This window comes from Trematomus bernacchii, unplaced genomic scaffold, assembly GCF_902827165.1.
Source record: "Trematomus bernacchii unplaced genomic scaffold, fTreBer1.1, whole genome shotgun sequence".
Lineage (NCBI taxonomy): Eukaryota > Metazoa > Chordata > Actinopteri > Perciformes > Nototheniidae > Trematomus > Trematomus bernacchii.
Genome location: NW_022987792.1, coordinates 2087711 through 2155596, shown reverse-complemented (window position 1 = coordinate 2155596; position 67886 = coordinate 2087711). Strand labels below are relative to the sequence as shown.

At 39.8% G+C, this 67886-nt stretch overlaps 3 protein-coding genes across 3 annotated transcripts in view; 1 reads left to right on the top strand and 2 right to left on the bottom strand.

The window, feature by feature from the left end:
• si:ch211-1a19.3 overlaps nt 1-24824 on the bottom strand; it is a 26211-nt gene extending 1387 nt beyond the window's left edge. Inside the window, exons 1-4 of the mRNA XM_034149751.1 lie at nt 24366-24824; nt 7379-7475; nt 2081-2234; nt 890-1023 (exon numbers count right to left, since the gene is read on the bottom strand). Of these exons, the coding sequence (XP_034005642.1) occupies nt 890-1023; nt 2081-2234; nt 7379-7475; nt 24366-24422 (442 nt within the window). The 5' untranslated portion in view covers nt 24423-24824. The remainder of the gene's footprint in view (nt 1-889; nt 1024-2080; nt 2235-7378; nt 7476-24365) is intronic.
• Nucleotides 24825-30199: 5375 nt separating this feature from the next.
• Nucleotides 30200-32861, top strand: sid1 (secreted immunoglobulin domain 1). Its single transcript, XM_034149747.1, has 3 exons — nt 30200-30248; nt 31557-31893; nt 32090-32861. The coding sequence occupies exons 2-3, from the start codon at nt 31646-31648 to the stop codon at nt 32415-32417; spliced, it is 576 nt and encodes a 191-aa protein (XP_034005638.1). The 5' UTR covers nt 30200-30248; nt 31557-31645; the 3' UTR covers nt 32418-32861.
• A 5635-nt stretch (nt 32862-38496) lies between these two features.
• si:ch73-60h1.1 (calcium/calmodulin-dependent protein kinase type IV) lies at nt 38497-66193 on the bottom strand. Its single transcript, XM_034149746.1, has 11 exons — nt 65980-66193; nt 62060-62138; nt 59994-60056; nt 59173-59255; nt 57382-57454; nt 52986-53076; nt 51013-51087; nt 48516-48591; nt 43109-43235; nt 42465-42617; nt 38497-41727 (listed from the first exon to the last, which is right to left on the bottom strand). Exons 1-11 carry the CDS (start codon nt 66084-66086, stop codon nt 41188-41190), a joined length of 1467 nt encoding a protein of 488 aa, XP_034005637.1. The 5' UTR covers nt 66087-66193; the 3' UTR covers nt 38497-41187.
• Nucleotides 66194-67886: the final 1693 nt, after the last annotated feature.

Here is a 67886-nt window from a genome sequence, read left to right as displayed (position 1 = left end):
AGATTATTACGCAATTTCTTAAGTTTTGACAATTTTAAGTCTTTTAAAAGTATGTGCTTTACAGTATTTATAAAGGGGAATTCATCCACAAAAAACACACTGGACGCTGCACTAGGTCAGAAACCAGAGGAGACTGTGAAGTCCACCGTAGACGGACCGCTTTTAGACAAAATGTCCTCTCCATTAAAAGGCAGCTCATTGGAACAGCCTCCCAACTGAGATACGGGATTGTCCCACTCAATAGTTTTAAAGGTCAACTCAAAGAATGGTTGAGAAACAAACAGACGTGCAATCACCGCTAAATGCACTTTAATACAGGGGTATCTCCTCTTGCACTTTATATGTCGTTGCTGCTATATTGTATTAACATGTCACAAATGCTTGTGTATGCTGCTCTTGCTCTTTTTACATATCATGTATGTAATTTTCTTAAATGTTTTATGTGAGGGACTGCGGATGGAAATTAACTCAAAGCTAAATCTGGCACTGTTACACTTGATACATTTTAATGTTTTAAGTGTTCATTACTGTGCATTGTCCCTGCCAAATAAACGATTAAATAAATAAATCATAATGCCTAAATAATATACAAGCAACGATCTAGATATGGGAATCGAGCAGGGATCAATATACTGACATATTATTATTTGATAACAAGTTTGGAGATTTGGTTGACTTTAAAACTGCAACATTTCTGTATAAAGTTTGAAAACTTGTAAATGAAAGTTGAAAACGACAGAATAAACTAAACATATTAAACTAAACTAAGTTACAGTCACACTTGATCAAAAGTAGATTTTGCAGTGTTGACGATGCGTTTGGGTGCAGCAGTTTGTAGTTTCTTCAGATGTGATTTACAGTGGTGTGTGTGAGTGCTTAGGAGACTCACAGGTTATCAGATGCAGAGAGCTGCAGAGCAGAAGCATCAGAGCAGGAATCCCAGAGAGAGTCGGGGGGGCAGAGGATGTTTCGCCCACCTGCTCCTGCTGAGGAGCATCTGACTCCACCTCTTTACACTTCTGACTAAAACACAGAAACATCAGGAAATGTTCAAAACAAACTGCAAAACAAAGACAGAAATCAATGGTGGAATTACTTAAAGGTAGGGTAGGTAAGAATGGAGAAACCATCTCGAGTGCGCTAGAATTTGAAAGTACACAACCGGAAAAAATCTGCCCCTTCCTTCAGACTTCCTTACAGAGCCCCTCCTCCAACACACACGAACGCTCACATGACCAATCAGGGCACGAGATAAGTTTGTGCACGAGATGGAAGGCTGACAGGCAGGTAGGCCATCCAGTTATTTTAGCCGGGCCGGCTCAGATGATTGGTTGTGCTTTTTACAGCGCCACAGCTTCCACAGATGAAATATTTGTATGTATTTCTTGTCAAAGCATTTAATGTATTCATTGCTATCGGGATGTTAAGAGCATTCCATGGAATATAATAACAAGTGTTTCTGAAGTTAATTACCTACCGCACCTTTAAGTGCTGTTCTTAAGTAACATTTTGAAATACTTTCTATTATATTAATATTTATCAGAACAGACAACAAATAATCAGCAATTAAAACTAAGCAAACGTTCTATTACTTTCATTGACTGCACTCAAGTGTGGCATATAAACACTCCGGTAGAGGGAGACAGAATACATGTTTTTTATGTTTTTCAGACAAAAATAAATACAAATTTGAAAATGGTTTGTTTTGGTTTAACTGTAGTGATGTCTGTTAGATTTATTTTTTCGAATCATCTTTGCTTACTACGTCTTACCCCAGTCGTGCATTGAATAACAACAATAATAATAATAATAATAATAATAATAATAATATATTTGATTAATATAACATTTTTTCTAGGTACTTAAAGACACTTTACAATACAAAAAGATTGAATAAAAGAATGCAAGAATTCCGAAAACATTTGAACAAAACACAAGATACAATGAAATGGATTAGAGAGACTTGTGAAGTAGGGGGAAGGAGTAAAGAAACATGTTTTTAAAATACAAAAATGTAAAATAATCAGTTAACTCAACAGTATAGAATAGATCCTCAGAAGCAGGTAAGTATTGTACTCACAGCTGTTTGAGTTGGTACTGCTCTCTGGACTCACAGGCCCGGGTCTGACTCTGAGCCGCCAGCATCTGACTCTCTGCTGCCGCCCGCAGGCTGGAGCACGACTCCCTTTGATGACCCGCCTCCGTCACGTTCTGCTGCAGCGCCTCGATGTGATCTGCACACACACACACACACACAAACATTTAGCTGAACTGTAACCCACCAATATTCTACATACAGTAGCTCCAGCATGTGCCACACACACACACACACACACACACACACACACACACACACACACACACACACACACACACACACACACCAACACCACACACCACCACACACACAACACACACACACCACACCACACACACACACACACACACACACACACACACACACACACACACACACACACACACACACACACACACACATCACTTCAGGGGACATTACATTGACTTACATGCATTTCCTGGAGACTTATTCTAACCTTAACCATAACCAACACATGCCTAACCTTACCCTAACCCATTCTTCACCCTAAAATTAATGATTCCCCTTATGGGGACCTCCATTATGTCCCCATAAGGCGAGTCCCCACACGGACTGTGTAAACAGATGTAGGTCCCCACAACTATAGTAATGCAAGGCCACACACACACACACACACACACACACACACACACACACACACACACCACACACACACACACACACACACACACACACACACACACACACACACCCCCCCCCCCCCCCCCCCCCCCCCCCCCCCCCCCACCGAATGAAACCATGATACAACGAACATTACAGAATAAATACGTGTTTTCTGTTATATTAGACTTTACAGCTAAAGTTCTGGCTTCAGCATTTAAAATAATAAAATGGGCTTAACGTTGGCGCCCCCGTGTGGTCAGTTGGGGAAACATACATCCATGAAAAATGTAAATTAAAAAAGTCCTTTTCAGGTTGTTTCCTTACAAGATAATGTAGATGTATATATTGTAGTATTACATATAGATGTTTATTAAAAGGATTTTGTAATCTGTATTTTGAAAACCCCCCAAAAAAGCATAATAGGGCCTCTTTAATATGTGCCATGAATATAATTAAGCATGGCACACATGAGCAAGGCAGGACAATAATAATACACACACTTTAAAAACAACAAAGACATTAGAAAAGCTACTAAAGCCTCGATCATTATGAAATCACCACCGAGCAGAAATACATGTGATACTGAAAATCAAATGTTTACGCTCTGGGCAACTTTTGTTTTAATTATCGTTTCTATTTTTAGCGTCTGATGCAGTGATACTGTTGTTCAACATAGCAACAGTAACCAAGGGGGGGATAAGGCCACCTTATAATGGAAGAAGTACTCAGATCCTTTAATTAAGAAGAAGAAGTGGTAAAACTGGAGTCTAAAAAAATCCTGAATTCAAGCAAAGTCGTTTTATGAGCTAAATGGACTTGAGGTATCAAAAGTAAATGTGTATTTTATTGTGCAGAATGGCTTTATTTAATACATTATATTGTGTTATCCTGTATTTATCAGTAACTAGGGTTGTAGTTTGTCAACGTGGGCCCACTTTTAGATCAAATAAAGTACTTTAAAAGTGGAATACTTAAGTACGTAGTTACATGACATCACTTGAGTGTGATGACGTAGAATGGAGTGTTTTCTGAGCAGTTTGGTGCAGATGAGCTTCTTAACTTATAAGGAGACGGTGTGTGTGTTATTATTGCAGAATGACGACAGTGTGTGTTATCTGAGGAATGATTCAAGCTGCCAGCTCTCATGTTTTCTGTTCTCTAGCTCGTTTGTGGGAAGATTTTGCATCAGTGAGCTCACCTCCAGAGACTCAAATCAGTTTCATTTCTGCTTGAAATACTCGTCGTCTGCTATTAACAAACGGATACTTATCTTAACAAACTAAATAAAGGTTTAACAAGAACTTTTTAAGTAAGTTCGGAGCCTAAATAACAATTAGAGGTCTTTGTACCGCTATCAGGTATTTCAATGACTTGCGATTTTTTACTTAAAGGTGGGGTAGGTCATTTTGGAGAAACCAGCTCGAGTGCGCTAGAATTTGAAAATACACAGCCGGAACAAATCTTCCACTTCCTTACAGAGCCTCTCCTCCAACACACACGAACGCGCACATGACCAATGAGGGCACGAGATAAGTTTGTGCACAGATGGAAGGCTGACAGGCAGGTAGGCCATCCAGTTATTTTAGCCGGGCCGGCTCAGATGATTGGTCGTGCTTTTTACAGTACTACGGCTTCCACAGATGACATTTTTTTATGGATTTTTTGTTCAAAGCACTTCAGATATTCATTGCTATCGGGATGTTAAGAGCATTCCATGGAATATAACAAAAAGTGTATCTCGAGCCGGTTTCTCAAACTTACCTACCCTACCTTTAAGTAAGATTTCAATATACATAATAAGAGAGGAGGAAGAGGAGGGAGGTAGGGAGATAAGGAGATGAGAAGAAGGAGAGGAGATGAGGAAGGAATGAGAGGAGATGAGGAAGGAGAGGGAGAGGAGGAGATAGAGGGAGGTAGGGAGACGAGCATGATGTACTGCAGTACTTATACTTCCCATTCCTACACTGTAGTATTTCCCCTTTATTTAAAAAGATCAGAGTTTCTTCTTCCGTCACTTTAATGAACTGACTGTGATTGATTTGGTTCCACACGCTGATAAGTTCCTGATGTAACTCTCCTGGTCCTGACTCACTTGTTTCCAGGCGGGTCGTTCTGAACAGAGATGTGTATCAGAAACACAATGCTCTCTCCTATCTGAGCCACACAGGAATCCATAATTTCCCTCCGACTGTTCACAGCAGGAAGTCACCTTTAATAAAGCCTCTCTGCACTTCCCATTGAACGGCTGGGGAGGATTACTCAAGGAAAGTATTGTTTTAAACTCTGTATTCATCATGGCACGGTGCAGAGAGAAACTTCCCAACAGCTTTGATTGAAATTACGGCTTAATTTCCTTTATAAAAATCTTAAAAAGGCAGAAAATTACACTTGATACTGAATTTCTGTTTCAAAAATGTTAAAAAGTCTCACTCTCATTTTCTAAACTTCTTGTAAGAAAACAGACTTGTACCGTATAATATATGAACTCTCTCAAATTCTAGATGTATTAATACTACTGTATATATCAGGGATTTGTCTACCTCTCTCACTCCCTGCGTGCGCCCTCAAACCAAAGTGCATATTTTCCACGTAAAATGTTAAAGGTCCCATGTCATGCTTTTCTGGTTATTACCCGTCCCCTTGTGTGTTATGAAGGTTTTTCTGCATGTAAACGGTCTGCAGAGTCACAAACCCTCAAAGTACACCCTGTAGCGAGTAAAACTCTAACACAGAAAAATACCTGTCTATGCTGCCCCAGAACGCCTCGTTGGAGATTTCTCTTTTTCCATTTGTTTCTTCCGGGAACCACATGACGTCATGCGGTTCCCAGAAGAAACAAATGGACCAATCCGCGGAGATCCTCACACACCAGGACCTTTAGCGCACATTTTCAACTAACAGGGAGTCCCATTGACTTGCATAGAGCTCCCTGGCTGGTAATAGACGAGTTGGGATGGCGGAGAAATGCTCCTCCGCAGACCCATTCTCACAGCGTTATAAACCTTTTTCTTACTCAATATCAAGCCACACTTATTGTTTTTACTTCGGCTGTGAGTGTTTGTGTGCGCTCAGGATGAGTTTCGCGCTGTATCACCGACCCGGAAACCCCACCAGTAAGCCAGCTCACTGAGCAGCGAGCCTCGCAATGTCCCCGACCAATCAGAGCACACTGGGCTCACAGGGAGATGGGGGGGGGGGCAGGAGCTCCAACAAGCCGTTTAGGACAGAGGAGTGAATACACATACTATACAGAAATGCTGTATGAGAAACCAATGTGAGTTTGGAACAATGAACAATATAAATCTATTCTAGTAGACCTCAACAATGGAATTATGATCAGTAGAAATGGCCATGACATGGGACCTTTAAAGTGATGCCAGAAGACAATATATCTGTTCATCAAAAACGGTATAATTACTCCAGAAATATGTGTCAAACAGAGCGTCAGGCGGCAGAGACAGTTGAGTTTTTAAGAAGCTCTGATGTCGTGTTGTTGTTTACGGTCCGCGGCGCCATTTTGTATACATGTTCTCGGGATAATTTATATATATATCTTAAAAAACAAGATCAGCGCCACAGTATTGCCCTAATACTATATTTAAAACCCCTGTATATATGTATAAATATAATGTAAATAATGTATGTTAAGTGTCTGGGCCCTTGATCTATAACTGTACAAGTATAAGTCTTAATTAAATGTTATGATTCTACCTGTATTTCTTATAACTTGTGAATAAATAAGTCTCAACATGGCCAGACTTTTAGTGATTTTAACCTCTTTTAATATGTATTTTCCTCGTTGTGGAAGAGTGGATGGAAATGAGTTGATTCAACAGCCATGTTGGTGCTGGGGACATTAAAGTTCAGACAGTGTTTACTCCTCTTACGACCCAAAATGTCTAATAATGTCTTTCAATATAATCTAATATAGTCAGATTATATTATTAAGCATTTTCAGAGTACTATGGACGCTCAGAAACTCACAAAATGGTGCACACGCGTCCTGTCTGGTGAAAAACACCGTATAAAATTGGTTTTTTTATTGATATTCATGAAAACTGCATCAGCCATTTCCGGTTTTTTTAACAATGCTAGGGATGGAAGTCCCCATTGATTCCCATTGATGACTGTTTTTATAATTCCTTACAATGACACGCCTCCCCTGACAACTGATGCTCTCTGTGATGAATTCGTAAAAACAACGTTACTTTTGTACTTTAGTCTGGCATGTTGAATATAAAATGCCCTAAATCAACATTTTAGATTGCTTTTTCCTTTCCTTATTTCCCTTCCTACTTTTCATTCATTCCTTTTTTTATTCTCCCTGCTGATTTCTGTAAAAGAAAATAACAATTCCCATCCTTGTGGATTCATGTTTTCTTGCAAATACTTAAATCTGTGGTTTCTGACTGATAATTAAAAGGAAACTCTTTCCAGAGTTCGTTTCACATTCCAGTTGTTTTTGTAGTTCTTTGTGGGTTTTTTTTCAACCCCGACCAATCGCGTGTGTTTATTTTACTTCTGACTCACCGGTCGTCATGGTAACAGGGGAGGAAATGCAGCTAAGAATACCCCGAACGCTCGGACACTCGATGAGAAAAGTCTCCTTTCATGGCAGTGATGGAGATTTTCCTACAGAGTGAGGTGTTCCTTTACCTTCTTGCAGAACGATCTGAGCCGTGAGGTTGGTCTCCGTCTGACGCAGCAGCTCCACCTTCTCCTGCAGAGCGCTGATGTTCCAGTTCAGGACCACCTGCAGCACACACACACACACACACACACACACACACAAGCATTTAAGTTCCTGTGGAAAACTTTCCTCACTAAAGAGCAGCACACAGTGATAATAAGTAATGGAGAACAGACAATCACTTATCAAAGAGTATCACACACCACACACACACACACACACACACCACACACACACACACACACACACCACACACACACAACACACACACACCACACACACACCACACACCACACACACACACACCACACACACACACACACACACACACACACACACACACACACACACACACACGCCAACAGTCACACTTACACTGTGTATCATGCTGCATTTCAGGACATGTTTCTTAAAAGCAAATATACGTAATGTTTTTTGAAATATTACAGTGCCTTCATTGATGGATTATACGGAGCAAAAGTGTCAAGGCCTGCCTTTGGCCTTCATCTGTATAATGTTGCTTTAATAGACACACACCAACCAGGATAAAGACTCAAAATGACCACAAAGACACATAAAACGACTAAAGGTCAGGTCCCACAAAACGACTACACAGAGAGGTTAAACAACTATACAGTCTGTTTGTCTTGCTCCTATAGGTAGGAGAGATGTTTGGGGCCGATGTGGGAAACTAGATTAATTGTATGTTGAAGCTGCTGTACCAGGCAATTCATTTACTTGACATTGACATTTTTTACTTCCTTTCTTTATTGTATTCTTTCTTGCCTCCTGTTTTAGCTTCCTTCCTTCGTTTCCTTATTTTTTTCCGAAGTAGTACTGCAGTTTAAGATTAAGGACACTTTGGTGCAAACTGAGTCAGGTCCTTAAAGAGGATATATTATGCTCATGTTCAGGTTGTATATCAGTATGTAGTGTCCTCTACTTTAAAGAGTCCTCTCCTGCTGATGTCAGGTGTATATCAGTATGGTAGTGTCTCTACTTTAAAGAGTCCTCTCCTGCTGATGTTCATGTGTATATCAGTATGTAGTGTCTCTACTTTAAAGAGTCCTCTCCTGCTGATGTTCAGGTGTATATCAGTATGTAGTGTCTCTACTTTAAAGAGTCCTCTCCTGCTGATGATCAGGTGTATATCAGTATGTAGTGTCTCTCTACTTTAAAGAGTCCTCTCCTGCTGATGTTCAGGTGTATATCAGTATGTAGTGTCTCTACTTTAAAGAGTCCTCTCCTGCTGATGTTCAGGGTATATCAGTATGTAGTGTCTCTACTTTAAAGAGTCCCTCTCCTGCTGATGCTTTCAGGTGTATATCAGTATGTAGTGTCTCTACTTTAAAGAGTCCTCTCCTGCTGATGTCAGGTGTATATCAGTATGTAGTGTCTCTACTTTAAAGAGTCCTTTCCTGCTGATGTTCAGGTGTATATCAGTATGTAGTAACTCTACTTTAAAGAGTCCTCTCCTGCTGATGTTCAGGTGTATATCAGTATGTAGTGTCTCTACTTTAAAGAGTCCTCTCCTGCTGATGTTCATGGTGTATATCAGTATGTAGTGTCTCTACTTTAAAGAGTCCTCTCCTGCTGATGTTCAGGTGTATATCAGTATGTAGTGTCTCTACTTTAAAGAGTCCTCTCCTGCTGATGTTCAGGTGTATATCAGTATGTAGTGTCTCTACTTTAAAGAGTCCTTCTCCTGCTGATGTTCAGGTGTATATCAGTATGTAGTGTCTCTACTTTAAAGAGTCCTCTCCTAGCTGATGTTCAGGTGTATATCAGTATGTAGTGTTCTCTACTTTAAAGAGTCCTCTCCTGCTGATGTTCAGGTGTATATCAGTATGTAGTGTCTCTACTTTAAAGAGTCCTCTCCTGCTGATGTTCAGGTGTATATCAGTATGTAGTGTCTCTACTTTAAAGAGTCCTCTCTTGCTGATGTTCATGTGTATATCAGTATGTAGAGTCTCTACTTTAAAGAGTCCTCTCCTGCTGATGTTCAGGTGTATATCAGTATGTAGTTTCTCTACTTTAAAGAGTCCTCTGCTGCTGATGTTCAGGTGTATATCAGATGTAGTGTCTCTACTTTAAAGAGTCCTCTCCTGCTGATGTTCAGGTGTATATCAGTATGTGGTGTCTCTACTTTAAAGATCCTCTCCTGCTGATTGTTCAGGTGTATATCAGTATTGTAGTGTCTCTACTTTAAAGAGTCCTCTCCTGCTGATGTTCAGGTGTATATCAGTATATAGAGTCTCTACTTTAAAGAGTCCTCTCTGCTGATGTTCAGGTGTATATCAGTATGTAGTGTCTCTACTTTAAAGAGTCCTCTCCTGCTGATGTTCAGGTGTATATCAGTATGTAGTGTCTCTACTTTAAAGAGTCCTCTCCTGCTGATGTTCAGGTGTATATCAGTATATAGAGTCTCTACTTTAAAGAGTCCTCTCCTGCTGATGTTCAGGTGTATATCAGTATGTGGTGTCTCTACTTTAAAGAGTCCTCTCCTGCTGATGTTCAGGTGTATATCAGTATGTAGTGTCTCTACTTTAAAGAGTCCTCTCCTGCTGATGTTCAGGTGTATATCAGTATGTAGTGTCTCTACTTTAAAGAGTCCTCTCCTGCTGATGTTCAGGTGTATATCAGTATGTAGTGTCTCTACTTTAAAGAGTCCTCTCCTGCTGATGTTCAGGTGTATATCAGTATGTAGTGTCTCTACTTTAAAGAGTCCTCTCCCAGATTCATCCTCTTCTTTGACTTCAGGCCACAGCTGCTGTCTGCCTCAGAGCTCAGGTGGAGATTGAAAACAGGACCGCTTGCAGAAACATTCCTTTCTCTGAACGCAGACGTTATTGTTAGATCGGCTCTTTAAACACTGTCCTGCACTTAAAGCAACAGCCCAAACAAATGTGCTCACACTGAGAGACTTCTAATGCCATAATAGCATAAACTGTGTAAGCACACTAACTAATGTTGTAATAATACTAATGTACCGAGCTACAGGGAGTGTTTAGAGGAGAAGGGAAAAGCTAGTCATATTGATGTTATATCAAACATTCATTAGAATCACACACCTCCTGCTCAGAGGCTCAGGTGTGAAATGTCATCGTCTTCAAACATTTGCTGCGTTTGGTACGTCAGCAGAGCCGAGAAAAAATAAGGACTCGTTAAACCCATGGATGGAATACTATAAGTGCTACTAAAAGACACGTGAACAAATCAGTAAGAGACTAAAATGACAACAAAGAGACATACAAGAACATTCAAAACAACTATAGAGAAGCTAATCAACTACAATGACTATAAAAAGGTGCACAAGTGATATTAAGATATGCTGAATAGCTGCAGAGAGTCACAAAACAGCTACAAAAATACTACAAAGATTTGCAAGATGACCACAAAGCAAAACATCAATGACTACAGAGAGACAGAATCACCTAAACAAATGCACTTCTTTATCATTTTCTAATCAAATCAAAGACTCATTTACGTCTAAAACTCAGAAACAGAGACACAAATATTCTCCAGAAGCCCCTGAAACATTTATCATGAGGACTATAACCTCATGAAGGAGCCTTTTAACCTCCTCAAGCACTCCTAAACCATAATAATCAGGGCTACTACGTTTAAAGTCATATTGAAAACCATGAAGAACCATTTTTAAGTTACTCAAAGACAAAGAGGCGAGATTATATTTATTTGTTTTGATCAGGTGTCATTTTCGTTTTTTTAATGTATTTAGTTTCATTTTTGTTACTTGCATTTACTTAGCTTTGCACCGTCATCTCTGTACGGTCTGAACACAGCTTTGTTTCAGTCTCGAGTGTTTGGGGATTTCCTCCCAACAACACCTGGAGCTGCTCAACAGGAAGTGATTCACAGGAAGCAGCGCTCAGTCTTGTTTTCATAACGCTCAATAGGAGAGAAGAACCAGTTGCAATTGTTATGGCCTGACCTTGCAGATTCCTCTCTTGAAGCTACTGTTGATAACTTTATTTAAGGTCACCTATCATGCTATTTTTAGGCTATAGCATAGGTCTCAGATATATAAAAAACATGTCTATGAAGTGTTTTGCTCAAAATACCAAACAGATCACCCATTCTAGCCATGCCTCATATCCCTCTATTTCACTTCCTGTTTCAAAAGTGCTGATTTGGGGAATAAAGCTTTAAAAAAATATATACTAAATACTGCGGTGATGATGAAACGCCATATCATGGATTATCAAGGATTGTTTCTGAAACGTATGGAGCTCAAAGGCTTTCTCTCTTGCCGGTTACACCACAAGGTGAGTTCCTTTTTATTTCCTGCTTCTTCACACACATGCTCTCCAGTACAGGTTAGCTCTGAGTGTTAGCGATGCTAATGTAAACACCGACCATATTACGTCCAAAACAGTCGGGCATTGTTTCTGATAGCAACGTTTCTGATAGGGCCGTGGGTCCACATTTCAGATATTACGTCATATCGGACGCAAATCTGGATCAGCTTCGTTGTAGCCCCATTTTTAGAGATTTGGGTACGGAGGAAGGAAAAGAGAGAGGGTTTTTATTTTCTGACGCTGCGTGAGTTCCCTGACACACCGGGGACACATCTTTATGTATAAAAGACATCAGAAAGTGCAATTTGCATGTTAGGTCCCCTTTTAAAAATATTATTTGGGCCATTATTTGTCAAAACTGTCCCAATATCCTGGCCTTTAGAGCATTATATATAATCCTCTTGAGCTCCTAATGGCTTTTGCAAATGGCATTTAAGGCCTTTCCCCATGTTAAATGTTTTCAAAACATGTTTAGTGAACTGTTTAACTGTAAAATAGGGAAAGTCACCAACTTACAGGAGCAAACTTTCTCATCAACTAATAATAAGGAATAAATTGCACATACAAAGTCATTGTTTAAAAGGAGTTATTTGTATATACTGAGTATCTCAAAATGATGACTTACAATTGCAAAATAAGTCACTCGGTCAATCATTTTAAATACTAAGTTATTATTACGAGAAGGTTTCTTATTATGGCTTTTTTTAAATCATCATTCTGTTGTCAATGGGCTTCAGACTTCAAGATTTATTCAACTATTTTTCAAAACAAAATAGATGTAGGTAGGTAGGTAGGTAGGTAGGGTAGGTAGGTAGGTAGGTAGGTAGGTAGGTAGGTAGGTAGGTAGGTAGGTAGGTAGGTAGGTAGGTAGGTAGGTAGGTAGGTAGGTAGGTAGGTAGGTAGGTCCGTAGATAGGTAGGTAGGTAGGTCCGTAGATAGGTAGGTAGGTAGGTCCGTAGATAGGTAGGTAGGTAGGTAGGTAGGTAGGTAGGTAGGTAGGTAGGTAGGTAGGTAGGTAGGTAGGTAGGTAGGTAGGTAGGTAGGTCCGTAGATAGGTAGGTAGGTAGGTCCGTAGATAGGTAGGTAGGTAGGTAGGTCATACAAGAAAATAAAGTGTCGATTGATAGAGGCACTTAAAAATCAAGAGATTAAACTGGCTGTACAACCGTTACTCTACTACACACAAATGTAATCAATATCCTAGTCAACAAGTCTGATTTTGGATCAATACCAGCAGAAAATATGTGAATCCACGCCCTCTAAATATCACAGTTCACCTGCAAATATCACATGTGGTTCACAGGTTTCACAGCACAGAGCAGCTGAAGTGCAGCTCAGTTATCCTCCGTCCAACACCGACAGAAAACAAAGGTGAAAAGTGAAGTATTTACCCAGCATGCAGCAGGGTAAAGAGAGTAATGTTTGAGGTCATGTGATCAGCAGCTGGTGGAAACAGTTACAGGGCTTTTATTTTGAAAGGAATGCAGCAGTGACTGTATGCAGAGATTAAGTGATGACCTGAGGGGGTTAAATAATAGTGTTTTTCGCAGAAATGAGAGACAGGAAGTTGTCAGTAAGCACAAAGAATTTGCAAATTTCTCTAGTGCAATTGTGAGTGAACTTCCTGCTGACAACACACACTGAATCTGCATTGATTTAACTTTTCCATATGTGTAGAATCAAAATATTGGTGGCCAAGTCAAGACACTAATAACGTGTTCAGAGTACCTGATAGTAAGGGTATGTATATCTACTGATTTCACAATTCGAGTCACTTCAAAATGACTTGATTATGGATATTTTTTAGCACATTAGAAGATTAACTTGGATATAAAAGACATTATCTGAGAACTAATGCTGTATATTGTACAAAAAAATGAATGAATTTATCCAAAAGCAGTTACATTAATGTACTTAAAGTTCTTCTTACTTCTTACTTATTAATAAAAAAAGCCTTGTCTGTGTTTTTGGACGCATGTAGAAATGGATGGAAACTTAATTACAGATCTTTTCTCCAGCAGGTTTTCTTTCAGATCTGACAATTTGCAGGTTTCTTATCGTGGTCATGTTTAATTAAATGGTTTCAGGGATTTATGGTTCTGTAGATCCACGATATTTCACCTAAATTATGCACACTCTACATTTTCGCTTTGCTTATGTCCAGCTCGTCTCTGTCTTACCCGTTTTTTAAAACTGAAATGCAACCATTAGTGTTGGGTGTTTTTTTCCTTTTTTTGGAGTACAAACAAATGTTCAATTGTTCGTTGATGTTGACCAGATCGCCCTATGATTACAGCTTTTCTTGACATGAGACATTAAGCATGCTCATGTTTGTTTATATTCTTCTTCTTGGAAGTCGTCGCAGGTTGTAAAAAAATGACAAGCTACGAGTTGTCGAGGACTAACGTGAAGTCATGTCTCTCAATCGAGGCACAGGAAGCATTTATGACTTTACAATGTCCTAATTTGATAAAGTGACCACGTGCGAAATCCAGTAATCTCACAGATAATAAGACTAATGTCAACTACAAGTGTAGAGGGGTAACCAAGACTTTCACACTAAGATAAATCATTATAAAAAGGTTAAGACGACAGAGGCATGACTGAGATGAACCCTAATGTATAAAAGGTAACCGGAACACTCAGATTCAAGAAAGTGTGCAATAAATCTAATTAGACACATGTCTCTAAAACAAACACAAGTTTGAAAAGAAACAAATGCATGCAAACTTGTTTAACTGCATTGACATCTATACTGTAGTACTGTATCTAGTAGCATGCAGGTCAGGAGCAGAGAGGGCAAAAGTACACACATCCTTTACTCGAGCAGAAGTACAAGATACTCGTGTTTAAAATACTCTGGTAAAAGTAGAAGTACTGACTAAACCTAAAGAAGTATGGGCTTTGAAATGTACTTAAGTAAAAAGTACCCATAACTAGCAGCTGTTTTAAAGAGTACCTGACCTCCCTTTATATTAATAGAACAATAATGTCATTGTTAGCTAATGAATGTTTCCATGCTGAACAACGGCAACATGACAACGTTTTCATTGGTCCCTCTTCTTTAGAGAAGACCAGGAAATGATGGATACACGGATCGTGTTCAAATCAATAGGCACGCAATGACTCTAAATAATAATGATCACGCCACCAAACACACATTCAAACTAAAGGAACCAGCCTGTTGGGAAAATGTAAGAAGTAGAAAGTACAGGTATTTGTGTTCAACATGTAAGAAGTAGAAAGTACAGGTATTTGGGTTCAACATGTAAGAAGTAGAAAGTACAGGTATTTGAGTTCAACATGTAAGAAGTAGAAAGTACAGGTATTTGTGTTCAAAATGTAAGAAGTAGAAAGTACAGGTATTTGTGTTCAACATGTAAGAAGTAGAAAGTACAGGTATTTGTGTTCAAAATGTAAGAAGTAGAAAGTACAGGTATTAGTGTTCAACATGTAAGAAGTAGAAAGTACAGGTATTTGTGTTCAAAATGTAAGAAGTCAAAGTAAAAAGTCGTCAGAAAAAATAAGTAGTGGAGTAAAGTACTGATACCAGAAGAATGTACTTAAGTACAGTAACGAAGTATTTGTACTCCACTACTTCCCACCTCTGTCAAAAAGGCAGTGTTTGGAAGGGAATTCTGGGTAATGTAGTTCTACCTGGACACATCTCCGTTACCAAGTAAACACGTCATGTTTGCACACTTGCTGTTACTATTAATACAAAGTGGGAATATTCCCGAAAGTCCACAATCCACAGTGATGACGTGAGAGTTTCCCTTCAGCAAACACTGAGGCTTTCCCACAAGGGGAGTAGAAATTTAAAAAAAAAGGTAGGGGAGAAGTCAAAGTTAGGAATCATGAGGGAGCAGAGAGGGAGGAGCGGAGCAGAGGGTGAAGCGAGGAAGGAGGAATGAGTGAGAAGGAGGGAGGCAAACATTCACTTTTTTCCAACCAACAACTCTCAGTAAATGAAGCTGGAAATGTTGGAAGCAGCTTAAACTCTGCACGGTTTAAACTCTGGAGGAAAAGCTATTCAAAGCTTTTTATACGGGAAGGAAAATGTATCCCAAAATTGAAACACTGGAGTAAGGAGTAGGAGGGAGGAGGAGAGACAGTAAAAGAGAAGAAGGGCTCTTTGTTAATAACATTAAAACTCATTATTACAAATCAACTCAGAGAGAAACTCATGTGACTCTTCATAATGGAGATGATAAGTTTCATAAGACACATGTTTCCACTTTGCCTCAGGATTTAGAAGATACAGATTAAACCGTCTGACTGAATACTTCTGTTTGGTCGTTTTTTTTCATATATTAGTATTGATCTCGTGTTTTTTCAGGACAGATGGAAGCTGTTAGTGTTTTTGGTGAAGCGGGCGTGGTCGCTCGAGGCACGCGGGTTTTAATTTTGGCATTTGGACTGAAACACGAAGCTATTTTCAGCATCAGTTTGGTAACGCTCTGGCTACAAAATGTGTCAGAAGGAAATTCATGTCTTGAGAACAGAAAGCGCAACTACTCAAGATATAAGACAGCTTTTCGAATTATAAGAATACTTTTTGCATTTTCTTTTCTACCTAAGACAGTTAAGAGGTTTGAGACATATCGATTAAAATGTATCAACAATTCATTAAACCCGAAAATGCTAAAATATCTCTGGTTCTCCAACAGATTTTCAGTTTAACAGATCCATAAACCGAATACCAAAACAAGATATCTTGGACATTTTAACATTGAAATAAGTACTGCATCATAACCGGGTTTTTCTCTATCTCCTGACATTTTATTGACAATACAATATTACATGTCACTTGTTATAGACGCTTTTATCCAAAGCGACTTACATACTCAATACTGTGGACAATCCCCACAGGAGCAATTTGGGGTGAAGTGTCTCAGGGACACAACGACATGCTTGACTGCAGTGGGGTTTGAACCTGTGACCCCCTGATCCAACACCAACGCACTGTACCACACGCCTCCAATACTTCAATGGAGGCGTGTGGTGCAGTGGGTTGTGCGTTGGTGTTCTAACGTCTAACAAGTGACATGTAATACAATTAATTATTAAAAGGGTTTAATTTTCAGTATTAGATTGGTCCCAAGTTGGTAATGTAATGGCAACCTTACAAGGTAAAAATTCAAATTGTATGAATTAAATATTGTAAGTACTCTCAACTACTTGAACAAAAGCTGTAATAATAATGGATCCGTTTTAGTTTTGATCAGAGATAGCAGCTTTTCTTCAACTTAAAAAACCCCAAAGCCATTATGACGAGTTAGAATTGATTATAATGAATTACAAAAGCCAACATAATCTCAAGATTCTGCTAAATATCCTTGTCAGAGAGAGATGTCTGAGTACAAGGTAAAAGCTTTTGGAATATTCTAAATATATTGGCACTATATTGGACCTCATACAACCTCACTTTAAAACCTCCAACATATTTACTTTAAACTCTTTCTGGTAACTCTCACATGATTCTACAAAACATTCAAACCATCTCTTTAATCTCATCTGACCTCAGAGGAAACACAAACTAAATCTAACAGGAAGCGGCGGAAACAGATTCAGGCAGGATGTTCATCTTCAGCTTTATAACTTTAAACCTTCAACTTGAACCTAGCTTCCAACAGTCAAAGTATTTAACAGGAGATGAGGGTTAAATGTTGTCTTGTTTTAAGAGGAATGTAATAAATGTTGAAGGCTGGGGAGTATGGAAGCCCATTAAGGCCAGTTACATGAAAAACATTCTGTACATTTCAAAATAAAAAAGACACATTTTCGCACTGCACTGGTGCCAAACGGCAGTATTATCTTAAAGTGGAACTATCATGCTATATTGGAAATATATATTGTAGGGCCATACCTTTACAAAAACATGTCTGTGAAGTTGTTTGCTTAAAATACCAAACAGATCAGCCATTGCAGCCATGCCTCATACTGCTCATACCCCTCTTTTGCAGCCCTGTTAGAGAGTAGGTAGGTAGGTAGGTAGGTAGGTAGGTAGGTAGGTAGGTAGGTAGGTAGGTAGGTAGGTCGGAGCTAATGCCTGATCAGAATTCTACCGGAGATAAAGTTAAATTCAGCTGTGATAAAACGCCATCCTGTTCTAAACCACATCAAGGATTATTTCTGAAACAGTATGGAGCTCAAATGCTTTTTCTCTTGCGGGTTTATCACAAGGTGAGTTCCTTTTTATATGTCCCTGCTTTTAAAACACATGTGCTCTCCATACAGGTTAGCTCTGAGTGTTTAGCGAGGCTTGCTAATGTAAACAAAGACGAGATTACGTCCAGAACAACGTCAGGCATTGTTTCTGATAGCAACTTTCTGTGGGTCCGCCGCCGATTTGACGTCATATCGGCAGCAAATCTGGTATCCGCTCGTTGTACCCCCGTTTTAAAAGATTTGGGTACGGAGGAAAAGAGAGAGGGTTTTATTTTCTGATGCTGCGTGAGTTCCCCGACACACCGGGGACACGTATTTATTAGGGCTGGTCAGTCGATTAAATATTTAATCGCGATTAATCCGCATGAATTGTCCATAGTTAATCGCGATTTTCGTGGACAATATTAACCCTCCGACAAACAATGGAGATTCACCATGGCTACCTGTTGCTGTTCTACCTGAGAGACGCAAGAAGAAGACAAAGCGGGGATGCCGGGCCGGGTTGCTGGTCAGACTGAGAAAACGTGAGAATCGGCCCCTTCTTCCGAGTATTCTTCTGGCTAATGTTCAATCCATTGAAAATAAGCTAGATGAACTCAGAAGCCGGATTGCTTTTCAAACGGGAACATTAGAACTGTAACGTGTTAATTCTCACTGAGACTTGGCTCAACCCCGCTATCCCGGACTCCGCTATTGTCCCTGACGGATTCTCTATTTTTCGTCAGGACCGGACTGCAAACTCGGGGAAAAGTAAGGGAGGCGGTGTGTTGTGTAATGACTAACAACACACTGGTGCTCAGATGTGAAGATTATTTCATCGGACTGTTCCGCACCAGCTAGAGCACCTCATGATCTCATGTCGGGCCTTCCATCTGCCGAGGGAATTCCACATCTGTTGTGATAACAGCAGTGTATATCCCGCCGCAGCCACTCGCCGACAACAACACGGCACCTCGATCAGCTGTTTGGGGTTTATTGATAAAACCGAGACTTCAAGCGCCAGATGCGGCGTTCGTTGTGGCCGGAGATTTCAACACCGCCAACATGAAAGAAGGTTTTGCCAAAATATTACCAACACATCAACTTCCCCGACGCGCGGGGGAAACATACTGGACCATGTTTATTCCCCTTTCCGGAATGGATATAAGGCTCTCCCTCGCCCTCCCTTCGGCAAATCAGACCATATCTCACTACTGTTGTTGCCGGCTTACAAGCAGAAACTTAAAAGGGACAGACCGATAACAAGGACAGGACAACGATGGAGCGAGGAGTCAGATTCAGCACTGCAGGATTGCTTTGCATCTACGGATTGGAGTGTGTTTGAGGACAATAACATCAACACACACACGGACACTGTCATCTGCTACATTGGGAAATGCATCGATGACGTGGTACCGAAGGTTTCTGTACGGACATTCCCAAATCAAAAGCCCTGGGTAAACGGTGAGGTGCGCGGCAAACTGAAAGCGCGCACTCTCGCGCACACAGCGGGAGATTTGGAGGAGTACAGGAAGTCTAGGTATGATCTCCGGAGAGCAATAAAAAATGCAAAGAGACAGTACAAAGACAAGGTGGAATCTGACTTCAAAGGCTGTAACACTAGGAATATGTGGGCGGGACTAAGGACAATGACATGACTACAAAGGAGCAGCGGGGGGTGCTGCGGGAGTGTCTGCGTGCGCATCTCTCCCAGATGAGCTAAACAGTTTTTTTGCACGCTTTGAGAGCAGCCAGGCTGTGGAGGTACAGAGGGACCAGGAGCTACACTGCCCTTTTGTTTTAAATAGGGCAAGATGTGTGTAAATCCTTTAAAAGGGTTAACCCACACAAGGCTCCTGGACCTGATGGCATCCCTGGCCGTGTTCTCAGGGTGTGTGCAGTTCAGCTGGCAGAGGTGTTCACAGACATCTTCAACAGGTCCCTGCTGCAGTCTGTAGTCCCCACATGTCTTAAACACTCCACCATCATTCCTGTCCCCAAAAAGACAATCATCACCTGCCCCCAACGACTACCGCCCAGTAGCACTCACCTCCATCATAATGAAGTGCTTTGAGCGGTTAGCCAAATTATTCATCACCTCCCTCCCTCCCTGAATCTCTGGACCCCCCTGCAGTTTGCCTACAGAGCAAACAGGTCCACAGACGACGCCATAGCCCTCACCCTCCACACTGCCCTCTCACACCTGGACCCGAAGACAGGAACACATATGTGAGAATGCTGTTCATTGACTACAGTTCAGCATTCACACCATTGTGCCCTCCAAGCTGGCCATCAAGCTCAGAGACCTCGGGCTCAACAGCGCCCTCTGTGACTGGATCCTGAACTTCCTGACGGGGCAGACCCCAGGCAGTGCGGGTGGGAAATATCACATCCATCCCACCCTGATTCTCAACCAACCGGTGCCCCTCAAGGCTGCGTGCTCAGCCCTCTCCTCTACTCCCTGTTCACCCACGACTGCGTGGCCACACACAGCTCCAACACCATCGTGAAGTTTGCTGATGACACGACCGTCATCGGCCAGATCACAGACGATGACGAGACGGCGTACAGAGAGGAGGTCGAAAAACCTGACATCTTGGTGCCAGGAGAACAACCTCCATCTCAACATCAGCAAAACAAAGGAGCTGATTGTGGATTACAGGAAGCAGCAGGGAGAGGGACACGCCCCCATCGCCATCAATGGGACTACGGTGGAGAGAGTCAAAAGCTTCAGGTTCCTTGGGGTCCACATCACTGAGGACCTGACATGGTCTCTTCACACCACCACCATCACCAAGAAAGCTCGACAGCGGCTCTTCTTCCTCCGCAGGTTGAGGAGGTTCAAAATGGATTCCAGGATACTCTGCAACTTCTACAGGTGCACGATAGAGAGTATCCTCACTGGCAGCATGACGGCCTGGTACGGCAGCTGCACCGACCCTCGATCGTAAGGCTTTAAAGAGGTGGTGAAAACTGCACAGCACATCACCAGGACGGAGCTGCCATCCATGGAGGACCTTTAACTCCCAGCGGCTCAGGAAGAAATCACTACGGATTATCAAAGACCCCCCATCACCCCAGCCACAAACTGTTCTTTCTGTTGCCGTCTGTAGACGTCACCGCAGCATCCCTGGCAAGGACAAAGAAGATTCGGAGACAGTTTCTTCTTCCCGCGGGCAAGTGAGACTGTTAAAAAAATTGAACTGTTGAAACAACTTCAAACATTCAACCTGCTACTCAGTAGTATGTATCTAATACCTAATATATATATATCATTCCAATAACTTGTATATAGACTCATACTGCCACTATTCCCACATCATAACTTTATTTCATTTTTATAACTATTATTATTTTTGTATTGCTCTTGCTCTTATTGTTATTATGTATGTTATTATGTTGCATTGTTGGAGAAGCCTGTGACATAGAGATTTTCAACTGCATAATTACTCTGTAGCTATGTCAGATTGACAATAAAGAACCTTGAAACCTTGAACCTTGAAACCTTGATTAATCGCAAATTAATCGCACATTTTTATCTGTTCTAAATGTACCTTAGAGGGATATTTTTCAAGTTTTTAATACTCTTATCAACATATGAGTGGACAACTATGCTTTATATGTGTTTATTATCATTTGAACAATGACAAATATTCTCATGAATATTAAACACAACAACCTCTGAACATTACAAATATTCGCCTCAATTCAACCTGGAACCTCTCTCATACAATAATACTGTGTGTTGGTGTGTGTGTTGGTGTGTGTGTGTGTGTGTGTGTGTGTGTGTGTGTGTGTGGTGTGTGTGTGGTTGTGTGTGTAAGTGTGTGTGTGTGTGTGTGTGGGTGTTTTGGAGCTATGTGCAGCTCAAGGCATATATGCTGTGTGTATGAGCTGTGTTGCGCGCACTATCCGTGCTGAGTGTGCTGTCTGGCTACCTGCATAAAGTCAAGTGCTCGGCGCAGTTGTCGGCGAAATGTCGCTCCTCTGTTTTCATTGAAACAGCTCCTTATATTCGTTAGCTCAGCTAGCTAGCACCAGATGCTAACAACAACACGTAAGGTGTGCTTCGCTCGCGCCACACATACACACACCCTCCCGGTCCTCCCGATGGCCAGTCCGGGCCTGCCGGTGAACGTGGAAGTGTGGTCTGCCACAAGCGGGCAGCAGCGGGGCTGTCAGCATCAGCTTGTAGATGGTATTTTAAACTCGATGCGCTCTGAAACTACGGCGGCCGAGGACAAAAAATACACATGCGTTAATCGCGTTAAAATAATTAGTGGCGTTAATTTTTTTTGCGTTAACGCGTTATTAACGCGTTAACTTGACAGCCCTAGTATTTATGTATAAAGACATCAAAAAGTGCATTTTGCATGATAGGTCCCCTTTAAAGAGTCCATATTATGACTTTGGGGGCTAAAAATGATGAGAATGTTCTCTAAATAATGACTTAGTACCTTGAACAATCGGTACTGCATTAGTGGCTATGTCAAAATAACTATGGCATCTCAAATACTAACGTAGTATTGCATTTTGGGATTATAACTCATACATTTCATAAAGTCTCTCCTCATGATGACGTCAGTCCTCACACTGGCAGAGTCCTGCTTCCATAGCAACACTTCCCACATGTGTGTGTGAACCACATTTTCCTGCCGGCACTCCTCCAGCGTGGCGTTGGTGGCTTAGTATCTTGAGTTAGTTCCTCAAAATAATAACAATAACTCCCAAAATAATGACGAAGTATTGCCAAAAGAGAAACTTCCTTAAAATCATGACTTAATCTCCAATTAACAAGAAAAGTTTTCCAAATAATGACTTAAATATGACTTAAAACATCAAAAATAATCACAAACTTTCTCAAAATAATACCTACTTTCTCAAATGATGACCAAGTATCTAAAAACAATAAGTATTGCTAAATAATATGAAACTTTATTCAAGATAAATTAGTGTATTCAAATAGTGTATCTCCTATAATTTACTAAGTTTCTTCAATGATGTGATACTAACTCATCTATCTCATCATAATGACTTCAGTCCTCACACTGGCAGAGTTTAGCTTCCATAGCAACACTTCCCACATGTGTGTGAGAACCTCAACAATAATAACAATAACTCCCAATAATGACTAAGTATTGAAAAATGAGGAACTTAACATAACTTCAAAAAATCTGGACTTCATCTCCAATGTATAAGAAAAGTTTTCAATGAATGACTTAAATATTGACTTAATACATCAAAAGTAATGACAGATTATTGAAGTATTACAATTCAATATGACATTTTCCTCGAGATACTTTAGTGTATAATATAACAACTAGTATTCTCCATGATAACTATGTTTTTTCATTTTTATGTGATACTAACTTTTATAAAGTAAGCTTCAGTCCCTCCTCACGTTGGCAGAAGTTTAGCTTCAATAGGACACATTCCCCACGATGTGTGTGAGAACCACATCATGTCATGGCGGAGGTGTGAAACAAAACTCCAGTTGTTGAAAGTCTCTAAACACCCATAAGTAAGTAACTTTCTTCGATGATACCTTAGTGTACTAAAATAACTACTAAGTATCTCCTATAAATAACTAAGTTTTGCAATATGTGATACTAACTTGTATAAAGTTTCTCCTCATTGTGACTTCAGTCCTCACGTGGCAGAGTTTTAGCTTCCATAGCAACACTTCCCACATGGTGTGTGTGAACCACATCATGTCAGGGGGGGGAAACAAAACTCATAAATAATGACTAAATTATTGCAAAAATGAGAAACTTCCTTAAAATCATGACTTCATCTCCAATTTATAAGAAAAGTTTCCAATTAATGACTTAAATTATTGACTTAATTCATTAAGAATAATGACAAAACTTCCTCCAAAAGAATTCTCAAGTTGTTGAAAGTATCCAAAAACAGTAAGTATTGCAAAATAATATGAAACCTTCTTCGGAACACCTTAGTGTATTAAAATAACTACTAAGAATCTCCAATAATTAACTCAATTTTGCAATTATGTGATACTAACTTTTATAAAGTAACTTCAGTCCTCACGTTGGCAGAGTTTAGCTTCCATAGAACACTTCCCACATGTGTGTGAGAACCACATCATGTCAGGAGGAGGTAAAACAAACTCAAGTTGTTGAAAGTATCTAAAAACAATAAGTAATTTTCTTCGAGATACCTTAGTGTATTAAAATAACTACTAAGTATCTCCAATAAATAACTAAGTTTTGCAATTATGTGACACTAACTTGTATAAAGTGTCTCCTCATTATAGAAATTGGAGGATGAAACCCTCTTAATGGTCACACATGTTCATGCACACAGCACACACAGTGAAATGTAGTCTCTGCATTTAACCCATCTTAGTACTAGGAGCAGTGGGCAGCACTTCAGTCCTCACACTGGCAGAGTTTAGCTTCCATAGAACACTTCCCACATGTGTGTGAGAACCACATTATGTCAGGAGGAGGTAAAACAAACTCACGTTCTCCAGCCGGCACTCCTCCAGCGTGGCGTTAGTGGCGTTGAGTCCTCCCCCCATCACCAGAGGTCTGCTCTCAGGATGTCCCTCTGCTCCCTGGTCTCCACCAGCTGCTCCTCCAGGGCCACTTTGTTCTTGCCGTAAACCACCTTGGCTCCTTCCAGTTTCTCCGTGACCTCCTGCAGCTCAGCCCGACACAGAGCAGAGCTCTTCAGGTCGGGAGACGTCGCCCCACACCACGATGATTATCAACGACACAACGGACCACAGAGCCAGCAGCGCGAGGACCACGTTTCTTCGCCGTCTGCGAGGATTGGAGGCGGCCCGCCATTAGAGAAGGAGGTGGAGGAGGATGATGGAGATGGAAGATGAAGAAGTAGAGCTGCTCTCACTTTGCCTCGCTCAGGGTGAAGTGAGCTGGACTTTCCCTTCTAGCTGGGCAGGGAAAAATGTCAAAATTCAGCCACACCTCCTCTGCCTCACCCACTTTTCGGCCACCTCCTGGAGCCTCCCCACCCTAAACTACTCCCCCTCCTCCTCCTCCCCCTCCAAGTTATTATTATGTATTTATTTCAACAAGGACCATGCATACAAATACATTAATCTCAGTAAAAGAGAAGAGATGAATTATGCCAGATTTTAGCTAATGGCTCATTTCCATCTGCAGTCCTTGTCAGTGTTATCATGCCAAGAGGACGCCGTGATCAACAGGAAAGTCACACACACACTTTACACATAAACGAAACTTTCCATGTGCAGCCTGTGTGCTGTGTGCACATAGTGAGTGGTGTGTGTGTGTGTGTGTGTGTTGTGTGTGTGTGTGTGTGTGTGTGTGTGTGTGTGTGTGTGTGTGTGTGTGTGTGTGTGTGTGTGTGTGTGTGTGTGTGGTGTGTGTGTGTGTGTGTGTGTGTGTGTGTGTGAAGAATGTCTGACAGTTCCTCTGACGTTACAGGACGCCCTGTGTTTGTGTGTGCGTGCAGTGCGGTGTGCATGCAGTGTGTGTGTGTGTGTGTGTGTGTGTGTGTGTGTGTGTGTGTGTGTGTGTGTGTGTGTGTGTGTGAAGAATGTCTGACAGTTCCTCTGACGTTATAAGACGCCCTGTGTTTGTGTGTGCGTGCAGTGCGGTGGTGCGGTGCAGTGTCTGTGGTGTGTGTGTGTGTGTGTGTGTGTGTGTTGGGGGGGGGGGGGGGGGGGAACACTGAGGCTTTCTGTTTCTATTTCCCAGCCTCACAGGGATATGAACCTGGATGAACTCTGAAGTACAAACTATGTGGATCCTTGGCAGCAGCGTGACTTTAAAAAAAAAAAAAAGTTGAGGCTCAGACTAACTTCAATGTTTGTGTTTCATTTATTTTGTTTGACATTTTTGGGCTTTATTTCCTTTGTGCTACTGTAAACTAACCTTAAGAAGCAGAACTTAAGAGAAGCAGAAACACAGAAAGACAGAAAAGTGTGTTTCTGTTTTCTGGTTTCTGATTCTCTCAGCTTCATTCCTCTTCAGCGCTCACTTTTTCCTGACCTGCTGCCAGCTCACAACTGGCACCGTGGAAACAGCCAAACAACATGTCTGTATAAACATCTGTACCGCGGTAAAGCTACAGGGATCTCTCAGAGTTGAACCCCCCCCTCTTCCTCGGGACACACCTCTTCACCACACCCCAACACACTGCACTTTCACACTTAACTGTTAATGTGATTATCATATTGAGAATGTTTTCTGTCACGGGGGAATTTGGGTGATGCAACAGTTGCTCCATTTTAAAATGAAAAAAAAGATAGATACAATAACAGAAGATAGAAAGTGCTTTACATGATTGAAAAAGGAAATTACAAAAAATTAGGCAATTACAGCAATACCAAAATAAACTACCAAAAAGGTTATATAAAAAATAAAGAAATAAGCAATAAAAAAAGTAATTGGAAAAATAAAATTAATAATAATATACTAATAATACTAATATATAAAACTAAAATAATAATATATACACAATTAAAATAATAATAATAATAGTATATACAATTAAAATATTGAGAATTATAATAATAATAATGTATATAGCATTACAATAATAATAATTATTATTATTATCATTAATAATTATTATTATAATTATTATTATTATTATTATAATTATTGGGCTAAAATACCCCCCAAAAAATGTATAAAAATTCAAAGCTACAATTTAACAGATTCACATTGATAAAACATTAGTAACAACTGACAGGAACAATTTCCCTCTTACCCACTCGTGTTGATTTAGTGATAGTGGGGTTTTTCTTTGACTAAATCATTATTAACCTGAAAGAATTTGGGTATTTGGACTTAGGTCAAACAAAACATATATTTAAAGTCTAAAATGTGGATCTGTGAAGACTATATTTGACAAATATAGGATCATTTAATAGACTGAACTGTAACTAAATGATTTATTTTTCAACAATTATGAAAAGATATGGTATTAGTTTCAACCCCTATTTATAATCCCAACTGGTTTTATCACTTTGTTATCCCTCATTACATTACATGTCACTTGTTAGATGCTTTTATCCAAAGCGACTTACATACTCAATACTGTGGGCAATCCCCACAGGAGCAATTTGGGGTGAAGTGTCTCAGGGACACAACGACATGCCTGACTGCAGTGGGGTTTGAACCTGTGACCCCCTGATCCTGATCCCCACACCACCGCACTAGCCCACTGCGCCACACACCTCCCTCACTAGGAACGCCAGATATCAGCATTTAAATCTGCGTGCAGCATAAAGTCACAACTGTTTTAACTTTAAGATGCTCACAGCTGCAGGAGCTGAGACACACTGATGAGATTCAGATGAAAAATGTGTCGTGCAGGACAACATTCCTTCAAACCTGCTGCAAAAAGAAACACTCATCACTTCTACGAAACGAGCAGGAAACCGCTTATCAGCATCTTCAATTTATATTTCAAAGTCTCTTCACACGCAAACCTCTGCAGCTCTACTGACCCCTGCTTCCTCTCCACAAATACAGGAAGTTCAGGTGAGGACAGGAAATAAGACATTAGCATTAGTGTAGCTGCAGGAGCTAACGTGCTGCAAACTGGATTCATAAAGCAAATGTCCAAATAGTTGCAGATTACTTTATATCAAAGTTGTTGGATCCCCTTCATTGGAAAAAGTATTATGTGAGTGATTCACAGTGGTGAAATGTAGCTAAGACATTTACTCAAGTATTATACTTAAGTAAAAGATTAAGGTACTTGTACTTTGAATATTTTCACATTAATACTTTTCCCCATTACATTTATTTTACATATTTACCTACAAGTTACTTTGCAGATTGAGGTTATTAATACAAAACAGAAATCAACCTATATAGTATATAAAATACTTCAAATTAACTCCACTTTTACCAAATGCGACATTGAATTGATGAACACATTAATGCAACAATAACTTTAATACAATAATTTAAAATATATGGTGCTTAATGGGCTATTCTGCATAATGAGTACATTTACTTTTGGTACTTAAAGTATATTTCGTTGCTCATACTTGTCTACTTCTACTTAAGTAACATTTTGAATGCAGGACTTGTTCTTTAACTGAGTATTTTTACCCTGAAGCTTTAAGTAAATGTACTTTTTCCACCTCTGCTGATTGGTACGGCAGTGTTTTACAGTTGATATTGAAGCATCACTTGCTCAATAACAGAACAAACCTGTTTCTGTTTCACAAAAATCCTGCTGACAACATCTCAGAGTTGCAACAGAGTGAGGAGTGTCTGGTGATTTATATCTGCTGCCTCAGTTGTCTCCTCAGTTCGATTTAGAAGTTATTTCTGTCTGAGGTGTCTGTAGCGCCCCCATGAGGCTTTAACATCTAATTACATCACATCATCATCATCTGACTGATATCCAGTGATGAGTCCACACCGCCCCCTGCTGAAATATCTTATACACTTTGCATGTGATCTGTCAAGTTAGTCGAAGGAATTCTATAGTTATTAATAATTATTTGCTTTTTTTACTTTTTATTAATTGATTCAGTTTCTTCCATACATGTCCTATATTGAGAATCCCCCACAAAAAATGTAACATACAGTAAAAGTAAATTATGCCTTGGCGTGTGCTTTATATTTTAAGGTAGTTTTCTTTTTAAGTGAAGAAGACAAAGAATATAAATAAATAAAATATGGATAAAAAAACACAGCCAAAAAATGAATAAACTAATACATTGAAAATACATTAAAAGTATATAAATAATAATCATATTTTGGGATACAATTAAAACATTAAAACATTAAAGGTAGGGTAGGTAAGAATGGAGAAACCAGCTCGAGTGCGCTAGAATTTGAAAATACACGACCGAAAAAAATCTGCCCCTTCCTTCAGACTTCCTCACAGAGCCCCTCCTCCAACACACACGAACGCACACATGACCAATGAGGGCACGAGATAAGTTTGTGCACAGATGGAAGGCTGACAGGCAGGTAGGCCATCCAGTTATTTTAGCCGGGCCGGCTCAGATGATTGGTCGTGCTTTTTTACAGCGCCACGGCTTCCACAGATGAAATATTTGTATATATTTATTGTCAAAGCATTTCATGTATTCATTGCTATCGGGATGTTAAAGGGCCCATGTCATGGCCATTTCCACTGATCATAATTCCATTGTTGAGGTCTACTAGAATAGATTTATATTGTGCAATTTTCCAAACTCACATTGGTTTCTCATACAGCATCTCTGTATACTACGTGTATTCACTGAATTTCACTCTCTGCCTTTAACGGCTCGTTGTAGCTCCAATAGCTTCAGCCCCCCACCCTCCCTGTGAGCACAGTGTGCTCTGATTGGTCGGGACGTTGTGAATCGCGCTGAGCTCCGTGGAGGTGTTGTTTCCTTGTTAGCGATACACAGCCAAACACAGCCAAACTCATCCTGAGCACACACAAAGTCACAGCCGAAGTAAAAACAATAAGTGTGGCTTGATATTGAGTAAGAAAAAGGTTGATAAACGCTGAGAGAATGGGTCTGCAGAGAGAATTTCGGCGATCCCAACTGTCTGTTATCAGCCTGCAGCCAGGGAGGAGAAATCAGCTGAGCTGCCTGCTCCCTGCACATAGAGTGTGTGTGAGGAAGTCCGTGGATTGGTCAATTTGGAACAATCCGCGAACGTAACGTAACGGCTCCACGGATTGGTCCATTTCGTTCCGGGTACGGCTTGACATCATGCCGTACCCGGAACGAAATGGAAGAATCAAATGGACAATGACGTATCTCCAACGAGGCGTTTTGGGGAGGTATTTTCTGTGTTAGAGTTTTACTCGCTACAGGGTGTACTTTGAGGGTTTGTGACTCTGCAGACCGTTTACATGCAGAAAAACCTTCATAACACACAAGGGGACGGGTAATAACCGGAAAAGCATGACATGGGCCCTTTAAGAGCATTCCATGGAATATAACAAAACGTGTTTCTGAAGTGAATACCTACCCCACCTTTAATGTATTAAAGCTGATTGCAAGACAGTGATAAATCCTTCTGGAAAAAAACTTAAAAAGCAAAACAAAAGTGAGGCTTATTTGCTTTTTTTCATCAAACATGAAACATATAATGCTATATATTTATATTCATATATATTTATGGATGGAGTTTGCTGTGACTGGCTGTCTACGTCAGGGGGATTTTGACGGTATTGTTAGTATTTAGTGATAAACAGATATCAATGGTTGATATATAAACTGATCATTAAAATAATCGTTGGTGGGCTAAAAGCAGCTTTGACTGCCAGGTGTTGTTTTGAAACGCTCTGTTGGTTTTAAGAACAATAACAGCAGCGTTTCCTCCGTCAGTCGATGAACGATTGAAGTCTGTGCTGGTCCTTCTGATCCTCCTCTCTGTCAGAGGTGAGTCTGTTTTATTCATATTAATATAATTCATGTCTAAACTCTTCAAATGCACTAATGTTTTGGACTCTTTCATTTAATTATAATTTACAACACATGTTTTAATCCTTGTCACTATTTGTTCTGTTCAAGTCAAACTAGGCTCTTACATTATTTTAGTATTATGATAAATATAGTTTATACATAATATATATTTTATTGTTTTGAGTAGCTAATTTAACCGGGCTTTTCTCAGTGTTAGAGCCATTTTCCTTTTGTTATTATTGTCTGAATGTTAGGCTTAATAATAATATAAATTAAACTCTTGATTATCAGGTATTTTTGTGAGTCACACTATGGTTTTAAAATGTATTCATTTAAGGCTCACTTATTTGTTATGATATGTGCGTCAGTATCACATGCATGGCTATATGCCTATATATGATAGGTTGATAGGACACAGCTGATGGTGATGAGACGGGGAAGCGGAAAAGTATTTTGACCGTGTTCTTTTTGAGACTGATAACTTTATTTTACTATGAAGCGAAGAAATGTGTCCTCCTGTTTGTATGTCGTCTGGACCATTGAATAAAGCTCATCTGATTCAACAACGATCTCCGCTGAATTGTTTGGAAACAAAGAGAGGCGCGTCAAAACCCACAACCCCGACAGAGGTGGCTATTAAATGTAGACTAGGATTAAAACGCCACCACACTCAGTGTTAGTGTATAAAATATAAACATTTTAATTATGGGATGTAAGATTTGTTAAAATTACAAAATAAAACGTCATGAGATGATCAGACAAAATTGGAAAAAGGTAACATTTTTAAATAAAAATGTCGGAATAAAAAAAATGTCAAATAGGTGAAATGTAAATAGGGACATGAAAAGTCAAAATCGTTATAAAAAAAAGTCAAAATTACATCTAAATCTAAATCTAATCTAAATTCTGTTATAAAATATTTGTGTTTGTATGTATTTTAATTAAAATGCATTCTGTAAAGTGTATTCAGACTTTTGTGACCATGGTACAAAAGTCTGAATACACCTTCCAAAATTGAATTAACTTTATAAAATAATCACGCTGCTTTTAATTGAACTACTCTTATCCTAAACTGCACTGTAACTTTTATTCATGTATATTATACCTGTGTTATTCTTGTTTTATGTTTCTCTTTACTTTTCTTGACTGCTGTGCTGTCATGATGTGTTTCCGCTGCACTATCTCTGAATGCTCTTAATGTTTTTCATTTGGTAAAGCACTCTTGAATAGCCCATTGTGTTGAAAGGTATAAATACGCTTTCCTAACCTTGGCTTGTCTTTAAGGTTTCCTCTGGCAGCAGCATGTTTCCGCACTTCAGACCTCCACGGTACAGGTGAGGTATGGGGAGGATGCCATCCTGCAGTGCCCCCTGATGGACGCCTTCTCCAATGTCTCCTCCAATACCTCCTCCAATGCTTCCTCCAATGCCTCCTCTAGTGCCTCGTCCAATACCTCCTCCAATGCCTCCTCCAATGCTTCCTCCAATGCCTCCTCTAATGCCTCGTCCAATACCTCCTCCGATGCCTCCTCCGATGCCTCCTCCAATGCCTCCTCCAATGCCTCCTCCATCGGCCTCGGACAGTCCTTTGAGCCTGAAGCCAACAGGCTGCACAACAAGAGGTGAACAATGTGACACAATTACTCGACATAAAATATACACTGTTTTCACACACACATGTAAATACAGTATATCTAATATGTGTATATATGTTCATTTGAATTCATTTCTTATTTCATAGCAATTTTATCATTTTTAGTTTGTATCTTTGATTTGTATCTTTGTCTCCTCCAATGCCTCCTCCAATGCCTCCTCCAGTGTCTCCTCCAGTGCTTCCTCCAGTGTCTCCTCCAGTGCTTCCTCCAGTGCCTCCTCCAGTGCTTCCTTCAGTGCCTCCTCCACCCTCAGCTGGTACAGGAAGGCTGCAGGTCGGAGTCCAGAGCTGCTGCTCAGCTTCAGGTCTTCAGACGTCTCTAACGTGACATACGGCCCTGGTGTTAGTCCAGATAAAGTCTCAGCTTCAGTCGACGGTTCGCTGCTGCTGCACGACTCCAGACTGAACGACTCAGCAGTGTATTACTGTGGCTTGACTCAGGGAGAAGAGCAGAAGAAGAAGAAGAAGAAGAAGAAGAGAGCAACGCCATAGGAACTCAGCGGGAAATTATGCTAACTCTAAAGCTAGTTAATTTTGACATTATTCAATCATGATTTTGACTCGTTACCTCATGATTTTCTTAAATCTAGTAATTTATTTTATTTCATGATTCTTTACACTTTATCTCAGTGTTTACCATTTCCTTAAAATGTTGACTATTATTTTATGAATATTAAACATGTTTAGTTAATAACTTTCAGTTGTGACTTTTGAACTCCTAATTTAGATTATTGTTTTCATTAGTTTGACTTTTTGTCTATTGTAATTAATTGCATAATTAATTAATAATGACATTAATTGTAATTGTAATTGTTTTAGAACTGATTCATACTGAGTTTAAGTCATCAGATAAATAAATACACTGGTAGGATGTCATGTAACCCTATACATTTCAATTATTTTATTAAAATATTTTTGTTTTTTGGGGGACATTTTGCTTGTAGTCAATTTGTGTGCAGGTGCAGTTAAACACAACACGACACAACAGGTTTTCAAATCTAACCACAGCTAGGATAAATTACTAACAGAATTTAACCACATCACATACACAGGAAGTTAACAATTGAGACAGACAGGTAAACAGAACTCAGGTGAGCAACAACAACACAAAAAGAGACAGGTAGAGAGGGGTATCTGACTCACGTTGTGTAAAGTCCCATCTCTTTTAATTCATGGCGAAATAACCGCTTTTCTCCGTCCTCTCAGATAATCAAAAATGTGACGCCATGTTGTTTGTTGACAGAGAAATGCTTGTCTTCCCGCCATCCATTCATCCCCGAAAATCTAACTACCTGTCTCAGTAAAATCGACTGACTTCATTTAAATCTATTCTTCATTGTTATATTTCTTCATAGTTTACATTTGATTCATTAAATAATACTTTTAAAAATCAGATTCACCCGGTTTCTCTCAGGAAGACTCAATCCGATTGTCTCTTCAGTTTAAACTGCAGTACCGCCTCTCACCGCTGAAACTGCCTGATATCTAACCATCACAGTCAGGGGCGCTGTTTCACTAATTTAAAGAAACTTCCAGAACTTTATAAACACACAATTTATAAAACAATAGAGATTTATTTTAAGAATGTTATATACTTGAATGATGAAAATAAAGACAAACAATAATTTCACAGTAAGCTATGTACCTAAATAAAAACTGGAAAACACCACAACATCAAAGTGATATTATAGGTTAAAAAGGCAACTATTAGATCTAAAACTTTTATTTGTATGTAAAGTTTTCTGAAAGTTTATGTTAAAACAGTAAATGAGGCATTATGGGATATACATAAATAATTAAAATCAAGTTAGTACAATCAACATAATGAGTATTTTAAATGTTTTCTTTTCACACGTGTACAATTAAACATTTAATGAAAGCTAAATAGTAAAATAATAAAATGATTTGATGATCAGGAAGAACTACAGAGTGTTTCTAATACATTATGACAGTTATATTTAGGTATCTTTTCTAAGACACCAACAACAATTTCGGATCAACAGCAATAGTGAGAAAAATGTCCTGTTTTTCTGTCCTTCACCAACTGAACCAACGGTCCGATCCCAGAGCAGCTTCTCCCTGGAGACGTTTGCCGTTCTGCAACAACAGTTTTCATGTTTTCCCGTTAAAAAAGTCTCACTAACACACAGCAGATCTGCAAGACTTCAGACTGACTGCAGCAGCGAATTCAAGGACCATTAACTAAGGTAGATCTTTTTCTTTAAAACTTCTATTGAGGACATTAAACATCATTTGGGGAACCTTAAATAAAGTTCAAAACACATTATGTGGACTTGTATTTAAGGAAAGCCTTCATGTGGACTTCTTTATGAAACCTGGGTCAAAAAACGTAATTTCTTTCAAGATAAAGTGACTTAAGATCTTAAGAATTACGAACTCTGACATTATTATAAGGACTTTAGAAAAATTTAAAAACATATATCAATGCCAATAACTTTTATTTTTACAGTCATTCTCCTTCACCAGGACTTTATAAACGCTGAGACTTCAGGATGGACACAACATTGACCTTCATCGTCCTCCTGCGGTGAGACAAAAACATAAATAATAATTTTCTGTTTGTGTTTCAGTGTTTCCTGAGTTTGTAATAACAATCTGTTTCCTCCTGCAGATGTTGGGTTGTTTGCTCTCGACCCAGCAAACAGTCGGTCTCGTTCTCGATGGTTTTCAGTGATGGGACTCTTCTGCTAGTGGACGCTGATGAAGACGAGCTTCATATTCACCATCAGAACAAGACAGCAGGTACAATGCAAAACTTTAAAGATGAAATGAGAGGATGAAAATAATTTGAAAAAAGATTACAATCAGTCAAAAGAAAGTTATGGGATTACATTGTGTCACTATTTGTAGTCTGTAGTAGTTGTATTAGTAGTAATTTTACTTATTCTTCTTCTTGTTTTTAGTCATTTTGTGTCATTTTGTGTCTCTTTAAGGTGTTTTATGTCTCTTAAGTCTCGTGTGGCTTCTCTATGCGGTCGTTTTGCGTCTATTTGTACTAAGTTTACGTCTCTTTGTGGTCGTTTTTAGTTCATAGAGCTTCTGTCACTAACAGGCCAACTTCCTCTTGACTGGTGGGGAAATCATATGCTCAATATCAGCAAAGCTATAGAGACAATGAAAGACATCAATACTAGACTTATCTGGACATACAGTTGCATATCATCTGCATAACATTCAATCATGATATTACAAATGTTTTTCCTGATCTAAGTTTTGACAAGCAAACAATGTTTGTTCAACCTAGAAATCTGTTTTATTTTGACGTCGCACCATTGTCATTATTTTCTACTAGTTGATTCAAATGTACCCCCTTTTATCTTGAAATTCTTCTACAAATGTGTAAATTCAACATGTATATTTTTTACTTTCTTGTTTATTTCTAGTCTCCTTAATTTGTATTGTACATTGCCATGTCTTTTTTATGCTGCTGCAACACAAACATTTCCCAAATTGGGATCAATAAAGTACTTCTTATCGTATCTTATCGTATCTTATCGTATCTTATCTTATCTTACTCCACGTCTATCTGCAGGTTCTGCTCCATCTGTTCAGATGTTATCATCCATCCCTTTCTCTCTGGACCCCGGATCTCCTCACCTGCTGGTCTGCGTCCTCACCGGGTTAAACTCACCTCTGCAGGACGTCCTGTGGTGGGTCGACGACGCAGAAGTGACATCGTCGGGCGCCATTGTGTCACGGATGATGTCACAGGAGGGCGGGGCTTACAGTGTCACCGCAGTGTGGGAGGTACCGGCAGCAGAGTGGAGGTCCGGGTCCACGTACTGTTGTGGGATGGTACAAGAGGGGTCGGCCTACAGAGAGAAATGCTGCTCACAGGACTGATGGAGACTCAGAGGTCACCGGTTCAAGTCCCAGACCGGACACACACACAAAGCTGTAAACCAGGGGTGTCCAAACTCGGCCCTCAGCCAATTAAAAAAGTATAATGGAATATGGCCCACAAATGAAACTTGTGCTTTTCATATATTGTACTTCTTAAATATATATGTACAAATATATTACACAATATTCATGTGTTAATAAGTCCACTTTTTAAATAAATTCAGTCAATTAAAGTTGGAAACGTTTTCTAACAAATCTTAGTTGATAAGAAAAAAGCCCAATAACTTATTTACATAACAACCTTGAAATATACCCTTCATATTTTCTCTTATTATATCTGAGCCTCCTGTTTTAAGGAATGAGATGCCAACACAATAAATGAAACCCTACGGAGAGCTGTGTGTTTTTTCATCAATATCAACCATAATTTACCAAAATGTGATACTTCTAACTCAGAACTTATGACGCAATATACCTAGCGGCCCAGCCCTTCGTATATTTTTCTGTATGTGGCCCTCGGTGAAAAAAGGTTGGACACCCCTGCTGTAAACAGAAGGACCAGCTGATGACTGGAAAGCTTAAATGACTGCAATATGTCGTGATTTATGAACTTAATATGTTTAACAATAAAAATATTAATCTTTAAACAGTTGGTGGGTTCATCAAAGGACACAGAGATGACTTCTGCTTTTGCTGTGAGCGTGTAAATATATATTTACGTGTATATTTTGATCATACCCCTGTAAAAGTAAAAAAACATCTCACTCACCTGGGCTCAGCCTCTGCACGTGTTGAAGCTTTAGACTGTAAAATCTTTTTATCTTTTTGTTGAGGTCGTTTTGAATGTTTTTTTTAGTTGATTTGCGTTTCAATGTTGTTGTTTTGCGCTTTTTTGTTTATTTGAGTTATTTCTAAATCTATTTTTGTGGCTCTTATTAGATACTGCAGAAGATACACCGGGATGGAGATTGGTTGACAAGTATTTTGTGTCTTTTTACGTTTTTGATGCATGTCTTTTGTGGTGTTTTGTGTCTTTTGGCAGCTCTCAGGAATGCTGTTCTGCATTTCTTTGTAGTTTTTAAGCATTAGTTAGATTTTTATGTCTCTTCGTGTTGCTTTTTTTGGTCATTTTGAGTCTGTTAGTGTTCTTATCTGTGTCTTAGAGTCTTCTCAACCCGGGATGTAAACAGAAATCTGTCCATGTCTCTGTGTTTCCTCCAGAAGATGATTCATCTTTTACTGTACATGTGATGTAAAAACCCTGAGAGTCAGAGACCTGCAGGAGGCAAACTGAGTCTTTAATCTGATATGATCAACAGAAAGTAAATAATACATGCAGAGATACACATGTTAACAGCTGTCACACTGTCAGCTTATATCCTTTAAAATCAAATAAAAGGTACGATTTCACTCAGCAAACACAAAACAATAAACACAGTTTAACCCTCCCGCCCCCGGACTGTCCCTCCGAATAAAGAGAAGCAAAAATATTCATGTTTTTACATAAGAGTATATATGTAAATCAAATATACAGAGTACATGCTTTCTACCATGACAGATAGTTATCCAGTGAGTTCATTTGGCAAGAAGTTATTACAGCAGAAGACTCGTTTTGACCAGATCTTTTATAGAGGAACCAAACTGCACATCAGTCAGATCTTCAAAGCTTTGATCAAGAAACGCCCACTTTGACTCACAACCAATCACAGAGCTTTTCTGCCCAATAACGTCTTAAAAAAGTATTTAAAATGTGCACAAAACCTGGAGGAAAATTTAATAAAATTGACCTAAAATCTACTAATTGATTATTACAGATCATGTTAAGTGGTTTTTTTTTTTTTTTAAATGGATGATGTAAACATTTTTAAGGATGAAGTTTTCTTCTCCATTGAAATCTCAAGTGTGTTAGTAAATAAAAAGCGTATATACCTTTAGCATCATGTTAACATTTGACACAGATTTCATGTTACAAAGGCTTTACTTGATGTTGAATTTACAAGATGGAAAGTGGTATATTTCTTTTACAGGGCGAATTTGCATTAAACTAAAATCCCTACCCATGGAAAAAAGCCACACGATGGGATCTTATAATAAACATCATCATAATACATTTTTAACTGTAATAAGGAATTACAATAATTGCGTCCTTTTCCACCCAAAATAAAAATGTGTTTCCAGGACTTTTTGGGCTCCATTTTTGGGAGGGCTGGTTCCTCTGTAACCCTCCTGTTGTCTTCGTTTTCCCCCCTTACTTTGGTGTTCGACCGGTCCTGTTTTAACTGCTATTACAGTAACACAAAAACCATTAATCATCACCAAATGTCATTTAACACCCTTTCAAACTGTAAATATTGTATCAGACTACTGGTATACATGAAAAACTGCAGTAAATATACAAAGAATAGACACTGAACATGTCTTGCGTGTGCCACGTGTGATCCATGTGGGGGGATGGGCACATTAGGGTGGGAAATGTATCAAATTGTTCTGTGTGTGTTTGTGTGTCTGTGCCAGGTGTGATTCACATGGGGGGATTGGGCACATAAGGGGGGGAAAACACATCTAGTGTGTGTGCACGTGTGTGTGTGTGTGTTTTATCTGATCCGGATGGTTACTAATTCCTTTTCTTTATGGCGGTCATTTTTGACCGGGAACACCATGGGTGTTACAAAGTTGACTAAATCATCCAAAATGCAATGAAAGTGGTGATCAGCTATTGTATATGTTCAAATGTCTACTGTGAAGGATATCATAAAGCCTTAATGCAGTCGAATGTAAAACAAAAAATGTATGATTGATGAAAGTAGTAAATCGGTCAGATTTGACCCGAAGACAACAGGAGGGTTAAAAAGAAAAGCTTCTTTAAAATTGAGCATTTTATTTGGTGGCAGAGAACCTTTACTTCAGTTTGGTCCATCCTGGCCACCGTAGTTTTGTGTGTTTTTGTTTCCGGTGGGTTCAAGATTGATTGATTTCCAGTCTGATTTTCTTTATTATTATTTTGGAAGCCCCTGTACAAAGAGAGGTAGAACGTGTAGTCCAAAGGATTTCATTGAAAGGTTTACTTCGGTTCTTCAACTTGGACCCTATCTCTCCACGTTGTTATGTCTTGGGGATGACATTTTTTTGTTAATTTGCAGACTGAAGCTACGAAATGGGTTGCAATGTTATTGATCACTGTCACTGTCAATGTCCACTAAGAGTGCTTGTTTTTGCCCCTACCAGAGCAAGATGTCTAAGAATATTTGACAACATTAGGGAGAAAGGACCCATACAGAGAAATTAGACCCTTTCCCCCCGCTCTATTTGTAATTGTGTCCATCCCAATTTTGCTTTAAACATTTATTTACATGCACAAAAACCTACAGGAAAGAGCAAACCCCAAAATATTATTAAATGTAATAATTTAATCTTTATTTCTTTCTTTCCAAAATGTTGTCAGATGTTGTATACAACAAACTTGAAATGGATTTAATTTGACGGTGATTAATTTCCTGATAGGATTTCATTGCCTGGCTGCAGCACTCTCGATCAATACTGGACTAATATCTAGAATTGCTGCCCCCATTATACATTTAAACATGGGAAAATAGTTTCCAGGTTAAAAGATACCCTTTAATGACGAAAGTCAAATTTGGTATATTTGGGGGGTCTGAACACTGATTGTGTCTCTGGTCGGGCGGTAAAGTTGTCAGATATAATCTTAAAACCAAACTATGTACAGTGCAAACAGGAGATCATCATCACCACTGCTGATAAAAGTGTAAACAACACTGCGTTTTACTCACTAACACGACACTGAAATAAACACCGGATCTATCTACTCATTCGGCTGCAGAATAAATCCAGCGGGAGTCGCCAGTAAAGAGTAGAAAGGATTTAAAAAAAACAAAGCAGATCGTCTCTTCAAACTTTTCTCAGTCTCTTTGTCTGAAGCTGCCCCGACACTCAAAGAGATGCAGAAGCTGCTCTGTTTCTCCTCGTCCTTCACACCCGTGTCCATGCAGACATGTGTTTAATAATAAAATACAATCAGCTCCGTCCTGAGCATTCGAGGAAAAAGTCACCTTCTGTTTCCAAAAGAGGAAGAAACCAGAGTCTCTGTTTGTCCCATTTCAAGTACGAGGCAGAACTATTTCTTCATTGTATCCATCCGCCCAGTGCCTCAGTGCAGCGTCTCTGGTTTTACATTTCTGTTTTTGTGCGGATCAAACCTAAGACAGTGTAAACAAAGAGCCTTAAAGTCTCAAAAGTAAAGCCTTAATGGAAGTACCTCAAATTGCACTCTCTCTAATAACCAGCAGGGGGCAACCTTTCTGGTTCTGAAAAATGTCTATGAGAGTCTATGAGAAAATGACCTTGCCTCTTACTTGATAAATGATCCCAGTAAACATTTTCTTAATGAGTTTATGGTTCAAACCGCTAGTTTCTAGTGTTTATTAATACAGCATGATGTTTATTTTTTAAATGATGGTCCCATTTAGAGTAAAATAGACGATAAAGGAGCGGCCTTATGATTGAAAGGTCGCTACCACTTATTATAGAGACAAACAAGATATGTGGTTGAGCTACTGAGGTGTTGGTAGGTGTTTGAGCTGTTTTCCACTGCTTCCAGTATTTATGCTAAGCTAGGCTAACCACATCTGGACTAGGTCTGAACTTCTTACTATCAAAGTGTTTTAATTGGCATTTAAGTACAGGCCAAACTGATTTATTGTCGGTTTCCCAAGACCATGCTAGGTTAACATATTAAATTAATAAAGAGAGCACACATTTCCAAGAAAAATTGTCTCTGAGATCAAACTCTACATTTGCATGACATTTTTTTTCCAAATTCTCTGAGATTTAAGTCACAAATGTAAGGAACTATGGTTTATGTTTTTGTCGAAGATCCACATGGCTTCACTTTGCAAGGTCGGATCTTCACTTTACTCAGAAATGTATAATCCAGAATAGTTTTAAAATGTAGTTTTCTCATAAATGTGAGTGTTTATTCTCATAAATTGACCACTTTAATCTCAGAGAATATCCCTAAAAGGATTTTCTTGTCATATTCTCCCACACTCCCACCCCAAGGTTCCATATAACGACCTAAAAGGGCAATGTTCTTGCCTAGCTTGAGTAACTCGTAAGTCCCTTGAATCATGTCCAGCCTCCTTACTAAAAACCAGCAGCTCAACAATGAAGACTGAACAACTGTCCTGGCTGCGAAAACACCCAACAAACCCTCAAGTGTATCTGTTAGCACGTTAGCGTAGCTGCAGATATGGAAGTTTAATGTTAAACGTTAGCTCCGTTTGAAACAGAAGCTTTAGGTTCATTTGGTCCCTTTAAGTGATTTGAGATGTTTTTAGAGAAGAGGAAGATGAAGTTAAGTTTTTCTAAAAGCGATATGTGATCACTGGCAGGGGGCGGTCTTACTGGCAGGCTCCGCCCCCGGCATGAAGCCGTTGCTGAGGCTGCTGGTACTTGGAGGCGTGGCCATTGTGGCGTTGACCTTGGAACTGGGCTCGACCAATGAGAAGCTTTTCTGCTGCAGGCGGGGCTGAACTAGCATCGTTTTGGGGATGACGGACGCCTGTCGAATCCCATCGACACGGAGAGGTGGCCTGATAAGGGTGGGGCCTGTGGGTGTGGGGGGTGGGGCTGTTGGCGTGGGGGCGGGGCCCGTGGGCGTGGCTTCAGAGCTAGGGGGGGGCTCTGGGGTGCGTGGAGGAGACGGGGTGAGGGCACTTTGGTCGGAGGGCTTTGATTCGTCGTCCTGGTCTGGAGGCGGGGCTTCTTCGTCAGCGGGGGAGGGGCTTGTGGACTCTGGAGGCGGGTCTTGCTGCATGCTGCTCTGCCTCGACGTCCCTGAGCCCGGGATCTCACAGCTGTCGGTGCGACGCCGCGAGCTCTCGTGCATCCGACTGGTGGCCACTACGGCCTTCATGGCAGCCTGTTGACAGAAATACACGCTTCTATTAAACACTGTTTGGAAAATACTGAATGTCCTCTTCCAATATCAGAGTACACATGATAACAAAGGTATCCCAACTGTAGCTGTGTACATGACAGGATGTATGATTACCTAGAAGAGCATCAGAACTGTTTTAGGCATATGATAGCTATGTGATTAACATGATGATTCAGCCTCTATGGAGATAGACATATCATTTCTGACGTGGAGCTAATCTGAACTAAACATTGAATACTGCTTTGTATTCCTCCATCTTGTGACTGTGTAACTCCCTCTCTTGGATATCAGCATGTGAAGGACACTGTTCAGGAACTAGTTGTACCAAATGCTCTGTATGTGATGACTACTTCCATTCTTGAGAGGATAATAAATACATGTATCCTGAGATTGAAGCTCAAGCCGGTGACGAGTGATAATATTCTAACAAACACAAATGTAAACATTTTCTTCCTTCAAAAGACAACTTCCTCTAAGGTTGATTCAACAGATTTGCCTGTGTATTTTCTATTCGAGGCAACATTAACTGCCACAATGATTCTGTAGTATTCCTGGTTGACAGATTCTTAAAGTCTAAACACAGTGTTGAAGCTTAATGAACAAGAGGAATTATTTAACACACACACTTCATCTTCACACAGACTAACAGTATGTACGTTAAGAGTTGGATTTGAACTCTTTGCTGTTTCTCGCTTCTGCTGTCCGCACCAAGACCTCACCTTAAGTTTGCGGCGAGCGTTAAACTCCTGTAGTTTCCTCTGGGCGGTGTCCATGTGAGAGAAGCGGGCGGCTTTTCCGAGCACCCAGGGGTGCTGCAGGGCCTCCCGCACACTGAGACGCTTGTGAGGGTCGAGGACGATCAGCTTACTGACCTGCAGGGAAATAAACAGGGTCATTTAAACCAGGTCCAAGTGAAGCACCTCCAACAAAAAACCAATGGGTAACAATTGTGGAATAAATCTTTTAGATGGAAAAACTGACTCATAAATTGAGATAGAACAGACAGAAAGTGGGAAAAATGTACTCTATACAAGACTCAAAACAAAGACATTTGACTGGAACAATAGTTACATGTATCTTCAAGAATATATTAACATGAAGACATATCCCTAGCCTTTTATTTTATTTTTATTTTTGTATTGCCTTGCTGGCCTTTTGTTACATGATTGTAATGTTGTTGCCATGTATAATGTGACAATAACGATTTAAATTACAAAAAAAAAGACAGGTCCAAGTGAGCAAGAGCCCTCCAAGCATTCACCTACAAAATGTCACTAAAAGAGACTCAAAATGACCAAAAAGACACCGAAAAGGACCTGAAAAAGATGCAAAATGGCTGCAAATGTCCAGAGGAGGAACTCACCAGATCCTTGGCGTTGAGGGACACGTCGTCCCACCACGGAGACACAAACTCGTAGTCGCAGTTGAGGATTCGGCTGTACATGTACTGATCTCCCCTCGGGTCGAAGAAGGGCTCGAACCCACAGAGTCTGGAGAACAGGAAGTACAGTTCATGATATAACTGCTTTCAATATGTTACTTGTGGCTCACACAATGGCTGAATGACTTTACAAATGTCACAGTTATACAACATTATACGGATTATATGGCAAATCAGAAATAATTGTGTTGATCCATTTTCTAAGTCTTTCTCTGTCCATCAATGCTAATCTTCTGTTTTTTTATAATTTAATAATTGTTCTTTTTGCAAAACATTATGATTTGTGTTATTTTAACCTCTTTTCTATGGGCTCAGAACAGTCTCATAATACACACATGCACACAGAAGGATTCACACTTGTATTTCCGGATCCACACTTGTGTTTTTCAATGCACACACAAATTGTTCCGTTTCATATACATGTAAATAAAATACAAATACAGAAAAAAGTTTTACATAATGTATTTTTGATCCTCACATATTTGTTTTCCGTTTAAATCCCCTGAACCTGCAAACACAAACCGCTTTCTGTGCATGGATCGCTGTGCATTCGTGTGTGGGTTTTTTTAGACTCCCCTGACGGTGACCCGATTCGTACTTGTAATTTGTTCTATCTATAGCCAATCAGATGTCTCCTTCATTCTAAGCCAATCACATGAGCGCGTCCCCACGAGGGTATGATTTATTGCGTTCATGACACTTCATATAGCCTACGCATTTTGCGCTGTCCGGAGCAGGGTTTCCGCGGACAGAATTTATTTTACCGGACAAATTTGAAACTTACCGGTCATGTTTCAATAATAATAAGAAGAAGAAGAAGAAGAATTGTGTAGCAGAGTTTCCGTTAGCAGGTAATTACCGGACTATGACCGGATATGGCTAATAACACGGGAGTAACGGATCCTGTCTTTTCCTCTCTCCCTCCCTCTCTAAAACTTCACTCGCGTTTATGTCCATATCGATCAGATCCAGCTCTCCTGATCGGCCTTTATAGAAAGCACCGATCAAACTATTAAGAGTGAATATCGGCCGATAATGACCGGCGGGGCTCCCCCCGTTGACAGTTCACTGTCTAGCACTGGCTTCGTAGTGCACTGATCGATTAGGCTAAGCTAACCTGTAGCTGCTCCCTCCACACTCACAACAACTTCATACAGACATCAATAAAGCAGCTGTATTCGCCATACAGGAAACACACATTTAAAACGGTTTTGCCTGCCGTTTTTGTGTACACAAGCATTCATTAATGGTTCGGAAAGTGGCACTGTACCTTAATAATATAAAGGATTGTATTTGCGTGCATTTCCTGTTCGAAAAGTGGCAATGTACTGAGAGTGGAGGTGTCCTGAGATTAGCGCCTGCAGGCAGGCTCCATGGACCTGTCAGCTCCGGACAGCGCAAAATGCGTACATGAAGCGCTACGTCATGAACGCAAGAAATCTACCCTCGTGGGGGCGCGCTAATGTGATTGGCTTAGAATTGAGGAGACATCTGATTGGCTATATATAGAAAAAATTACAAGTACGAATCGGGTGACCGTCAGGGGAGTCTCAAAAAACCCACACACGAATGCACAGCGATCCATGCACAGAAAGCGGGTTGTGTTTGCAGGTGCAGCGGTTTTAAACGGAAAACAAATATGTGAGGATCAAAAATACATATGTAAAACTTTTTTCTGTATTTGGATTTTATTTACATGTATATGAAACGGAACACATTTGTGTGTGCATTGAAAAACACAAGTGTGGATCCGGAAATACAAGTGTGAATCCTTCTGTGTGCATGTGTGTATTATGAGACTGTTCTGAGCCCATACTTTTCCTTTCTCTTTCTTGATCCTCCTTAGCAACGGTCATTACAGTCCTTGACAGGGATCTGTTCTACTGGATTAACAACGTGTTACATGTTCTGAATCGACCAATCAGAACTTTATTTAGCCTCCGTATTGTTTATGGTTGAATGTGGGCCGCGAAAAAAAATTCGATTCTTAAAGTGGACCTATCATGCTATATTTGAATAATATATTGTAGGGCCATACCTATATAAAACATGTCTGTGAAGTTTTTTTTTCAAAATACCAAACAGATCATGCATTTTAGCCATGCCTCATTTCGCTCTATTTGCTGTATTGCCCTGTTTTTGCAAGGGCTGATTCTGTGGCAAATAGAGTGGCGAAGTCACGCCCACTTACTTCCGGGTAATGGGACCTTATTTCGGAAAAATTATGCATTGAAGTCAATGGGGAGAGAAAACTTATCTTTCGATCCCGTTTGAATTGTGCCATGAATTACACATATGATGTTTGTCAATCTTAAAAAATAATTTCCATGTAAAAAAAGTCACAGTTTGTCGAAAAACTGTTGAAATATAAGACTATGAAAAATACGTAACTAGAAAGACTACAAATCCCAGAGTCGCGTAAGTGATGTCACAATTGTTTTCCTCCACCATTCAGATACCTAAGATCAGCGCAATATAGATATAATCTATCTATATGGCGCTGGCTAAGATAAGATAACTTTAACAAGATGCCTGTGTGCTTAGTACCAGGTTGTTATTATACCAGCAATGGGTCTTGCTCGTTCTTTTGCTTCCCGTCTGATGAAAGGACCAGGAGTTGCTTGATCAAGTTAGCTACCTAGCTAGTAGCTAGCACGTTAGTTAGCATTACAGCCTTGTCATTTTTATTAGCCTTAACATGAAGTAACATTAAGTAACCCAAAATGTTAAACAGTAAGAGTAGTAGTCATATTTCGTGAACCCTTTGAATAGTACTGTCACCGGTGTGATCATTCTATAATACACCATTTAAGCCCGGGGGAGAAATGCTAACGCTAACGTTAGCATCGGCGATCTTCTCTACTTCATGCTATCTGCACAAATGGTTGACATTAAACATTAAAACGACCAGGCAGTTCAGAGCGAATCAAAGGAAGGCAGGCAGGCAGCTTTGCATGACATTCTTCAGGACGTGTTTCATTGTGGTGATAGTGGGGAAGTCAATCGTTTTGTTGACAAGACAGTAGTGACGGCCATCTTGGTGACGTGTGTTGTTGACCAGAGATGTAGTTCATTGAGCGTTTCACACAAACAAATGTGTTACTTCACAGTTTTACGACAAATATTTTTCTTTTTGACTTGCAAAATTATCTTTTAAATTGACAAACATCATATGTGTAATTCGTGGCACAATTCAAACGGGATTGAAAGATAATCTTTCTCTCTCCATTGACTTCAATGCATAACTTTTCCGAAATAAGGTCCCATGGGGCTCAACCGGAAGGGGAGGGACTTCGCCACTCTATGAGCTGCAGCTGACCACGCCCCCCTGCAAAGGAGGGGGGTGAGGCACGAGCGTCATGTTACCATGCTGTTACCATGCTGTTACCATGCTGTTACCATGCCACGGCAACCTCTCATTCCCCTGATAGGTGGAGAGTTGCCCATATAGGCGGAGCTCCTTGTTTCTGACGTCAGAGATATTTCAAATCTGTATCAGTTTTTATCAGATCCGTTGCAGCCCCGTTTTTAGAGATTTGGGTATGGAGGAAAAGAGAGAGGGTTGTGTTTTCTGACACATGGTGAGTTCCCTGACACACCGGGGACACATATTCATGTATAAAAGACGTACAAAAGTGCATTTTGCATGATAGGTCCCCTTTAAGTGGGCTCTGAGTTGAAAAAGGTTGGGAACCGCTGCTCTGTAGAATTGACATGTAATATTCTTATTAGAAATCTAATTTAGACCATGGGATAGTGGTGCACTCCACCCTCTTGTGGCCGAAACGAGTACTACAAAAATAAAGACACAAAAAGTTCCTTTAGTCAATTTTTACAGTTTTTTTTAAAAGGAATTAAAAAAGATTATCCAGCAACCAGATTTCATTTTTTTCTCATCTGACTCTCTGGGCTTCTGTGACATTATTACTGAGTGATCAGAACATTTCCGCCTGTACACCGACATTAAGTCATTATCGACAGTAAACCCATTTATAGTCTCCATTAACACATCCAGTTCATGTCTGAGGAAATTGATAAACAGGAAGCTGTGTTTCTCATTACTACTGAGATCTGTCAGCACAAAATAAATATTCACTAGACTGTCCTCTGTGTCTGTACTGCTGTCCCCATATTGCTGCTATTTCATGTTTGTTTTCTTAAATTGGCATGTCTTCGTATTGTGAGTCTCTATGTTGCATAGGTCCCCTAGTATACTCTTATTGAACAATAACACATCTGTCTAGAGAATTCAGATGATAATATAATATCTCTGGTGCATTTATAGCCAAATATATACAGTATATAGTTGCACAATTAATTGATTTGATAAAAATGTGTGCAATATTCAAATTGAAGAAAGCAGGAGAGATATTTCAAGCTACAAATTGTATTCTAAAGACGTAAGAAACACTTTTGTTTGGGACAGATCCTCTTAAATAAATTACACCCTAATAATTTAATATATTTTTCAATGGTAATGAGAATCATGATGCAAAAATCCTTGCAATATTGTGAATTACTGTATATAGATATTGAAATATCAGCCAAAATAATCACAATTGGTTATTTGTTTATGTTAATTAATGTGCACTGTCCCTCTTAAGTAAACTAATAAAATCACTGTTATGAGACAGACAGTGAAACCCAAACAAATAATTTAACATATTTTTCAATGGTAATGAGAATTATGATGCATCGGTTATTTGTTATGTGCACTGTCCCTCTTAAAGGTCCCCTATTATACTGTTTTTCATCAATATATTATAGGTCTCAGATATATACAGAACCTGTCTCTGATTGGCTGAAACACCAAACAGATCTTTGCAGCATCCCATAATCCCCTCTGTTTCAGCCCTGTTTCCAAAGTGCTGATTCTCTGTCTGTTACTTTAGATGAAAATAAGGAGCCCCTCCCCACGCCCCTCTGAGAGATATTTGGTTAAAAAGAACACAATGGTGCTCTAGGAAGAGATTCAGGTGATAAGGTGTGGGGGGGGGGGGGTTACCTTGGTTGGTGATTGGCTAATGGTTACACAAGACAAAACATGGTTATGACATCACAAAGTGGCCAAAATCTGATCAGCTCATTTTCAGACAGGTTTTTATATAACATTCAGAGTCTCTTTACACAGAGGGGACACATGTTGATGTAGAAGAGACATGAAGAAGAGGGGACACATGTTGATGTAGAAGAGACATGAAGAAGTGGATTTTGTATAATAGGGGACCTTTAAGCAAACTAATAAAATCACTGTTATGAGACAGACAGTGAGCCCAAACAGACGGAGTGATTAATCCTGAATGTTTCTTGGAGGTGTGATTGGACTCACAGGATGTAGAGGATGACGCCCACCGACCACATGTCCACTTCGGGGCCGTACGCGTTCCCTCGCAGGATCTCCGGAGCTACGGGTGTAGAGAGAGAGAAGAGCCCGTTAGATGCCAGATGGCCGACAGAAGCTCCAACTGAGAGTAATGTGAAATCCCACAGAGCAGCGGGTGCAGTGAACGCATCGCTGCAGCCGCTGTCGGACATAAAAGCAACAACACAGGTCATTGAACACATCTCCAGCTGATATGATACGGTACTTCAACTAAAAAACACTGTTACTGGTACTTCTGATGTGTATTTTTGTAAATTGTAATTTGTGTAATTTCTATTTTTATCTTTAATATTTTATTCATGCCTCTTAATTAATATTTTGCTATTTTTGGCTGTTCACTTTTGCTTTAACAATGAGCATTTCCCCTCTGTATGAAGATTTTCAGATTCTGATTCTGACTATCATCGTTGGGGCCGAGTTAAAGTAAAGTGGGGGTGTGAGATTAGTAGAAGGCAATTGGGAAGAAGTGGTCTATCTTAAACCTATCCTCTCTTTAGCCACCTGAGGTAAGGTGAACAACACATTTACAAAAAGCACGCACAGAGAGGCTGTTAGTAACAATTGTAATAACTAAAACATGAATTCAAATGATTTATTAAACAAAGCTACGGTGGCAAACGCGCCTCAACGGCCCGAAGCATTACCATTAGGAGAAACGCGCTGCACATGTTTCGTCAAGATGGTGGATGTTTTCTAAGAACTACATAATTAAAGGGGCTCTTTACTCCTTTTTGGGTGGGGTTTTATCTTTCCTGTAGTGTGTTATATCGTTTTTGTGCATGTTAATGGTCTGAAAATTACAATTCCATAGAGTTTCTCTCCCACACACTCCCCCCTGCCTGAAACGCCTCCATTGGACCCCTTTGTTTACTTCCGTAACATAATGACATCTATATGTAACTCTCGCACTTCTATTGGCTAGTGCTCCTACGTGATAGGCTAAGGGGCGGGACATCTCTAAGCGGTTGACCAATCACAACAGAGCCGGCCAGCTAACCAATCAGAGCAGACTAGGCTCTGGTTTCAGACAGAGGGTGAAAAGAGGTGCTGCAGCACAGGCAGTATGAGAAAAATAAAGAGCTTTTTGAACATTAAAGCACGGAGACATGTAGAGACACTACATACTGATATACACCTGAACATCAGCAGGAGAGGACTCTTTAAAGTAGAGACACTACATACTGATATACACCTGAACATCAGCAGGAGAGGACTCTTTAAAGTAGAGACACTACATACTGATATACACCTGAACATCAGCAGGAGAGGACTCTTTAAAGTAGAGACACGACATACTGATATACACCTGAACATCAGCAGGAGAGGACTCTTTAAAGTAGAGACACTACATACTGATATACACCTGAACATCAGCAGGAGAGGACTCTTTAAAGTAGAGACACTACATACTGATATACACCTGAACATCAGCAGGAGAGGACTCTTTAAAGTAGAGACACTACATACTGATATACACCTGAACATCAGCAGGAGAGGACTCTTTAAAGTAGAGACACTACATACTGATATACACCTGAACATCAGCAGAAGAGGACTCTTTAAAGTAGAGACACTACATACTGATATACACCTGAACATCAGCAGGAGAGGACTCTTTAAAGTAGAGACACTACATACTGATATACACCTGAACATCAGCAGGAGAGGACTCTTTAAAGTAGAGACACTACATACTGATATACACCTGAACATCAGCATGAGAGGACTCTTTAAAGTAGAGACACTACATACTGATATACACCTGAACATCAGCAGGAGAGGACTCTTTAAAGTAGAGACACTACATACTGATATACACCTGAACATCAGCAGGAGAGGACTCTTTAAAGTAGAGACACTACATACTGATATACACCTGAACATCAGCAGGAGAGGACTCTTTAAAGTAGAGACACTACATACTGATATACACCTGAACATCAGCAGGAGAGGATTCTTTAAAGTAGAGACACTCCATACTGATATACACCTGAACATCAGCAGGAGAGGACTCTTTAAAGTAGAGACACTACATACTGATATACACCTGAACATCAGCAGGAGAGGATTCTTTAAAGTAGAGACACTACATACTGATATACACCTGAACATCAGCAGGAGAGGACTCTTTAAAGTAGAGACACTACATACTGATATACACCTGAACATCAGCAGGAGAGGATTCTTTAAAGTAGAGTCACTACATACTGATATACACCTGAACATCAGCAGGAGAGGACTCTTTAAAGTAGAGACACTACATACTGATATACACCTGAACATCAGCAGGAGAGGACTCTTTAAAGTAGACACACTACATACTGATATACACCTGAACATCAGCAGGAGAGGACTCTTTAAAGTAGAGACACTACATACTGATATACACCTGAACATTAGCAGGAGAGGACAGTCCTGCTGGTGTTATCACAGATAAACTCACCGCAGTAGCCCGGCGTGCCACAGACCGTCTTCATGGTCACCTGATCATCGATGATTTTGGAAAGACCAAAGTCGGCTGTAAGAGAGAAAAAACATTCCTCCGTTAATTTGAAAAAAAAACATATGATTCATCGTTCCCCTCGGCTGTTGAAAAGCTGTTTCTTGCACTGAGGTGTTTCTGCAGTTTCTATTTAAAGTGAAATGAGGGCGTGAAGAGGAGCAGAGTAAAGTAAAGGGAAGTGTTGGTGAGAAAGAGGAGGCTGAATGTGATCTTCCTCCATCTGTAGACGCTCGCTGCAGGCAGACCATCTGGAGGCAGATCCGCCTAATAACTGGACCTGATAATGAGTCTGTTATCTTATATATTCTCTTTGTGTTCAAACTGAAGGACAGGACATGATGCTGCGTTCAGGTTCTGTCATTTTTATAACTTTGGCATGCATTGAAGATATGAAAAAAGGGGTTCATTATGACTCGTCCTTAAACACTGCAGAGCCCATACCGTGTTCCAGTTAGTGTTCACTTCCTGTCTGCCTTCTTCTGCTCATTTATCTGACGTCCAGCGCTCCGTCTTTTAACCTCTTTTCCTTTCTCTTTCTTGATCCTCCTTAGCAACGGTCATTATAGTCCCTGACAGCGTACTGTACTACTGGATTAAAGGTCCCCTATTATACTGTTCTTCATCAATATATTATAGGTCTCAGATATATACAGAACCTGTCTCTGATTGGCTGAAACACCAAACAGATCATTGCAGCATCCCATAATCCCCTCTGTTTCAGCCCTGTTTCCAAAGTGCTGATTCTCTGTCTGTTACTTTAGATGAAAATAAGGAGCCCCTCCCCACGCCCCTCTGAGAGATATTTGGTTACAAAGAACTCAATGGTGCTCTCGGAGGAGATTCAGGTGATAAGGGAGGGTGGGGGGGGTTACCTTGGTTGTTGATTGGCTAATGGTTACACAAGCCAAAACATCGTTATGACATCATAAAGTGGCCAAAATCTGATCAGCTCATTTTCAGACAGGTTTTTATAAAAATGGATCAGGACAAAAAGTGAGAGAATCTTTGTTCCTGAAACTTTCAGAGTCTCTTTACACAGAGGGGACACATGTTGATGAAGAAGAGACATGAAGAAGAGGGGACACATGTTGATGTTGAAGAGACATGAAGAAGAGGGGACACATGTTGATGTTGAAGAGACATGAAGAAGAGGGGACACATGCTGATGAAGAAGAGACATGAAGAAGAGGGGACACATGTTGATGTAGAAGAGACATGAAGAAGAGGGGACACATGTTGATGTTGAAGAGACATGAAGAAGAGGGGACACATGTTGATGTTGAAGAGACATGAAGAAGAGGGGACACATGCTGATGAAGAAGAGACATGAAGAAGAGGGGACACATGTTGATGTAGAAGAGACATGAAGAAGAGGGGACACATGCTGATGAAGAAGAGACATGAAGAAGAGGGGACACATGTTGATGTTGAAGAGACATGAAGAAGAGGGGACACATGTTGATGTTGAAGAGACATGAAGAAGAGGGGACACATGTTGATGTAGAAGAGACATGAAGAAGAGGGGACACATGTTGATGTTGAAGAGACATGAAGAAGAGGGGACACATGTTGATGTAGAAGAGACATGAAGAAGAGGGGACACATGTTGATGTAGAAGAGACATGAAGAAGAGGGGACACATGTTGATGTAGAAGAGACATGAAGAAGTGGATTTTGCATAATAGGTGACCTTTAAAAACGTGTCACATGTTCTGAATTGAGTATTCAACTAAGCCGTGTAATAAGACTATATATATAATGTTTCTGTTATCTCCAGATGAATTGTAGTGGTGTCACATTTACTCATGTCCTGTTACCCTTATGGATGAATCTTTAACAGAGATTTACATAACATCAGATGCGTGTTGTTGCAGTTAAAGTCTCATGAGGGTGAAGGTGTTTATTTTTGTTACCGATCTTCAGCGGAGCGTCCAGCGACAGATCAGCGTACAGCAGGTTCTCTGGTTTCAGGTCACGATGCACCACGCCGTTCTCATGGAGATACTGGAACACACAAACACACAAACACACACAGTTTAATGCAGAATTAACACTGACTTAACATTAATATTCCACTATTTTCACTGGTCTTGTAACCCTTTTTTCCCGAATTTAGTATTTTGTTTTCCAATTAAAACATGTGGGATATGGGTTAATGCCAATATTTTATTCAGCTTTAACAGCATTCTTTGGACAGATAGACAGGACATTCAGAATATGCTCTCAATCGTTTTTTCACCGCAGTTTGACCTCTTGGTTATTTCTGTCGTCGCAGTCCTTTGTCATACATGGCCAGAAAAAGAAAACACAATTTTGTTTTGATGACAATACATTCATTTCTTAGTGAAAATGCACTGATTGAAACACAAGTAGTTTTTCTTCTTTTGTCATGGCCAAGAGCCAGACCATGACAAATATGATGAAAAATGATCTATTTGTGGGTGTAGTTTTTACTTTAAAGGGCAAACCTGTCGGACTGTCATGATGAGGAGGTTTAACATTTATCAGGAAATGTACGGCTGCATGTTACTGTAACAGGAATATTATTTGAACAGTCATACGCATTTTTTTCTCCAACCATTTTCCATGTGAGCACTTAGCACAAATGGGGTTATTTTTCAAACTAATTGTCAAAAACCTGACTATTTTGTGCAAGTTAACATAGAAACAGCAGTGTTTTTTACACTTTGTGTGTGTGTGTCTGTGGAGGATTTGGCAGGACGGACTGACAGATGGCGTCTTTCTCCAGCTCCCAGCATGCCCTGCTGCTCTCTTCACTCTCACTTCCTGTCCTCAGATCAGAGTCCGAGAGGAGGTTTTATTTTCTGGAAACACTTTGTGAGGCGACCAAATAATTTCAAACGTTTTTTTTGGAAGGAAGCATCTCACATTGAAATAGTTATACTAAAAAACTGGATGAAAGTTTAAAAAAAGCTGAAGGCTGGTAAGATTTTTGAATTTAATAGAAAATAATATTAAGTGTACATTCTAAAATAATTGTCTCTGTTATAATTGTCTGTTATAACCCTGAGAGATTTGCAATGATTTTCCATATAAAATGTATTTGTTTAAACTGTGTATTATAATCAAGCTTTTCTTGGATTTAAATTGTATCTATTTGTGAGTTTCATTAGAAGACATTTATTGGGAAATATTAGAAGCAGACATAAGCAGTGGAAGCTTTTCTGCTTTCTAGTCTTTCTTGAAAAAATTAAAAATCTATCAAACAAGAGTCTGATATCTCGTTTTCTCCGCAGCTAACATGTCAAATTGTAATCTTTTATTTGTCTCATTTACATATTGCTCACGGAGAAAACCTGAAAATGAATACTCGAGATGCCCTTAAGTTGCAGCTCTGCTCTGCTTAACGACAGTCTGCTCTTCACTGATAGTGAAACTGTGAGAAAATAAGAGCCGTCCCATCGCGGGGGTCACGACCCGAGTCAAAAAAAATATGTTGATGCGTTCAGGGGCTGTAGGATGCTTCTGCGCCACAGATTAATGCCACACACACACATGTGATACAGCAAATACAACTGTACTGTAATCCTAGTACACACACACACCTACACTCACACACAAAGACACACACACACACACACACACACACACACACACACACACACACACACACACACACACACACACACACACACACACACACACACACACACACACACACACACACACACACACACACACACACACACACACACACACACACACACACACACACACACACACACAGGCGTATGTTTCTCTGCGTGGTGGATGTAGGTCAGCTGTGGTCAGAGTGTGTTTATATTTTAGTGCGTATTTATTTGTTCGTGTGTGTGTGTGTGTGTGTGTGTGTGTGTGTATTAATCCTCTCTGGTTTTAATCTGTTCAGCAGCAGGATGGAAGCTGCTGTTGTATAAGAGACCTGCAGCTGCTGCACGCCACTGCTGTTTGCAACTACGCTGCTGCCAGCAACACCTGCAACTCACTAACGCAACTAAAGAAACTCCAGCAACCAACTACGGCAACTTACTTCTGCAACCACTGCAACTACAGCAACCATCTACAGTAACCAACTACAGCAACACCTGAACCAACTAATGCAGGTTAAAGAACACCTGCCACTCACTTCAGCAACTTCTACAACAGCAACACCTGCAACTCAGAACTGCAACTGAAGAAACTACAGCAACCAACTACAGCAACCAACTACAGCAATATACTTTTGCAACTCCAGCAACTAACTACAGCAACTTACTTCTGCAACCACTGCAACTACAGCAACCATCTACAGTAACCAACTACAGCAACACCTGAACCAACGAATGCAGGTTAAAGAACACCTGCCACTCACTTCTGCAACTTCTACAACAACAGCAATACCTGCAACTAACTAATGAATTTTCCGCAAACACCGCAACACAGGCAACTAACTATCACAACTACAGCAACAACTGCTACTTATTAATGAAACTACAACAACTACAGCAACCAACTACAGCAACATCTGCAACTAACTAATGAATTTACCACGACCAAAGCTACAGTACACAGGCAACTAACAACTGCAACTACAGCAACAACTTACTACTGAAACTACAGCACCTCATCACTGCAACAAACTATTGCAGCTCAAGCAACTAACAACAGAAACTAAGGCAACACCTGGCAGGGAAACACATAAATTAATTAAAAAATAAATAAAATATATACATAAATCAATATACACTGAATTGAAAAACATAATAATCCAGTATAGAAGGTTTGTCAAGATACGTTAAATCTCATTTTGGTTTTATAAACACATCATCAACTGAAATGATCACCACTTCTTGAATCAAATACAGTTTTCTTTTTCTGTAACTGTACAGTACATTCAACCATTTTGGGCCCAGATAAACAGTGCAGTGTTGTGTAAGCATGTCAGTGAACGCCTCGTTACATGCTGACATTTAAACTTTCAGGTTTGATTAACTCGGCCGAGAAACAGAACGACTGTGAATCATTCTCTGGAGGAGGAAGAACTCCTACACCACAAAACAAATCTGCTTCTGAACAGACTGCCGATAGAGCCCATACATGTTCATAATGAACCTTAAAGGAACAGTACAGCATTAAGTGAACCTTAAAGAAACAGTACAACATTAAGTGAACCTTAAAGAAACAGTACAACATTAAGTGAACCTTAAAGGAACAGTACAACATTTAACTAAGAAGAACTAGAAGCTAACCCAAAGCTAACAAGGACTGGATGCAAATTCTGAACTGACTGTCTGAACCTAGATGCTAAAGAGAACTCGAAGCTAACTTTAAGTCAGCAGTCTGGACCTAAACGCTAACGAGAACATAAGCTAATTCTAAGTTTACTGTCTAGAGAGAGAAGCTAACATAGACCTAGGCTAACCCCAACACTAAAAAAGAACTACAAGGTAACCCTAAGTTAACTGTCCCAACCTAGAAGCTGAGAAGGACCAGAAGCTAACAAGACCTAGAAGCTAACTCTAGGTCAACAGTCTTGACCTAGAAGCACTAGAAGCTAAATCTAAGTTTACTCTCTGAACCTAGAAGCTAACCCTAACACGAAAAAAAGAACTACAAGGTCACCCTAAAATAACCGTCTGCCAACAAGAACAACAAGCCAAGTCTAAGTTAACAGTCCAGACATCGATTCTGACAAGAACTATTAGCTAGTAAGACTTAGAAGCTAACTCTAAGTTAACGAGAACTGGAAGCTAACCCCCACAGCTAGAAGAAGAAGAAGAAGAAGAAGAAGAAGAAGAAGAAGAAGAAGAAGACATACTTTATTAAAGACTAGAAATGAACTGAAAGAACTACAAGCTAACAGAAACTAGAAGCTAAGTCTTAGTTACCTGCATGGACCTAGAAGCCAACAGGAACTACAAGCTAACCCAAAGCTTAAAATAATTGCACTATTTCTATTCTATTTTATTGTATTTACTTGCACTGTTTTATCTGTCTAAGAACTACAATGTACAAATGACAATAAAAGTCTTGAATCTTGAATCTTGAAACTAACAAGAACTAGAAGCTAAAAAGTCCTCAGATCTGACAGCCTCTGTGCTGGTTTCGTGAAAGGTTTCCGACCTAAAAACATCAGTTTGAGAGAAGCTGGTTTATGATCGGTGTGCGAAGCAGCAGAGACTGAACAGAGATGGAGGAAGCGAACAGTAATCTAATAAACTGAGAGATGGATGGAGCTGGATCATCCACTGTGACTGTGATGAAGAACAGACACACAGACAGCGCTGGGTTTTCCTGACAGTGAGAACAGACACTGAACGCAGCTCTTACCGCCACAGCCTCCAGGATCTGTTTGATGACGTGAGCGGCGTCTCTCTCACTGTAATACCCTCGCTCCACGATCCTGCAGAAAAACATCAGCAAAAAATATCACATCAAGCCTAATTATTACATTTTCAACATCTATCTATCTATCTATCTATCTATCTATCTATCTATCTATCTATCTATCTATCTATCTATCTATCTATCTATCTATCTATCTCTTCTACTGAAGCCTTCCGAGTAAATCGCCAGAACGCCGACATCTCCTCATCACTCCACCGCTCCCATGTTTTCTTTTGTGTTGCCATAAGTTAGTCTCTCTCCGTTGGGCTAATGCTAATGCTAATAATGCTAATGCGAGGAAAATAAAATGGCGGCTTCACAAAACCTTTTCAGAGTTTTACGGGGCGTGGTTTGCAATCCGCCCAGCCAATCAGACATAGGAACCTTTTTCTCCCACGAAAGTACCTGCTCTCTAGCAGGGACTGAAAAGGGGGTGAAAAGGTTCTCATGAACTCATTTTAGTTCCGGATTGTTTTGGTGTGAACGCACATTTTCGGAACTATATCGGAACTATACTGGGAAAAGTACTCCGGTGTGAAAGCGCCTACTGTAAAGTGGTACCTTTTACCTCCATTGTCTGCTTCCTTATATATTCCACTTACTTTACTACTTTACTCAAAGCTGCAGTTACTAGTTACTTTACAGAATACACTTTAAGATGTTTCCAGGTCAAACATATGACAATAAACAAACTAGTACAGCTCAAAGATTTAGTTGATAATAGAACATTAATTAAATGAAACACACAAACATTTCATTATTTTCTATATGCTCGGGTTTTTTTTCACATTGTGGGATATGCCAATTATGAGCAGTGATTTTAAACATGTTCTTCTTGTGTGTGCACTGCAGGAATCCTGGATAATAGCAATTATGAGAAAGTGACTCAATCTGATGGAAAATTGTAAAAAGCTTTTTTTTATGTAAAGCCTAAAAAAAAACGAAGGCATGATTTTAAGCTGTGATAGCCATTGGTTTTCAATGGGGGTATTTCTGTACTTAACGCTCAGAAAATCTGTGATTGAGATTCATTACATAATTTGACAAAGTCACTTACATCGTTGCCATAATACTATGCTTTTAAAAAGACACAATTATCAAAAGATGAATAAGACAACAGTGTCCATGGTAAGGCAGAAGGGCTAAATGTCTAAAGGGCTAAATCAGGGGTGTCAAACTCAATTTCATCGCGGGCCAAAAAAGTGTAACTTTAAGACTATATAAATATTTAATATATATAAAATGATGTATTATATTACATTATTGCCTCTGCATTGGATTATTATCGGATAGGGTAATAACTTCATAATTAACTACGTCTGAAAGCAGAAGTCTACGGCAAATAATTGCAAGTCTCTTCGGTGAAAATGTCACAACATTATTTTAAAAGAAAAGCCAAATTCTGGAGAAAAAAAGTGACATTTGGGGGAAAAAGTAACGTTTTGAAAAAAAAGCTACATTTTGGAAAAAAAGCAACGTTTTGAGAAAAAAAAATCGAATTCTGAGAAAAAAGACATATTTTGAAGAAAAAAAGTCAAATTCTAAGAAAAAAAAGCATATTTTGAAGAAAATAAGTCAAATTCAAATAAACATATTATATTCTTTGCAAGCTCTTGAAGTCACGGGCTGGATTTGGCCCCCGGGCCTTGAGTTTGACACCCCTGGGCTAAATGCATTGATTATAATGCTATGGCTTCCATAAGGTTTATAAATATGTTTAATTACAGTGTTTACCTGTCAAACAGCTCTCCTCCCGTCACCAGCTCCAGAACCAGAGCGATGTCGGTGTCCGTCTCAAAAATGTCCTTCAGCTGGATCTGAGACGAAACAAGAGAAAAAAGGATGAATGAAATGAAAACACTCAATGATAATCATTAATTATATATTAGGAGATACATATATGTGTTGGGGAAATATTTTCCAAGGCCCATAACTTTGACCCAGTTTATCAGTTCATACTGTCCTGACTGAGCACACGCACCTGTGACCTTGGCTGCTGTGCTGTCAGTGTTTTGTCTCCCTGTTCCTGCCTGTTGGCGTCAGCTGATAGAGGTGTTATGATTCTATCTTGTTATGCACAATGTTGATTATTCTCTCTGAACTAGCTAAATACACGGGTCTGGGGTAGAGTTCTTCAGAATTGACGTGGCAACTCTACCGTGAAGTCAGAACCTCTGACTCTTTGACTTGTTTTGTGAATTCTCCGGCCGAAGCTCCTAAATAAACCCAACAGTGTTTGCCATCAAAGCTCCAGCTCTCCCCGTGTCTCCTTTGAGTCGGTGTCTCCTCCTGCATTGCTACACAGAAGTTTCCCCCACATATAGTATATAGTTTGAACATGTAACACGACTAAAAACATGTTTTGAATTTAGCTAATCTAAACCATCCAATGGACACAAGAAATTCTGTAAAAATGTGACTTTGTGTTCCCTGTTCCTCCAACTGATATAATTCTACATTATATTTATTTTTCGATATATATATATCATATACAAACATTGATTCATACATTATGATTAAGTGATTTATTACAGTGTGGTGAGGAATATACTTACAATGTTTGGATGGTGGAGACGCAGCAAGACTCCGATTTCCGTACGGACTATTTTCTTGTCGATCTGCGACAAAAAGAAACAACATGAGACTCAAAAACATTTGTTCCAACTCAGACAGGAGGTGAACACAAAATTGGCAGCAGAGCATAATTGTGTGACTTTTGAGAATCTGAAATAAACGTTTAAACACCAAAATAACACAAACTAAATATGTGATCGAGGCAGCAGAAGACCAGAAAGTCCAGTGTTTTGTGGGGTATGTTTCTGTCATATTTCATTCTTTATTCCACACCAGGCATTTTCTATTTGAGCTTGTATTTAATGTCCTTTTCTCTTGGCTCTTGTACTTATATAATTGTCCTTTTATGATGTGTTAATTTTAAAATGTGTCTAAATGCCTTTGATGTTTTATATATGGCACTTTGAATGTGGGTTTTTTGTAAGAAATGTGCTCTAAATATATATTTGCCTTGCTTTAGAGAGCATACTGTATAGAATAGAATAATCTAATGTCATTATACATGTACAATGAAAGAAAGAAAAGCTTCTCCCTTTTAAAAAGGTGCCATCAAAACAAAAACATCACAACATACGACAATAAATACACGCAGCATACATACTTAGGAATAAGGAATAAAGTGCAGTAATTATTTCAAGGGGTATTTAAAAAAATGTAATAAATAATATGTATGTATTTATAATAATGATATACGTTTATTGCACATGGAGGATGATTAAGGGGTATGAGTTCAGGAGTTTAGTGCAATGATGGCTCTTGGGGAAATGGATTCAGTTCCTCGTCCAAAGAGCTGCCTGACAGCAAGGTAAAGCTGTTCAAATTATTCTAAATATAGCGTACACTTAAAGGTCCCATGTCACGGCCATTTCTACTGATCATAATTCCATTGTTGAGGTCTACTAAAATAAATGTATATTGTGCAATGTTCCAAACTCACATTGGTTTCTCATACAGCATCTCTGTATAGTATGTGTATTCACTGGGTGTTTCTCAATCGCGAGTACGCTTGCTTGGTAGCACATGTCTGCCGAGCATCTTGCTTCAGAAGCGAGTCAAGAATACTTCCTGGCATTCGGAAAACGAAGTGTGGAACAGGCTAGCAAGTGTGCAGGTGTGCGTCATATGAGAGGCCCCGCCTTACATCTTCCGCCACAGATTTGGGGAAATTGGTCCGTGCGCAAAGCATTGTGGGGATTTTAAGACCGCGAAGTCTACTCATGTGCAGACTCGATATTTCTCCAAACGGAGTACGCCGGGCTCGGTAGATTTCCAAGTATACTGGAGATTGGAACAGTACTTCGGCGGGACTCGATGACGTAGTATGCTTGAAATAGTGGCTCTGAAGCAGCTTTACTCGAGATTGAGAAACACCCCCTCTCTGTCCTAAACGGCTTGTTGGAGCTCCTGCCCCCCCCCCCCTCCCTGTGAGCCCAGTGGCCGTCTGCGAGACAGCGAGACTGGGCACACACACACACCCGCAGCCTGGCTGGGAGTTTGTGTGTGTGCCCAGGCAGAGTTCCGCGGTGTCTCGCTGTCTCGCCGACCCCACACCAGTGAGCCAGCTCACAGTGTCCCGCTCCTCGCAGCAGCGAGCCTCGCAACGTCCCGCCGAGTGTGTGTGTGTGAGGAAGTCCGCGGATTGGTCCAAACGTAACGGCTCCGCAGATTACGTCGTTACGTCACTATACCCGAAATACGTCACTATACCCAAGAAGTAAACAATGGAAAAAGAGAAATCTCTAACGAGGCGTTCTGGGGCAGCATAGACAGGTCTTTTCTGTGTTAGAGTTTTACTCGCTACAGGGTGTACTTTGAGGGTTTGTGACTCTGCAGACCGTTTGGACGGGTAATAACCAGAAAAGCATGACATGGGCCCTTTAAGCTGATATTGCATTTTTTTTAGGTGTAATACACTGAATATGGAGAGGTACCCACTTTAAAACATCAAAGCCATCCCTTTCTGAAAGATTGAACACACATTTAGCAGATTGAGAACCAATAGGACAAAGATTTTCGACCAGGTTTTTGCATCGTGGCGTTCACTGACCGTTTTCTTGAGGACTTTTAGGGCGTAGGGTTTCTGCGTCTGTTTCTCCTCACAGCGATACACGATGGACGTCGCTCCTCTGGAAGAAAACACAAAGCAACAAAACACCAGTGTTAAATCTGACCTGCGTTTATATGTCCTACTTTCAGACAAGAAAGCAAGAATATAGAACTGTCAAACACTTTTAAAAAGGTCGGTCTGATGTCCTCAGAAAATGGGAAGGTCACGAAACTGCTGGATGGAAATTACATATTGATATATTTATTTCTACTTCTTTACTTCTTTTTCAATGGAGTCTTTGTGACTTTAAAGAGAGCATAGATCACAACAATTTATATATTTACTACGAGAAAGAAAGATGTTTGAGAAAGGGTTATCAATAACACATGTTTAAAATGAAGAAGTATGGCTTTTGTATTTACATTTTGAATGCTCTTTAATTGTTTTCAATTAATTTTTTATCGTGGATTTTAGTTTGGATGAACTAGACAGTAGATATACTGTAGATAGATAGATAGATAGATAGATAGATAGATAGATAGATAGATAGATAGATAGATAGATAGATAGATAGATAGATAGATAGATAGATAGATAGATAGATAGATAGATAGATAGATAGATAGATAGATAGATAGAAGTGAAAAAGTAACATGGTTGTAAGTAAAGTATTTTATTGAGAGTCTTCCACTGGAGGTAAACAGGAAGTAACTGAGAAGAAATACTAGTAGTAGGAAAAAACTGGATAAAGATAAGAGAATATTTGAATATGTGAGTGGTGGAAATAAGTTTATCTTATGCTCTTCTGTCATTTCTATCTTGATTTGCTCAAACGGCAATGAAACTCTTTGAATTTGCTCAAAGAAATGTAATATATTTTGTTGTAATTTCATGTAAATTTCTGATGTCTTTCTAACACATTTTTACGAGTAGCTTTCACACTAGATGTTTCTCTCGGGTATTTTTACCTAGAGTGTTTTTTCCCCAGTGTGAAGTAATTAGTAGCTTCCTTAGCAGTGGCGACATGTAGCTGTAATTACACGCTCATTTAAATGCACCGTGTAATTTGCTTCAATTTGAGGTTTTAATGATGATTCGAGATAAAGGTTTGAGGTATTTATTATCTTAAATTAAGAGCTTCCTCTCCACCTATACCTCACAATCACAACGGATAACAGGCTTTCTTTATTATTCATATTCTAGTTGTTTTAATTCTGCTCTCTGTTTGCAACAAATAATTAACATATTGATCGCAAAATAAAGTTATATTTATGCGAGACAGATTGGGGGTTATGAAGGTAAGTAAGTCCGATTTTTAGAAAGAGAGAAGAGACGGTCTCCTCGTCTTTCTCTGAGAAAAGTCGTGTTCACACAAATTCATCCTGATTGTGAAAGTGCTCCGAAGTGTGTGTGTGTGTGTGTGAAGTGTGTGTGTGTGTGTGTGTGTGTGTGTGTGTGTGTGTGTGTGTGTGTGTGTCATTCTGCTAGGACAGATGGAGGAAACAGATCTGTCTGTAAAGCAACCAAGAACACACACTCGCACCTACACACAAACACACTCACGCCTACACACACACTCATGCCTACACACACCCACACCCACACACACACTCACACACAGTGCTGGTCGGTCTCCATGGCAACAGGGCACCTGGTAACAGAGCTCACACGTTTGTGAATTCACTGCTGATATAATTTTGCTGTTTTCTTTCATGGAGCTGTTAATGTTGTTGTTGTTTACAGGAATAACAACAAACAACATGACGTGTGAACACTCACAGGAACAATAAACAAACAGCCAGCGGTTTGGTCACTTTTACCTGGAAGAACCACATCTGGGCGCTTTTCCTGTTTTAGGGACTAGTGAACTAGCAAAAGACGCCTGTTAGCGTGTTAGCTGCTAAAATGAATGCCATAGCTAACTTATTTTGGAATGCTAACGTTATTGTTAGCTGTGCAACGCCAGAAATTAGTCAGCATGTTAGCACTTTCTGTTTGGTCATCTCAAAGTGAATGGTTTGGTTTTATGAATAGTTTTTGGGTTATTTGTCTGAAATAACGTGTGTGGCTGACACAAGCTGAAGACTTTTTTTTATTTATAGAAAGTTTTGTCATAAAATCTGTCAGTAAATACCCCACTGGGGAAAACGGCGGTTGCTAACAAGTGTCTAAATGAGACGACTAAACATCATCACGCTCAACATTAGCCGCCTTTAGCTGAGCGGTGGTGACGTGAAGTCATGTGACCGTGCTGTAGTTCCTTTATAGCCCAACATTAGCAGCCTTTAGCTTAGCGGTGGTGAAGTGAAGTCATGTGACCGTGCTGTAGTTCCTTTATAGCCCAACATTAGCCACCTTTAGCTTAGCGGTGGTAAAGTGAAGTCATGTGACCGTGCTGTAGTTTCTTTATAGCCCAACATTAGCCGCCTTTAGCTTAGCGGTGGTGACGTGAAGTCATGTGACCGTGCTGTAGTTCTTTTATTATTATAGTTAGCTTTTTACTTCAAAAATCATAAATTGGTGTTAATATGTGAAGATTATGCTGCTGATCAAAACATATAAGTATTGGAATTGTTAGTTTGCCATAGAAATTATGTTCTGCAAAAACCTAAAACCCAATGGAAAAATCGTATTGGTTGTTGGAACAAGTGGCGATGCAAAATTCTGGGTTGTACAAAATACTTTTTGCTTCTTGTTGTGAAGGTTTTGAATTTATGTTGGCGGGCAAACAGTGGTACTTTAACTTCCACATCAACTTGTGACATCACTGGGCCGAAAATACTTTTTCCCATTGATATACTGTACATTGGGAAGAGACATCTGTTAAACAGTGAAACCTTTTTAAATGTATCCTTAGGCCCTAAAGTCGTAAAAAAAAAGTTATTTTGGCTTTATGCACCTGAACTAAAAGTGAACAAAGCCCCGCCTCCCACGCTGTATACAGTTCTCTTTAAACATCCATGGTGGCCACAGAGTTTATATTAAGTCATAAATTTGACCTCCATTTTGATTGAAAGTTGAAACATACATAGTTGCTGGGATTAAAGTCTAAATTTAAGAGAATAACATTTGCATTTATTCTGAGATTCAAGTCGGCCTACATTTCCACTAAAACTCACACATTTACGAAGAAAATACACTTTGATAACTACATTTAAAGTCTTACATTTACGAAAGAAACACCTGGATCGTGAAAGTGATACATTTATAAAGAAAAACAATATCACTTCACTTTTCAAGATTAGATCAATCTGCACGTTTTTGAAGTAATTTGGTAACATTATAGTTTTAGAGAATTTCTAATATTTATCTTTTACATATACAATCAATCAATAGGGGATGAGAATGTTTTTAAATGGTCTTCAAGGTATATTTATACAGACATTTTTAGAGGTAGTTATCAATGCCTTTTGGTCATTTTATAGGGTTTTTTGTTTTGCTCTGGACATTGCACATTCATTTATTCTATATTTATATGTCATGTTTTCCTATTGTGCAAATACATCTTTCTGAAAGCTTTTTCAAAAAAGTAATTGGGACAAAATTTGCCAATTCAAAAAGTGTTGGGCCCCCCAGTGTGTAAATGACAAACCTGTCTACAATGGACCCAATATGGTATAAACCAGGATCACTTATGTTGGAAACTCTGGTCCAATGGGGGGCCCATGCAACCTCAAACCCCCCCAGGCATGGGAGGTTCTAAGGGGGGGCCAACAGGGGCCAGTGCCCCTATAACACAGAGCTTGGACCCCCCTGTGGGCCCCTCCAAAAGATAACTCTATGATAATGCAATTCCTTTTATATACTAAATTACTGTGTTTTTTTGAGTAATGTAATTTAGTGGAAACTAAGGTAACATGGTGCAGGGTCCAATGGGGTCCCATGCTTCCTTAAACCCCCCCAGGTAACATGATGCAGACCTGCCCAGCTCGGAGCTCAGGGTGTAGAACTCCTCCACCGCCCCGTCCCGCCTCGACCCGTCCACCCAGAACTCCACCGGCGCAGAACCGGGCCGGGACGTCGGCATGGCTGACAGCAGATCTCCCCCTTCAGAAACACAAACAACCAGGAGCACCGAGTCCAAGATCACACCGGGACCGGGACCAGCACGTGACCCGATCAGATCCAGGAGCAGCAGAGTAATCCAGATCAGATCTCAGATTTAAATCCAGCTCGGTAAAACCCGGATTAGAGGAGCAGAGGGGGGATGATTCATGATCCTGATGGGCTTTAATCCAGACCAGAGGAAGAGGAGGAGGAAGTCTCAATCAGGACCGTTTATCAGACACAAGATCTGCAAAACTAATAAATGTTGTTTTTTTTATCCTGCAGGGAAACACACGACTCCAGGGTCCAGATTGCAGGAGGATCCGGGTTCGAGACGCACCAGGTCCGGGTGTGTCGCAGCTCACATAGGGCCTGAAAAACGCTCTCAGATGTCGGATCACTTCAGTGCATCACCTCTTAGTCCCGGGTTTCCTTCGTGTTTCCGTGTTTTTACCGGTGGGGTCCCTCCGGAGCCCTGCAGCCTGCGGGAGATCCAGCCCGGACAGCAGCCACAACAACACCGGGTCCAAGGGGGTGTTTTCACGGGGGAAACAGACAGTGACACACCGGGCTCGGTCAATGAGGGATGTCGGTGCTCGGTGCTCGGTGCTCGGGGAGGATGTTTGATTCCCGGGCAGGGCAGCTCCAGATGTCCGAGGGATCTGCAGAGACAGAGATGCTGTAATCTCATAGTCCCGCCCACTCTGTCAAGCTAAGGACCAATCACAGAGCAGCAGGGCAGCAGAGTCGCGCTGCTATTGGACGGCCGGTCTGTCAATCACTGGAGCCTCTGTCAGCAACCTAAATACAGAAATAACCTAAATACATAAATGTACATTAGCGTGACATCTGGAGGCTTTGATCCTGCGGGAATCAAACCAGCACCTCTGATACAGATACATGTGCCTTGCTAAGGAGAATCATACTTTAATATGTCTGCCTTTTATTTACCCATCTTTTAATCCTTCTGACAGAGGATGTTTTTTTATAGTTTTGTTACTGGGTTTATTCGTAAAGGCTGCAATCAAAAGGTGAACAAAATATCCCAAAAAATCAGTAAAATGTCTTACAAATTATAAGTAACATGTCAAATACAAATTGGTCAAATTTTGGACACAACTTTTTTTTTATTCTAAAAAAAAGAATTAAAAAATATCCGGAAAATATATATTTTTAATCAAATATCGCAAAAGTATCAGTGTCATGTCCATTGAAAATCAAAATGTAAATGTCCGAGAACATACCAGAACAATTTAACACATTTAAATCATAAACCAAAGAATATTGGACAAAAGTTGATAAAATGTTCTAAAAACCTCTTAGTAAATCATCCAAAATGTGTTTTTACAATCTACGAGAGAAAGTAAATAGTATAAAATATCGTTAATAAAATCAAGGTAGGATTTTCCAAAATATATTAGTAAAATATTGGCCAAAAATACATAAAATATCAAAAAAATATTCGTAAACACAGACATGCAGCTGACTGCAGAAGAAAACCAACAGCGCTCCCCTGAGGTCAAAAGCCCTTATTACAGTAATACTTAGGGTTTGTAACTAAACTAGACCAAAATGTTTAAAATATGCACAAAACTTCTGTTAAATATCCAAATAATATTCTAAAAGATTGGACAAAATGTACATTTACAGTATCTCTCTTTAATCAAAGCCAAATATTTTGCTCAGCAGTATTTACAAAACAGTCATAAATGGAGGAAGAAAACAAAATATAACTTTTAAAAAAAACCTGTAAACCTAAGATAAGATAAGATAAGATGGA

Excerpts from the sequence above, each read along its gene's own strand:
- sid1 (XM_034149747.1), top strand. The coding sequence starts at position 31,646 with ATGGACGCCTTCTCCAATGTCTCCTCCAATACCTCCTCCAATGCTTCC. Across the intron at positions 31,894-32,089 it reads AACAGGCTGCACAACAAGAG|TGTCTCCTCCAGTGCTTCCT; the intron begins GTGAACAATGTG and ends TGCCTCCTCCAG.
- si:ch73-60h1.1 (XM_034149746.1), bottom strand. The coding sequence starts at position 66,086 with ATGCCGACGTCCCGGCCCGGTTCTGCGCCGGTGGAGTTCTGGGTGGAC. Across the intron at positions 53,077-57,381 it reads AGATCCTGGAGGCTGTGGCG|TATCTCCATGAGAACGGCGT; the intron begins GTAAGAGCTGCG and ends TGTGTGTTCCAG. Across the intron at positions 51,088-52,985 it reads GGACGCTCCGCTGAAGATCG|CCGACTTTGGTCTTTCCAAA; the intron begins GTAACAAAAATA and ends TCTCTCTTACAG.